Raw genomic sequence first — 72,089 nt, forward strand, 5'->3', positions numbered from 1 at the left:
AATGCTTATCCAGATTCAGAAACCAGGTGTTCATACATAACAATTCAAGACAATTAGCCATCTCTAGTATATACTCATCAGTCTGATTTCTAATTCCAAAACCATGGCCTCCATGTACCTCCTCATATCTATCCCTTCTCTTCCCCACTCTCTGCCATGCATGTTTACTTCTCTAATTAGCTTCTTCTCTTTCCCTGTTCTAATAGCTGCCTCAAACTCTTGTGTAGATTATTCTTTTCTTTGTTCTACTTAACTCATCTGATGGGCATATGTTGAAATATATCTATTATCTATGCCCTATTATCATTGCGATCTTTAAAAGTCTATCATGTATACTCTTTACTTCTACAACTTATTCCTTCCAGTTCTGACCTATTATGACCCTAACTCCATTTCTTCCCTCTCGTTATTCGCTTTAGTATAGTTTATACCCATATCCTCTCTCTCTAGTTCCATTTCATATATATATATATATATATATATATATATATATATATATATATATATATATATATATATGTTGCATGAAGACGGATGAATGAAGGAAACACCAATGTTGACCACCAATACATTTACTAACACACAACCCTATAAATAATATATAATCTTAGTTAGAAAAAATAAAACTTATGAACAATAAAAATAGATTATTTACATTTATACATAAACTTCACTTTGCACTATTAGTCATAATGATTCTTTAAATGTCAGATTAGTTTATAACGTACCAGGAATAGCGCAACACAAGAAGCATAAGAGTCCTTTTTAAATCAGGATAACCTGCTGCCCGTGAGCATGTTATAAAGGAAGTGTTCCTTTTCGTGCAAACTGTTTCAATTAGTTTCCTGTTTGTTGGGTGGTCCTCTTCGCTTGAATACTCTAACTAGGGAAGTATTGATTGGAGATGCTCCTAGTGGTAGTCTGGATATCCTGGGAAATTGCTTTTAAAGGAAACAAACAAGCGTATTGACATTTCTTAAATTTATAATCAACAACCTCTTCATAAATGTAACGTGCCAAGTTTAACATCATAACTAATGTAATTGTTAAGTGCTATACATTAACCCCCGTCTTTTGTCGATGTCCCCATCGAAAAAAAAAATTATAAAGTTTTACACTTTGTTTTCATATGCTTTTTCCCTTTTCTCTTTCAATCTTTCGGATCTTCTAAGACGTTTATTAAAACTGTCATTTATATTACCTTTGTTTTCTTTATCATTACTTATACTAAGTGAAGGCAATGTTTCTCGTTCTTCTCCATTCCCATATATTTTATCGGTATCAATACCAAATTTCCTCAAGACCTCTTCCATATCAGGCATTTCAACCTCATCTTCATCGGCAATTCTAGTGGTTGGATTATTAGTATTTACTCTACAAGACTTTAATGGTCTGATATTGGCTCTGTGTATTACTTTAGATTCATACCCAACTGGTCGTATTCTAAACAGGCCACATTTGTCATCTAATATTTTTTCAATGACCCATTCCTCACTCTTAAACCTATCCTGTAACTTTGTTCTCCCAATTACTTGGTTTTCTCGTATCAAAACCTTTTGCCCTACCTTTAATTCATTATCCCCAGACTGTTGCAACCTGCCCTTTGCTTTCGATGTCCAGTTTTTAAGAGTGTTATGCCCTGCCATTTCCCATGTTTCTCTCTGTATCTTCAATTGCTTATTAATCCATTCATTATCTCTTTGTGTCCCTCCAATATCTAAATCAGGGTCCCAACAATCAATACTTAATTTTGGTTCTCTACCAAATAACAAAAAATAAGGAGAATATCCTGTTACTGAATGAGGGGTTGAGTTATAAATTGAGATTAGTGACTGCAGATATAAAGGCCATTTTTGCTTTTTCTCTTCATCCAGTGTTCGCAATAAACTATATATTGTTCTGTTTGCCCGTTCTGTCTGGCCATTTCCCTGCGGATGGTAAGGAGACGTTCGAGATTTTGAGATATCAAAGATTTTACAAATTGACCGAACCAAACTGTTTTCAAAATTTCTACCTTGGTCAGAATGTAGTCTTTCCGGAATGCCAAATTTATAAAATACCTCGTTGACCAAAATTCGGGCCACAGTGGTAGCTTTTTGGTCTTTAGTAGGGAACGCCCATAAAAATTTGCTAAACATATCCGTTAAAACAAGAATGTGCTCTTTACCCGTTGAAGATTTCTCAACTGAACAGAAGTCCATAGCGATAAGTTCAAATGGTCTGCTGGTTTCAATGTGAACTGGAGTTGTTTTAACACCCGGCATCTCCTCCTTTGTGGTCAAACACACTAAGCAATTTTGAATATATTCCCTTACAAAACCCCTAACATTTGGCCAATAAACCCTCTCAGTTAAAACTTTCTGTTCTATTTATTCCCTGGTGACCAAATTTATCATGGAGTTCCAACAAACACTTTTTCCGAAGGCTTAATGGAACTGCTAACCTCCATTTTGATCTTTGGAATTCGTTGGTATCTACTTTATAAATTATTTCTTTTTTTTATCTGTAAATTTTCTAATTCTCTCTTCCATGAGATTAATTCAGGTTGTAATTTAAGAATCTCTGTTTCCGCCGGTTCACCAAAAATCCATTTTCTAACAACTGTTAAAATAGGACATGTCTTTTGCTTGGTCTCTACATCCTCCCAGTCTAATATGTCCTGTGACATGATGACTCTGACGGAGTCACTTGTTACATAAGGTTCAATCCAGATATCATCACCATCAGGCTCTTCTGCGTCCCTAACCTCCCTCGAGAGCGCATCAGCTTTCCTTTCCTGGCTTAAACTTTATTTCAAAATCAAACACTGCTAAATCCGCCACCCATTTCTGTTCAGTGTGATCTAGCTTAGCTGAACTCAAGTTACTAAGAGGCCCATTATCTGTAAAAACAGTGCACCTACTTCCAATCAGATACATCTTGAACTTCTCAGCCATTGCCCAATGCAGACCACATAATTCCAACTTCCTCGAGCTATAATTTCTCATGTTTCTCTCATACTTTCTTAAGGATCGACTAGCATAAGCTACTGGATGTAGCTTCTTGCCGCGTTTTTGTGATAATACTGCCCCTAGACCTTCAAAACTTGCATCGATTTCTAAAGTAAAGTCCTTACCAAATTCAATCCCTTGCAATATGGGAGCATTGATGAGAGATTGTTTTAACGTCTGAAATGCCTGTTCTTCTTTCTCCTGCCATTTATCCGCAACTTTCTCGCTAGATTTCTTTATTTTTCCCTCTAACAGTGTGTTGAGTGGTTTAGCAATTTGAGCAAAATTTTTTATAAAAAGCCTGTAGAAACTACAGAATCCTAAAAAACCTCTCACCTCTTTTACAGTCTCTGGTCTTTTCCACTCTTCTATAGCCCTCACCTTTTCTGGGTCTGGACCAATACCGTCATTACTGATTATAAATCCTAAATATCTGACGCTAGTCTTCAGAAAATGCCATTTATTCGGCTTTAACCTCAGGCCAAAATTTCTTAACCTTTTTAATAATAATTCAACTTTTTCTAAATGTTCATCAATAGAGTTTGTAAAGATAATAAGATCATCCAGATAAATAAGTAAAAAATCCTAAACAAAGTCTCCCAAAATGTTTTCCATACACCTCTGAAATGTAGCAGGGCTATTTATGAGTCCCATATATACATACATATATATATATATATATATATATATATATATATATATATATATATATATATATATAACGACATCTTTGCGAGAGAATTTTGTAACTATATCAAAACAGATTATCAGTTTAAAAACCGTCTAAATGAGTGATGACAATCAAGGATTACTAAGTTATCAACAGGGGAATCTGGTGGAAAAGAAGTACTTGGGAATGGGGTAACAAGAAGAAAATCTTAAATGGTAGCTGAGACCTGGTACTCAATATAGAATAAACACAAAAAGAAAGGGATTGTTGTATCGAGGTCTGAATAAGGAAGTTAAATTAATTCAAAGAACTCTTAAGATAATGCATGGGAAAAATCAAACTAGACAGTGAAATTGTATAGGAGAGTATTAATTGTAGTCAAACCTACTCTCCTATACAATTTCACTGTCTCGTTTGCTTTCTCCATGTATTATCTCAAGAGCTCTTTTATTTAGACCTGAGTACCTAAAGTGTACAACAATAACTTTTTATTTTTATGCTGGGTACCTCAGCTACCTTTTAAGATTTGTCTTCTTGTTACCCCATTCCCAAGTACTTCTTTTACACCAGATTTCCCTGTTGATAACTCAGTAATCCTTTAAAGTCATCACTTATTTAGACGGTTTTCAAACTGACAGTCTATTTTGACATAGTTATAAAATTCTCTCGCAAAGATGTCGTTTCTAAAATTGGACTTCTATTTCGATATTCAATAAAAAAAAAAACTTTCAATGCTTATTTTCCATGAAGCTGTATTATGTTAAATATGAGTATTATAAATAAGCTGAAGTTAGAAGTTTCTCCCTCGGGAGTTTAAAGCCTGAAACACTTTCGGGCAGTTTCTCTTGGCTGCTTCTACGACAATAGAGTCACTTCCCAAGTTTGCTGTTCTTTTGGATGAGAGAGAATGAAAGAGATGGAGAGAAAAAGCTTTGGTTGTAGAGAAGAACTGTGGGCCGAGCCCTTGGCCTTCCGTGAAGATACTTTCGAGTTCATCGCTTTTATACCCGTAGTGAATAGGATAGAAGAGCTTTCTCGGGTAAACGGTGATATCGCCACAGAATTCGAAGTCTTCTGGACTAACTGATGATGGTCTGGTTATGTTCTTTGGACACATTTTCCGTAGAACATCAGTGAAAAGTTCAGGCCCGACGCTACAACAGCTTGATGGCTCAAACACTTTCGGAATATTTTTTGTTACTGCCTGAAAACAAGAAGAGAATCATTACCATTAAGGTTATACTATTCAGTAGCATGTCCCTACCTTGGCCATATATACTAATAAAGGAAAAATACAAAAGTATTATAGCTGCATTCAAATTTCGTCGTTTAAGACTTCTTAGTATATTTAATATCATATTTTATATCAGTTTGCAAATTCGTGTAGCAGGTTAACAGGAGGAATTCAATGAAAAAAAGACATGAAAATGGACTAAATTGTAATATAGGAATTCCTTCTTACTCATTTATCCTTATAATATGGTTGATGCTATATTTCAAGCAATATGCAAAATAAAGTGTATATCATGTGGTAGGTTTATTTATATTTGTTTGATAGCCATATTTTCGCCATAAAGTAATGTGGTACACCATAGCTCTTTATATACGCAATTAAAGCATAGCATAATAAATATCTTTTAACAGAAGAATGATTACGGCTTCTGGGATATTCACCTAGTTTGTAGTTCCAAGCCATCATATCAAAAATTGGAAAACCTTTTTCCAGTAATAAGTATTGCACACACTACTTCAAACTCATGTAAAAAATCAGAAAACTTCTAAAAACAATAACAGATCTGTTGCCTTTGTTGGTTTTATGGATTCACACATACAACCAACAGATAATCTTATAAATTATGCTCTTGTGAAATGATCAAGCAAATAAGTTGGCTTGTTACACCAAAGACAGCTGAAATCGAACATAGGATCAGGTATGTCCATTAACTGTTTTTCAAATGAACATCCAATAAACGTTAAAAGCGCTGAAACCCTTTACGTAGTACCCTCTTCAGAATTGAAATAATTTATCTTGTTGATAGCTATGAGAAATGGAAAAAAGTTGCTATTCAACTATTTTTATAATCTTGTAGAATTTATTATTTTAGAGTATTTCATAATGGTAAAATTATTTGAAATGTCAGGTACTTAATTCTTTGATATTTTTCAAACATTAATTGAAGAAAGAAAAAAAAAGCATAATATTTCTATGATTATGGCTAGCGAACAAAGTAAAATCTTAACTTGAAGTTAGCTTCATAAATTAACAAAATGAGTTATTTCTATCAAAAATTTGGTTCTGGAACTCAATTATGAGTTATCAAGTATAGAAAGATGGACACTTGTTAAAATGGTGTAACTAATTAAGTTTAGTTTATATACAATAGTAGATAAGCAAGGATATACTCGATAAGTTAGCAAGAACTTATTGTTTAAAAATTATGTAGTTTTCTATGGTTAACCTTTAACATAAACGAACCTTGTAATTAGGAGGAAAAATTTGCTTAATTTAGTGAGGGGAGCGGTAAACTATTGCTAGTGTAACGATATGTTAACTTATAAACCGTGAGCCAGGAGCATCTATTCATGTGAAAAGCGGCAAACGGTTCTACATTATTATTATCATACTTGACCCACATATAATGTATTTCTGTATTACTACGTCATAGTATGGAGGGGATAAATGATATTTTTTCATGTGACCAGCGGCAAGGCTGGAAATGGCTTCAATTTGTTCTTTTGAGTCTCTTACACATTAGATGGACGATGACAGCCATTTTGAGTTGGGCTTTGACCGCGACAGCAACCCTAAATCAAACCCAAGGTAAAAAAGACATTTATTTATGTGACCAACGAGAAGGCTGGAAATGGTCTCAATATGTCCTTTGGAGTCTTCTAGACACTAGATAGACAAAGCCAGCCATTTTGGTTGGGCCTTTGACCTTTACAGCTGCCATGAATAAAACCAGCAGCAAGGCCGGAAATGGTCTCAATTTGTCCTTTGCACTAGGTGCACAAAGATAGCTCTTTTAGGTGGAGATTTGACCCTGACTAGCAACCCCAAATCAAATTCGGGCCAAAAATGATATTGATTCATGTGACCAACAGCAAGGCTAGAATTTGCCTTACTTTTCCCTTTGGAGTCTTCTACACCCTAGATGGACAATGACAGCTATTTTAGGCGGGGCATTGACCCTATCAGCAACCCTAAATCAAACCCGGTCCAAAAAGGGCATTTGTTCATGTGACCAGTGGCAAGACTAGAAATGGTCTGGATTTGTCTTTTGGAGTCTCTTACACACTAGATAAACAAAGCCAGCCATTTTAGGGGGGGGGGAGTGGTTGACCCCGACTAGCAATCCTAAATAAAACTCAGGACAAAAATCATTTATTCATGTCACCAGCAGAAAAGCTAGAAATGGTCTTAATTTGTCTTTAAGAGTCTCCTACACACTAGATGGACAACTACAGCCATTTTGGGTGGGGCTTTGACCCAGACAAGTAACTCTAAATCAAACCCGGGCCAAAAAAGATATTTATTCATGTGACCAGCTGCAAGGCTAGAAATGGTTATAATTTGTCCTTTTGAGTCTCTTAATCACTAGATGAACAATAAAAGCCATTTTGTCTGGAGCTTTGACCCCACAGCAGCCGTAAATCAAACCATGGCCAAAAAGGACATTTATTGATGTGACCATCGGTAAGGCTAGAAATGGACTTAGTTTGTCCTTTTGCGTCTCCTACACACTACATGGAAAAAGACAGCCTTTTTTGGAGGGGTTTTGACTCCAACAGCTGCCCTGAATAAAACACGGGGCAAAAGTGATATATATTCATGTGACCATCGACAGGGGTAGAAATGGTCTCAATTTGTCCTTTGGAGTCTCCTAGACACTAGATGGATAAAGAGAGCCATTTTGGGTGGAGATTTGACAATGACAAACAACCCTGAATAAAACCTGGGCCAAAAATTTGTCCTACACACTGGATGGACAAAGGCAGCTATTTTGTGTGGGGCTTTGGTCCCGATAGCAACTCTAAATCGAATCCTGAACAAGAATGGCATTTATTCATATGACCAGCAAAAAGGCTGGAAATGGTCTTAATATGTACTTTGGAGTCTCTTACACACTGGATGGACAAAGACAGATATTTTAGGTGGGATTTGACCCCGACATCAATCCAAAATCAAACCCGGACCAAAATTGACATTCATGTGACCAGCGCCAAGGCTGGAAGTTTTCTCAATATGTCCTTTGGAGTCTCCTACACACTAGATGAACAATGATTGCTATTTTGCGTGTAGCTTTGACCACGGCAGCAACCATAACTCATACCTGGACAAAAAATTATATTTATTCATATGATCAGCAGCAAGACTGGAAATTATCTCAATGTGACCTTTAGAGTAATTTACACACTAGATGGACAAAGGCAGCCATTTTGAGTGGGGCTTTGACCCCAATGGCAGCCACAATATCAAACACGGGCCAAAAATGACAATTACTCATACGACCAGCGGCAAGGCTGGGAATGGTCTCAATATGTTCCTTTGGAATCTCCTACACACTAGATGAAATATGACAGCCATTTTAGGTTAGGATTTGACTCCGAAAGTAACCCTAAATCATGCCCTGGCGGAAAATTATATTTATTCACGTGACTAGCGGAAAGGCTAGAAATGGTCTTAATCTTTCATTTGAAGTCTCCTACACACTAGATGGACAAAGACAGCCATTTTGGGTGGTGATTTGACCCTGATAGCAACCCTAAATCATACACTGACCGAAAATGACCTTTATTTATGAGACCATCTGCAAAGTTAGAAATGGTCTTAATATGTCATTTAGAGTCTCCTATACGCTAGATGGGCAAAGACAGCCACTTTGAGTGGGGCTTTGACCCCAACAGCAGCCCTAAATCAAACCCGGGCCAAAAATTACCTTTATTTATGTGACCATGTGCAAAGCTAGAAATTGTCTTAATATGTCCTTTGGAGTCTCATACACCCTAGATGAACTAAGATAGCCATTTTGCGCTGGCATTTGACACTGACAGCCAACCTAAATAAAACTCGGGACACAAGTGATATTTTTTCATGTGACTGGCAAGATGGATGGAAATGGTCTCGATTTGTCCTTTGGAATCTCCTACACACTAGATGATTAAAGATAGCCATTTTTAGCGGGTATTGCCCCTGACAGTTACCCAAAATAAAACCCGGTACAAAAGTGATATTTATTCATGTGACCTGCAGCAATTCTGGAGATAGTCTCAGTTTGTCTTCTGAAGTTTCCTTGACACTAGTGACTAGAGGAACAAAGACAGCCATTTTTGGTTGGGCTTTGACCCTGACAGCAACCCTAAATCAAATTAAACCCTGGCCAAAAATGACATTTATTCATGTCACCAGCGGCAAGGCTAGAAATGGTCTCAATTTATCCTTTGAAGTCTCCAACACACTAGGTGGACAAAGAGAGCCATTGTAGCCAGGCTTTTGACACTAACAGCAACCCTAAATAAAACCCAGGAAAAAAGGATATTTATTCATGTGACCAGCGGCAAGGCTAAAAAGGTTCTTAATTTGTTCTTTGGAGTCTCTTACACACTAAATGGACAACGACAGCCATTTTGGGTGGGCTTTGACCCTAAACAAACAACCCTAAATGAAATTCAGTCCAAAAATAACTATTATGCATGTGACCAGTGCAATGGCTAAAAAAGATCTTAATTTGATCTTTGGAATCTCTTACACACTAGATGGACAACGACAGCCATTTTGGGTGGGCTTTGACACGACAAGCAACCCTAAATCAAACCCAGGCTAAAAATAAAATTTATTCATGTGACCAGCGAAAAAGCTTGAAATCGTCTTAATTTATTTTTTGGAGCTCTTACACACTAGATGGACAACGACAGCCATTTTGGGTGGTACTTCGACCCCGACACCAAACCTAAATGAAACCGGGCCTAAAATGACATTTATTCATGTAACCAGCGACTAGGCTAGAAACGGTCTTAATTTGTCCTTTGAAGTCTACTACATACTATATGGACAATGACAGCCATTTTGTATTGGGCTTTGACCCAGACAAGCAACTCCATATCAAACCTACTACATACTAGATGGACAACGACAGCCATTTCGTATTGGGCTTTCACCCAGATAAGCAACTCCATATCAAACCTACTACATACTAGATGGACAACGACAGCCATTTTGTATTGGGCTTTGACCCAGACAAGCAACTCCATAGCAAACCTACTACATACTAGATGGACAACGACAGCCATTTCGTATTGGACTTTTACGCAGACAAGCAACTCCATATCAAACCTACTACATACTAGATGGAAAACTACAGCCATTTCGTATTGGGCTTTGACCCAGACACGTAACTCCATATCAAACCTACTACATACTAGATGGACAACAACAGCCATTTCGTATTGGGCTTTGACCCAGACACGTAACTCCATATCAAACCTACTACATACTAGATGGACAACAACAGCTATTTCGTATTGGGCTTTGACCCAGACACGTAACTCCATATCAAACCTACTACATACTAGATGGACAACAACAGCTATTTCGTATTGGGCTTTGACCCAGACAAGCAACTCCATAGCAAACCTACTACATACTAGATGGACATCGACAGCCATTTTGTATTGGGCTTTGACCCAGACAAGCAACTCCATAGCAAACCTACTACATACTAGATGGACAACGACAGCCATTTCGTATTGGACTTTTACGCAGACAAGCAACTCCATATCAAACCTACTACATACTAGATGGACAACAACAGCCATTTCGTATTGGGCTTTGACCCAGACAAGCAACTCCATATCAAACCTACTACATACTAGATGGACAACAACAGCCATTTCGTATTGGGCTTTGACCCAGACAAGCAACTCCATATCAAACCTACTACATACTAGATGGACAACAACAGCCATTTTGTATTGGGCTTTGACCCAGACAAGCAACTCCATATCAAACCTACTACATACTAGATGAACAACAACAGCCATTTCGTATTGGGCTTTGACCCAGACAAGCAACTCCATATCAAACCTACCACATACTAGATGGACAACGACAGCCAGTTCGTATCAGGCTTTGACCCAGACGAGTAACTTTATATTAAACCCGGGCCAAAAATGACATTTATTCATGTTACCAGCGAGAAGGCTAGAAATGGTCTCAATTGTCCTTTGGTGTCTCCTACACACTAGATGGACAAAGATAGCCATTTTTGGCAGCCCTATGACCCTAACAGCTACCCTTAATAAAACCTGGAACACAAGTGATATTTTTCATGTGACCAGCAGGAAGGCTTGAAATGGTTACAATTTCTCCTTTGGAGTCTCCTACACACGGGATGGACAAAGATAGCCATTTTGGGTGGGCCTTTGACCCTGACATCTACCCTAAATAAAACCTGGTACAAAAGTAATATTTATTCATGTGACCTGTGGCAGGGCTGGAAATGGTCTCAATTTGTCCATCGAAGTCTCCTACACATTAGATGAACAAAGACAGCCATTTTGGGTAAGTCTTTGACCCAGACAAGCAATTCTATATTAAACCCGGGCCAAAAATGACATTTATTCATGTTACCAGTGAGAAGGCTAGAAATGGCCTCAATTTGTCCTTTGGAGTCTCCTACTCACTAGGTGGGCAAAGAGAGCTATTGCCAGCTTTTAAGACTGACAGCAACCCTAAATAAAACCTGAGACAAAAATGACACTCATTCATGTGGCCAGTGGCAAGGCTCAAAATTGTCTTATTTTGTTCTTTGGAGGCTATAACACAATAGATGGAAAACAATAACCATTTTGAGTGGGGCTTTGACCCTGACAAGCAACCCTAAATCAAACCCCGGGCCAAAAATAACATTTATTCGTGTATCCAGGGAAAAGGCTAGAAATTTATTTGTTCTTTGTAGTCTCTTACACTCTAGATTGATAACGACAATCATTTTGGGTGAGTATTTGACCCCGACAAGCAACCCTAAATCAAACCCGAGCCAAAAATAACATTTATTTGTGTGACCAGCTGCAAGGCTAGAAATGGTCCTAATTTGTTTTTCGGAGTCTTACACACTAAACGAAAAATGAAAGTCATTTTGTGTGGGGCTTTGACACGGACAGCAACCCTAATTGAAACCTGGGCCAAAAATAACATTTATTCATGTAACCAGTGGAAAGGCTGGAAACGGTCTTGATTTATTTTTTAGAGTCTGTTACACACTAGTTGGACAACGACAGCCATTTTGGGTGGAGATTTGACCTTGACAGCCACCCTAAATGAAACCCTGGACAAAAATTACATTTATTCATGTGACCATCGGCAAGGCTAGAAAGGGTCTTAATGTGTCCTTTGGATTCTTTTACACACTAGATGGACAACGACAGCCATTTTGTGCGGGGCTTTGACCCAGACAACCAACTCTAAATCAAACCCGGGCCAAAAAAGACATTTATTCATGTCATCAGCGGAAAGCTAAAATTGGACTTAATTTCTTCTCTTGGGTCTTTTACACACTAAATGAATAATGACAGCCATTTTTGGGTGGGCTTTGACCCCAATTGCAGCCATTTTGTGTTGGGCTTTGACCCAGATTGCAACCCTAAATCATACCCTGGCAGAAAATGACATTTATTCAAGGGACTGGAGGCAAGGCTAGAAATGATCTTAATTCGTCTTTTGTAGTCTCTTACACAAAAAAATGGTCAAAGACAGCCATTTTGGGTGGGGCTTTGACTCCAACAGCAATCCTTAATCAAACATGGCAGAAAATTATATTTATTCATGTGACCATCGGCAAGGCTAAAAATGGTCCTAATATGTCCTTTTGAGTCTCCTACACAAAAGATAGACAAAGACAGCCATTTTGGGTCTAGCTTTAGCCCTGACAGTAACCCTAAATTATACTCTGTCCAAAAATTAAATTTTTACATGTGACCATCGGCAAGGCTAGGAATGGTCTTAATTTTTCCTTTTGAGTCTCCTACACAAAAGATGGATAAAGACAACCATTTTAAGTTTGGGTTTGACCCTGACAGCAACCAAAGATCATACTCTGTCCAAAAATGACATTTATTCATGTGACCATCGCCAAAGCTAGAAATTATCTTAATTTGTCCTTCTGAGTCTCTTACACAAAAGATGGACAAATACAGCCATTTTGGGTGAGGCTTTGACCCTGACAGCAACCCTAAATCATACCTTGGCCAAAAATTACTTTTACTTATGTGACCATCGACAAGGCTAGAAATGATCTTAATTTGTTCTTTGGAGTCTCCTGCATAAAAGATGGACAAAGACAGCCATTTGGGCGGGGCTGTGACCCTGACAAGTAACCTTAAATCAAATCCTGGCCGAAAATAACATTTATTCATGTGGCCATCAGCAAAGCTAGAAATGGTCCTAATTTGTCCTTTGGAGTCTCCTACATAAAATATGGACAAAGACAACCATTTTGGGTGGGGCTGTGACCCTGACAAGTAACCTTAAATCAAATCCTGGCCGAAAATGACATTTCTTCATATGACCATCGGTAAGACTAGAAATGGTCCTAATTTGTCCTTTAGTGTCTCCTACACAAAAGATGTACACAGACAGGCATTTTGGGTGGGGCTTTACCCTGACAAGCAACCCTGGCCAAAAATGACATTTATTCATGGGACCAGCAACAAGAATAGAAATGGTCTTAATTTGTCATTTGGAGTCTCTCACACACTAGATGAGCAGAGACAGCCATTTTGGGTGAAGCTTTAACCCCTACAAGTAACCCTAAATGAAACTGGGCCAAAAATTACCTTTCTTCATGTGACCAGCAACAAGTCTAGAAATGGTCTTCATTTGTACTTTGGAGTCTTCTACACACAAGATACACAATGATAGCGATTTGGTTGGAGCTTTGACCTTGATAGCTACCCTGTGCTCTCCCAGGGTGTTTGAGGATGTCAAAGAGGGATAGTGGGTACGGAAGATGGAAGAAATTCACTGAAGCAATAAACTGTTTATTTAAAATAGTAAAATACCTCAAGCAACCATAAATGATTTTATTGGGTTGGCAAAAATCAACTCACCTCATCGTTCTGGTCACTTTTGGCATTTTGGCTGTAATTGCTTTTGTGGTCGTTTGACCGACTCTGATTTTCTTGGATTTTCACATTAGTAATTGTATTAAATAATATTACTATTGTAATATATATATATATATATATATATATATATATATATATATATATACTGTATATATATATATATATATATATATATATGTATAAATATATATATATATATATATATATATATATATATATATATATATATATATATATATATACGGTATATATATATATATATATATATATATATATACATATATATATATATATATATATATATATATATATATACTGTATATATATATATATTATTAACATTATTATTATTATTATTATTATTATTATTATTATTATTATTACTAGCCAAGCTACAGCCCTAGTTGGAAAAGCAAGATGCTATAAGCCCAAGGGCTCCAATAGGGAAAAATAGCCCAGTGAGGAAAGGAAATAAGGAAATAGATAAATGATGAAAACAAATTAACAATAAATCATTCTAAAAACAGTAACAACGTAAAAGTAGATATGTCATATATAGAGTATTAACAACGTCAAAAACAGATATGTCATATATAAACTATAAAAAGACTCATGTCCCGCCTGTTCAACATAAAAACATTTGCTGCAACTTTAAACTTTTGAGGTGCTACTGATTCAATTACCCGATTAGGAAGATCATTCCACAACTTGGTAACAGCTGGAATAAAACTTCTAAAATACTGTGAAGTATTGAGCCTCATGATGGAGAAGGCCTGGCTTTTAGAATTAACTGCCTGCCTAGTATTACGAACAGCATAGAATTATCCAAGGAGATCTGAATGTAAAGGATGGTCAGAGTCATGAAAAATCTTATGCAACATGCATTATGAAGTAATTGAACGACGGTGCCAAAGATTAATATCTAGATCAGGAATAAGAAATTTAATAGACCGTAAGTTTCTGTCCAACAAATTAAGATGAGAATCAGCAGCTGAACACCAGACAGGAGAACAATACTCAAAACAAGGCAGAATGAAAGAATTAAAACACTTCTTCAGAATAGATTGATCACCGAAAATCTTAAAAGACTTTCTCAATAAGCCAATTTTTTGTGCAACTGAAGAAGACACAGACCTAATGTGTTTCTTGAGAGTGAATTTGCTGTCGAGAATCACACCTAAAGTTTTAAAAGAGTCATACACATTTAAAGAAACATTATCAATACTGAGATCCGGATGTTGAGAAGCCACCGTCCTTAACCTACTTACACTCATACTTTAAGTTTTGTTAGGATTTAACTTCATACCCCATAATTTGCACCATTCACTAATTTTAGCTAAATCTCTATTAAGGGATTCACCAACCCCAGATCTACATTCAGGGGATGGAATTGATGCAAAGAGAGTAGCATCATCTGCATATGCAGCAAGCTTGTTTTCTAGGCCAAACCACATGTCATATTTATATAGTATGAAAAGTAATGGGCCAAGAACACTACCCCGTTGGAACACCGGATATCATTCCTATACTCACTATGGTGCCCATCAATAACAACTCTTTGAGATCTATTACTTGAAAAATCAATAATAATGCTAAGAAACGACCCACCAACTCCCAAATGATTGAGTTTGAAAACAAGGGCCTCATGATTAACACGGTCAAAGGCAGCACTAAAATCAAGGCCAATCATACGAACTTCATGACCACAATCAAGCGATTTCTGTACAGCATTGGAGATTATAAGAAGGGCATCACATGCTCCAAGGCCTTTACGAAAAATATGGAATAGATGATTACCTTCAGCAAACCTATGAAGATGTTTTGCCAGAAGACGCTCAAAAACTTTAGATAATATGGGAGTTATGGAAATTGGACGGTAATCAGTGGGACTTGAGCTACCATAAACACATTGACATTGAGGAGTAACATTACCAATTCTCCAACAAGTGCTAAATGCTCCTCTTCTTGCTAACTTGCGCAAAATAACAGATAACTTTTGAGCTAAGAAATCTGCTGTCTTTATAAAAAACAAAGGAAAAATACCATTAGGGTCTACACCTCCATAAGAATCAAGGTCCATCAACAGAGCTTTAATTTCACGAGATCGAAAAGCTAAACTAGTTAGTTTAGCTTCAGGAAAGCAGGAATGAGGAAGTTCAAGTTTTTTATTACTCTGTTTACTGTAAAAAACATCAGCCAAAAGGGTTGGCTTTTTCTTTGGACAGTGAGTGACTGAGCCATCTGGTTCAAGTAAAGGAAGAAATGTTGCATCTACACCATAGAGTGCAGATTTAAGGGTAAACCACCATTTATGTTCCTGAGTTGTACCAGAAAGGATTTCTTTTATGGTTAAATTGTATTCCTTTCCAGTTGAGGCATAAACTCTCTGAGCAAAAGCTTGAAGCTGAGTATAGTTATTCCAGGTCAAATCTGATCTGTTACCCTTCCAAAGATGATAGGCCTCCTGCTTCTCCAAATAAGCACGTCTACAATCATCATTGAACCATGGTTTGTCCTTCACTTGCTACCTTAGCACACGAGAAGGAATACGCCTATCAATTAGGTTGACTAGATTCACATTCAAAGGGAAAACAGGATTTACACTACTATATAATGTGACCAATTCAAGCACAAAAGATCATGCAAAATCCCATTCCAGCCTGCTTGGGATTTCATATAAATTTTACAAGAATATGATACATCAGGGACAGGGTGCTCAGTCTTCACTACTGATGAAATCAAGGCATGATCAGATGTCCCGACTGGAGAACCAACCTTACTATAACGCCAGGGGAGTCGGTGTATACGAGGTCCAAGCAATTACCAGACCTGTGAGTAGGTTCATTTATGATTTGCTCACAGCCTGATTCAGAGGCAAAGTCTAAAGCTCTTAAGCCATGGCGATCGATAGGAGAGATAGAACATAACCACTCCCTATGGTGAGCATTAAAATCACCAAATAAGACAAAAGAAGCCTTTCTATTATTCTTGTATCTTAGCCATAATAGTAAGAAAACAATCGAAGATAGAATCATCCATGTCTGGATTCCAGTAGATCGAACACAATTAAAAGTTGCTATGCCTGTCACAAACTTTTATTACCTGAATCTCATGACATCCACATTAATAGCAGGACTTATGAGAAGCAGGGTACTCAGTACTAATATACACCGCCATTCCCCTGGGCCTAGGGATGGCATCACGTTTCAACATTATAGGCTTCTTAAAACCAGTTATAAGTAACTCAGATGAATGCCTCATATTAGAAACCAAAGTTTCTGAGTACAAAAGAATATCGTACTGTCTGGACGCAACTGTAAGGTCTTGAATATTTGCATGAAGACCACGAATATTGCAATACAGAAGACGACATTGACGAAATTTATGACGTACTGGTCCCGGATTTCGCTCAATGTCTCCAGACAGCATAAGAATTAATAGAAATAAAAAAGAGAAATCATACTTAAAAACTAGATTAACAAGAATTATAAAAAAAAAACAATATATACAGAATTATAAATACAGTGATTGATGAACCCCATAGACTGGTAAAAAGTCGGAAAAACTGGTAAACATGGAGGAGCCGATACACCATGCAAGGCTAAATACCCTCCAGGATAGCCACTTCAACTGAAGGGAAGACAGTAAGGATGGTTTTGAGAAGAAAAAGAATCAGAAAAGGAAAAGGCGACCTCTTGATAAACCACCAGGCATCCATGGCCCTTCTATTAACCCTGCCCAATATACCATTTCAACAAAACAAGAGGAAGAAAAAAGAATAATAAGATAGAAAAGTGTGCCTGAGTATACCCTCAAGCAAGAGAACTCTAAACCAAGACAGTGGTAGACCATGGTACAGAGGCTATGGCACTACCCAAGACTAGAGAACAATGGTTTAATTTTTGAGTGTCCTTCTCCTAGAAGAACTGCTTACCATAGCTAAAGAGTCTCTTCTACCTTTACCAAGAGGAAAGTACACTGAACAATTGCACGGAAATTCAAAGATGGGACAGAGATGGTGTGTCTATAAGTGAAACGGGAGACGTAGAATGTGAAAACTCGTTATCAGAGTAGGCAACGAGTGGGATGGGGGATATTCATGATTGTGGGTGGAGGAGTTACATGAGTACCCCACAATCGTCCGATTCTGGATACCACCTTAGATATGATGAGTTGATTAGGCTTAATATCCTTCAGCAAACTCTTTAAAGATCACATAGAAATATGGTATGTCGGTCGTCTATCAATTAGGTCGGGATGCTAAAACATACTAATCCTATGATTCGTTTATGTCTTCAAGAGATATTTGCGTTAAACGATGCCTGAGCGCCTCTTAAATGCAGTGTAAGCCAGTGCATGTAAGAAAAGTTATTTCTGTTACACAATCTTCCAAGTCTATATATTGTTTGCGTTAATAATTGTTTAATTACATATCTTTCTTCTTCCAGTTCCCATTTTATTTGCTATAGCGTCAAGTATATCTACACCGTTTTGTAGATGTAAGTAGTAGGTTGAAATGTTTGAATTGCAAGACACATATAAGCACAAGGAATGACAGAGGAGACATGCTTGTAGAATTTGCTGAAAGAAACAATCTTAAAATCAACAACACCTTTTATAAAAAGGAACATAGAAATTGGACATAGAGAAGCCAAAAATTGAATAGATTTTATTCTTAGTGAAAAAAGGCAATTTAATTAAAGATGTAACAATTTTAAACACGTGAAAGTCATGTTATCATAGAAGGGTGATAAGCAATTTTTTTAGATTTAAGGAAAGAGAGAGAAAAATAAATTTTAAGAAAGAAAATGAAATCTGACAAATTTAGTTTAGCAATACAAAATAGGTGCTACCACCTATATGATGAAATGGAAGCAAATAAAGAAGAGATAAACAATATTTTTTTTTTTATTGGAATCACCCCAAGAGATATACGGAAAAGCTCATAAACAAGATCAAGGAAAACTTATCAGAGAAGACCAAAAACCTTATAAAGGAAAGATTGGAAATAAGAGTCAAATCCCTGAGAGATGTAATAGAATTAGCAGGACTACCCAAACCAATAAATAAATTAAAAACTCAAGATATTCGTAAACACAATTAGACCAAAATTGAGAAAACACTGAAGGAAGAAAGAAGCGTCAATTTGGTGAAAAGAAGACTTGGAACAGTGCTGCAACGCATGTTTCTATTAAGGGATGAAAATTGAAATATTATCCATAGTAGAGATTGAATGATAAAAATAGCAGAGGATTTCTATACAATGCTATACAATAGTGATATAAGAAACAACTTCACCAATAGAAATATGGAAACACCTGAGCCGGTACCAAACGTAACAGTAGAAGAAAACATCAAATGGCATGAAAAGAGACAAAGCAGCAAAAGTGGTCTAACAATTGATTTAATAATAGATGGATGAGATTTCATAGAAGTAAACTCGCTGAACTCTATACCAAATTGCTAGAATGCTCTATACCTACAGCTTGGAGAAACTTCGTCATTATACAAACTGACAAAAAAGGGAGACACTTAAGTCTTGAAAATTTACCGCCCAATAAGCTTCCTCCCCGTATTATACAAAATATTTCCAAAGATCATATTAGGCTGAATGGAAAGTCAGCTATATTTTAATCAACCAAGAGAGCATGCAGGCTTTAGAAGTGGGTACTCAACAACTTACCATATCCATGTAATTGACCAGCTAAAGGAAAAAAATCAACAGAATATGACATCACTATGTATGGCGTTTATAGACCATGAGAAAGATTTTGATTCTGTCCTAACTCAGCTATAATGAAATGCATCAATAAACATAGAATAGAAGAATATTATGTCAGAAAACTTGAAGATATCTGTAGAGGAAGTACAGTAATCCTAAAACTGCAAATAAGCAATGAGAAAATAACGATTGAGAAAGGAGTTAGCCAGGGAGACACCATATCTCCTAAATTATTCACAGCATGCCTAGAAAAAGTTTTTAAGAATTTTCATAGCTCCTTGAGTTGTAACTAGCTTATGTTCTAAGGAACATCTGATTCATCATCATCTATTAGCGTGCCCTTTTCCCCATTCCTATGGGGTAACACGGTTGCCTTCTTTTGAAGGACTTTGCTTTGGCTTTGGGGTGGACCTTAGTCCCGAACGGCTGCCCTGCCTGCCATCGCTAGACCCCGGTAGTGTATGTTTTGTGTTGTACCAGCCACCATCGCCTCCTCCCTGAAGCGAGGAATTTGAATACTTTTATTTTCAGAGAAAGTGGTATTTTAATATTCCTAATATAATTTTGTTTAGCAAAAGCGCTCTAGCCCATGCTTATCCTTTCTTTTTATTTCGGCCTTGTGTCCTTGGGAAATACTTACAATCTGTCCAAGTACATAATATTCATTAACAAACTCTAGATGTTAATCTATAACCCTTATGTGTTGTCTCTCTGCATCTTCATTGAACATAGTCTTAGCTTTCTCTATTCAAATCTTCTATCAACTTTTTCAATTCCTCCCATGATTCACTAAACATGTCATCTGGTAATCGTAAGTTGTTAAGGTAATCCTCATTGATATTAATTCCTACATTTTATCAATCTAAATTGTTGAAAGGTCCTAGGCATGCTGTGAATAATTTAGGAGAGGTGGGATCTCCCTGTTTAATTTGTTTCTCAATTGGAGTTTTCTTGCTATCGTTATGTAATTTTACGAACGCTGTATTTCCTGTATAGATATCTTCAAATTTCCTAATATAAAATTTATCTATTCCTCGTCTTTGTTGGGCTTTCATTACTGCTGAGGATTTGACAGAATTGAAAGCTTACTTATATGTGTGTATATATACACTCATACAGAGAGAGAGAGAGAGAGAGAGAGAGAGAGAGAGAGAGAGAGAGAGAGAGAGAGAGAGAGAGAGAGTATCTTATTGATAGCAAGGTTACTTTTCAACTGGCCTTCAGAAACAAATTCCTCACCTGGAGTAACTTGTGGTTTGATGTGAAACTTGAGACCGCAGAAGTAACAAGGTAATTATCCACTCGTGTTAACCAGTTCGTTTTTTTAGGTAGTGGTCGTAAAGTAAGAGCATCCAGGTCAACGTAAGTCCCTCCATATCTGCGCAATATCTCTGCTCGAGCGACGTCGTTGACCACAGCTGATGTTCGACCTTACAAAAACATTGACAACTTTTGTTTAGTTTGTATTCTTTTTATGTTTATTTTGACATAAGTAAATTAAGGAAAATGATTTTAATGTAACAACTACGGAAAAGTATGATTTTATACCTGGAGTGTCACAGTTTCGGAGAATGTCATCGTTTTTTTTCCCTTTCCTTCCAATCCATTTATTTCAAGTAATTCTTTTAGTACTTTTTTGACAAACAAAGCCCACTTAGAAACTATAATTCAGGTGACCAGAAAATACTTGGTAGTGAATAGATTCATAATGAATGATTTCATTAACTGTATGAGTAAGTTTTGCCTACCTCCACTGAGCATCCAACGTCTCTCCTGATGCCAAGATTGAAGAGGTTCATTTGCAAAAATTTCATTCAAATCTAACCATGAAAACTTCATTTTGGTGTTGTTCTGTAGAATCTGTTGATATGAAAGTGGAAAATTGTGTGAACAAATGAGAGAAAACATGAATCACAAAAAGAAATAGCAATTCCTCTAAGCCAATAATATTATTGATTAATGCAACTGAAACGAGTGTTGGGCTTACACTGACAAAACATGTTGAGCCTACGCTGATAATAGGGAACGCGTAATTAATAGTTTGTTGCGATATTATTTTATCAGCACGTGACATCTAGATTCTTTGGCCAAAACCTCAATGCAGGTATTCGGTTTAGTTGTAATGCCATTGTGATCAGCCACTGCTCTCTCTCTCTCTCTCTCTCTCTCTCTCTCTCTCTCTCTCTCTCTCTCTCTCTCTCTCTCTCTCTCTCTCTCTCTCTCATAAGAGTGTGCAAAATTTCAGTGTTATTCTTAACTTTATCACAAATCATTTTCTTTCGAGCATTATGTTTTTAATATGGTAGTTTTCTTTTACCTCAGGAGAATTTATTCTATAACAATAGTGGAGTAAAATTACAACTCTAATCTTCTATATGTTTTACTGTATCGATTTTAGTCTGATGACGACGGAAGTGCAAAAAGATTAAAGCACAAGTTCCCTTTAATTTTTTTGGTTTTTTCTTCTGAGAGATGTAATGAAGATAACAAGTTTTCTTTGGAATTGATTGAATTTAGTTGACAAGACCTGACCATTTTGTAAAGAGCCTAAAAGCATAAAAAACAGTCATACGAAAGCCAATCGCTTGGCAAAACACACCCACTGACACAGATGCTGGTCCTAGCAATAGAAAAATGATACTAGTCTAATTTTAGCAAGTAATATTTATAGATCCTTAAAAATGTTGACATGTGAAAAAGTTCTAAGCAAGAAGACCATGTTAATGAATATATGAAGAAATAGGTAAACAGATAGATATATAAAATTTAATAAGAAAAATGGAATTCACTAACTTCAAAATTATGAAGATAGTTTTAATCCTCAAGTAGAGAAATTAACTAAATTAATATATGGAAGAAGTATCAAAGTGATTTTAACTTACCTTGGTGAAAGGATGACTGAAATTGAAAGCAGGGGCAGCCAGCATGAGTCTCACAGAATGTTTTGGGTGATGGTTAAGTATGCTTTCGATGGCGCATGCCTTGAAAAGGAAATATTTTGCATGTTAAGTAGCATATTCTTGCATATAGATAAATGTGTGCGCTGCAATTTTATATATATACGAAAATCAGCACAAATACACTCATGGTAAAAAGAAATAAGCCTTGTATAGATATATGAAACGACTAACATTTAGGATTTTTAACAAAATAGGGTACATCCATAATTCAGAGAATGAATATGGCAGTAACTTGTATTTATTTTTGAGCCACCTTTTCTTAAGGCAAACTCGTACACCACCCCCCCCCCCTCACACACTCAAACTAACACACACACACACACACACACACACACATATATATATATATATATATATATATATATATATATATATATATATATATATATATATATATATTCATAATAACCATGAGGGCATTGTTATCGAATTCTACCATTGGGAATGTATATACACTGCAAATCCATTTAGGATAAAGGCTTCTGCCAGGCATGTTTTCGACTCAGAGCATAGGTTCGAATCCTTGCCCAGCCAGAAGCATTTATCATCAATGAATTACGAATGGATACACGCTCCCAAATGTAAAATTCGATACTAAATGCCATTGTAGTTGATATTTATATTTATTAAAATCACTTGTGATATATATATATATATATATATATATATATATATATATATATATATATATTTATATATATATAAATATATATATATATATATATATATATATATATATATATATACATATATATATAAATATATGTATATATATATCTATCTATCTATATATATATATATATATATATATATATATATATATATATATATATATATATATATATATATATTATACATGCATATATGAATAAACACTAGCGTAAGCACTCGGTCAAAAATGACGGCTAGATAATTGAATAGATATTTACGCATAGGCACCACGCTGATTCAACCTTTCCCATTCCTCCCGCTTTCCTTAATACTACATGGAAGTTTGGGCAATTTGTGGGAGATTGTGCTTTCCAGTGGTTGCCGCTCAGTGTGACTGGAAAGATATATTATTATTATTATTATTATTATTATTATTATTGGAAAAGCAGGATGCTATAAACCCAGCGGCTCAATAGGGAAAATAACCTAGAGAGGAAAGGAAATAAGGAAAAATAATATATTTTAAGAACAGCAACAACATTAGAATAAGTATTTCCTATATAAACTATAATAACTTTAACGAAACCAGAGAAGGAGAAATTAGAATAGTGTGCCCGAGTGTACCCTCAAGCAAGAGAATTCTAACCCAAGGCAGTGGAAAACCATGGTACAAAGGCTATGGCACTACCCAAGACTAGAGAACAATGGTTTGATTTTGGAGTGTCCTTCCCCTAAAAGCGCTGCTTGCCAGAGCTAACGAGTCCCTTCTACCTTTACCAAGAGGAAAGTGGCCACTGAACAGTTATATTGCAGTATTTAACCCCTTAGGTGAAGAGAATTTGTTTGATGATCTCAGTGTTGTCAGGTGCATGAGGACAGAAGAGAATATGTAAAGAATAGGCCAGATTATTCGTGGTATGTGTAGGCAAAGGGAACCGTTTCTAAAGAGAATGATCCAATGTAGTACTCTAGTCAGTCAAAGGACCTCATAACTCTCTAGTAGTGGTATCTCAATGGGTGGCTGGTGCCCTGGCCAACCTACTACCATATGTATATATATATATATATATATATATATATATATATATATATATATATATATATATATGTGTGTGTGTATATATATATATACATATATATATATATATATATATATATATATATATATATATATATATATATATATAACCACATATATATACATACATATATATATATATATATATATATATATATATATATAATATTGGCCTATATATGTATAAATGCACAAATGTTTATGTATACAGGTATATATGTTTGTATTTATGTAAAGTGTTTGTGTGTTTAAGGTGTTTAACTATGTCCAGGACATTTATCCTTCTATTAGTTATGTGTTTTTACCATAATGCTCTTTAAAACTGAGTTGAATTACATAAAACGAAAGCTGTTATGCCAAGTGATATGATATACCATATTCGAAAATCGTCTACAACTACCAAAACTCTTTTGTTATTTCAACTAACCTCTCTCGCTGATAGATGAGTATGACAAGAAGTTTTGACGAAGAAAATTGTATCTTGAGTTATAGGTTCCCAAAGCAATGTACTTTGGGGTTCATGGTCGTGATAACTTGGGCATAGATGCCCAATCCAGCTCGCGTCAGTTTTAACTGAAACATCTCTCATTAGTGCTTTCTTTATTTCTTTCACTGTACCTTCAAATAATACTCTTTTCCCTATGTAGAGGATGCTTGACTCAAACGTTATAAATATGAATATTAGTTTCACAAAAACTGAGCAAATAATTATCTTTTTAATAGCAAACGCTAGCCTCATAGTTATTGTTATGCGTATTATCGGTCCTTCATGTTGATGTTTTTATCACCAGCACAAAATGATAACTGCTGACGTGTCTCCATATCGATACCATCTTCCCTTTGACTGCTCCGCTATTACAATAGCTTTTGCCGTCCTTTGTTCATCAAATGATACATAGAAATCCACGTTTGCGGAAGGTTGTGCAGAAATAAACCCGAAATAAACTCGGTTTTCCTTGTTGAATTTCACCGAGGAAAAATTAAGCTTTTATTTTGTCTTACTTTTTCCTCTTCAGGTAGGATTCTTATATTAGCAAATCAGCATATAACTCATAAACATTATAGATAGAATAGACAGTTCCTTTTTGTTTATTCTATAAAAATTTGATGGAATTCATCCAAATCCTAAATATTGAAAGTTTTGAACCACGTCATATTATTTCATACTCAATAGAGCAAACACTTATAGATGGGAGAAAAAAATTGTTGGTGATGAAAACAGCAACGAATAATAATAATAATAATAATAATAATAATGATAATAATAATAATAATAATGATAATAATAATAATAATAATAAAGGATGATGATTACGATATAACCATGACTTCTGAGAAGCTTATAGCAACAAAAGGAAAATTAGCTATAATTTCCGTCGAAACTTCCTGCTTTTATTTGACCTCAAAAAATGTGCGTAATGACACTTTTTCAATAAACGTTAAGCATTTGGGGTCCTTAATAACATCAAAAGTCAACACGAATATCTAGTAGAGAATCATGTGCAAAGATGTCTTAAGCTTTGGTCATCGCATAATTATGAAAGGTTCTATTCATTGCAGACCAAAATTACAAATGTCACGTTTAAAAATTTTCTATACTTAAACCATCAGCTATTATGTTGGAAATACGGTATTGTGTGAGGTAAGAATAAATGATGTTTTTGCCTTCAATTGATAGTATGACAAGAGACTTTACATATGATTTTTTTTATTATTATCAATTTGATGATTATCCAAGGACGTCATTGAATATTCTAAAGCGATAATGTCAGAATGCAAGAAAGAATATTTTCATTCACTTAACATTTTAAGATGAAGCACATTTATGAAATATGCAAACAGGGATTGGTGATAGTTGGCCAAATCCTTAACATACGATTTCACGTTCCCAGGCCAACGTGTATGCATTGACTGTATAAAGAGAACTATATTCCGGTTTTATTGTAAATGAACCCAATTTTCCCAAAACTATTTTATTCAGCGTATTTCATTAAATCATTACTAGTACATTCGTTTAAACACATAGCCACGAATTGTTGGGTAATAATCTAGATAATAAAGTAAGTTTGTATAATTGATAATTAACGCCGAAATAGGAGCCCATAGGGCCAACGTGCGTAGGGAAATATGTTCCGCTTGGCAGAACATAGAAGCAGAGAGATAATGTTTAAACGCAGGCGAAGCAACCATGCGACAGAGCAAAAACCAATAAATCATTAGCTCAATTAAGTGGGAGTTTATTTGCAAAATGACGAACACTGACAAACGACTCCATAGAAAATGGGATGAAAAGTCACGTTTTCTATGTGTCTGGAGTCCTGGCCAAAAAAGAAAAACAAAAATATTAAGAAAACTCACTGTGATTTTATTTTGTTTCATTACTATTAGTCGGTTTTGATTACGGTGATTGTTTTTATTACGATGACTGATGTTTTATGATTGGCGGAAGCAACAAAGTTAATTTAAATATCATACAATTAGACTGGTACATGGTAAATTGGTGGGTGTAATGAACGTAATTGATGACGACATGTAACGAAAAACCACAGGTTTTCAGTTATGGTAGTCGACCCAACATAAACTCAAAATCTATAGATATCATCATCATCATTATCATCTCCTCCTACGCCTATTGACGCAAAGGGCCTCGGTTAGATTTCACCAGTCGTCTCTATCTTGAACTTTTAATTCAATACCTCTCCATTCATCATCATCTACTTCACGGTTCATAGTCCTCAGCCATGTAGGTCTGGGTATTCCAACTCTTCTAGTGCCTTGTTGAGCCTAGCTAAACGTTTGGTGAACTAATCTCTCACGGGGAGTGCGAGAAGTATGCCCAAACCATCTACATCTATCCATCATCATGATCTCATCCACATGTGGCACTCGAGTAACTCAACTCTCTTATATTTTCATTTCTAATTCAGTCCTGCCATTTAACTCCCAATATCCTTCTGAGGGCTGCGTTCCCAAATCTACTAACTCTGTTGATGATTGTTTCATTATCATTTGTCTCATGTCCGTATAGTAACAACGATCTCACTAAACTGACATATAGTCGGATTTTTATATATAATTTCAGGTGATTTGATTTCTGAATTTTACTTAACCCAACCTTGTCTATTTTGCATTTTTCAATCTATCACTGATCTCTAATTCTAAAGACCCTGTATTGGAGATCATAGTTCCTAGATACTTAAATGTTTCTACCTCATTAATCCTTCCTCCTTCCAATAATATTTTATCTTCCATTGCATACTCTGTTCTCATCATCTCTGTCTTTCTTCTATTTATCTTGAACTCAACCTCATACGATATTGCATGCATTCTCGTAAGCAAGCATTGCAAGTCCTGTGGTGTTCTGCTAATAAGAGCAGCATCATCAGCATACTCTACGTCTGCTAATTTCCTATTACCAATCCAGTCCAATCCTTCTCCACCATCTCCGACTGTTCAAAGCAATATGAAATCCATGAAGAGGATAAACAACATAGGTGACAACACATTCCCTTGCAGTACTCCGCTGTTCAGTGGAATTTCATTTGATAGGACTCTATTGACATCAACTTTGCACTGGCTATGTTCATGAACAGACTTAATCAAATTCACATATTTAAGAGGAATTCCATAATAACGCAGGATTCTCCACAAAATTGGCCGGTACACACTATCAAAGGCTATTTCAAAGTCCAAAAATGCCATCAAAAGGCGGTTTCTATATTCTAAGCGTTGCTGCACATGTCCCAAAATGAAAATTTGTTCACTACAACTTCTACCTTTTCTAAATAATGCTTGTTCATCTCTCAGCATTTCATAACTATTTCTCTCCAGTTTCTTTAGAAATAAGCATACTATATATTTTAATAACAACTGATGTGAGTGTGATGTCTCTGTAATTATTTTAATCCGTCAGGTCTCCTTTTTTACCATTTTCACCAAAACTCCGAACGCCCATTCATCAGGTTTTGCCTTCTCATGGCACTTTCTACAAAATAAGCTTGTAAGTAGTCTGGGGATCACTTCATTTTCATCCAGTATTATCTCAGTCGTTATTTCATCGTATCCAGGAGCTTTCCATCTCTTGAGTTGTTTTGTGATAGTTTTGAATTCAAACACACTGAATTATTCATGGGCACATCAAGGTCTTCATCAGCTTCAGATATATCAATCAAATTATTCCCTTCATATCTCCAACCAGGGTTTTCTCCTTGTAACTGTGTCCCAAAATTTCACTACCAGCTGACTGATATATGTTCTTCATATCACACCATTCTTCATTAATAGTCTGCTCTTCGTCTCTTAAAGTCTCATAAGACTGCAAATCGATTCCTACATTCAGTTGCAAAGGTTTCTCAGTGCTCTTCCTCTAAAAGTTTAGTTGTATCAAACCTAGGTATTTTATGTATCTTACTGTTGGTTGTTTTCAGTTTTACTTTCAATGTGGCAATGAGATGCTGGTAATCACTACCAATATCTGCACCTCTATAGATTCTTACATTTCTCAGAGTAGTCCTCCTCTCTTTATTAATGGCAATATAATCTATTTAATTTTTATAATTGTCACATGGTGAAGTCCATGTATATTTGTGGATGTACTTGTGCTGGAAAAGAGTACCTCCAATGACAAGATTGTGTGTTGACCAGAAACATGAAATATGCTCCATTTTCATTTGCAACTTCGGCAAGACCTTCGGCACCCTTCACATTCTCTATCCCATGATTATTCCTTCCAACTTAGAATTGAAGTCGCCAATCACAATTTTCATATCTTTGTCTTAGATCTCATCTGTTACACTCTGCAGTTCTTCATAGTATTAATCTTTCCTTTCTTCAGGAGAATAATTTGTTGGTGCATAGCAAACCATAATACTCATATTGCACTGCTTCGATTTGAACTTTGCAATCTACTATTTATAGCTCTCCACTCAGTTAATGCTTTTTTGCTCTTGGCGTAATCATCCTTCCTAACCCTTTCTCATACAACTCCATCTGTTCTCCCTGAATATATATATATATATATATATATATATATATATATATATATATGTATACATATATGTATATATATACATATATATATATATATATGTATGTATATATATATACATACATATATATATTTATATATATAAATATATATATATATATATATATATATTGACCTAGTCTAAAGTTTCCTTACCAATCTGGTTACAATGTGTTTCACTTGGGGCCAAGATAGCCAAACAATATGTCATAAATTCACTTTCCTCTTGCCGTATCTTCCCAATCTGATTCATGGTTCTAATATTCCAATTACCAATTTTCATTTTTTCTTCAGTATTTATAAACCAGGAAATTCCTAGCAGCCCACTACGCTCGGGACTGTAGGCCATTTAGTCATCTTTTCTTTCCATTGACTGACTAAATCCATGGAGGATTCATTTTCTATCACCTTAAACCCAATCCTTGACCCAGCTGCCAGTGACTTCATCGAGATTTAGGGGTGGGGGTTGATCATCCGCTTATACAAGTATAACCGTTGGCAAACATGGATTGCTAAGATATACCGTCCAGATTTACGCCAGCATTATTAAAAACGTCCAAAAACACTTATAATTACTGGATATTCATGTTTTTTTAAAGCCGTTAATAGAAAATATGTTTTTCATAGCCATCCAGCCTATGTATATCTTAAACTTATGCAAAAAGTGATAGGTATTAGGTAGTGTTATTGGTTGCAATAATGATTGAACAAATTTAATGTGAAATGTAACGACAAATGGGAGCTTAACCAGCGGTATGCGCGTGACAGACTTTTAGAGGTCATAGCGGTTATGGTCACTGCATATATGTTGGGATGTCAACAGACTATTGCAAGGGTTTTTTCTTTACCACCATACCACATCAGTAACCAATTTTCGATATTATAAAACAAAGGGAATTATTAGTAATAATCAATTAATCAAGGGAAACCATTATGTAAGGCGTGTGCTTTATACAGAATATGATATTAGGCAGAAATAGAATAGAATAATACTCTCTAAATAAAAATAGGAATGTAATCGAATTTATTCAAAGACAACATTGAAAAAACACCAGATTAGTTTTGTAGAAAATGATGAGCATTTTCGTTTTGCCATTTATAGACACTGCATGTGATGTGAGGAGAATATACAGAATCTGTTAGAAGGTTACCCGTATTGTTCTTAGTTCTTCTTTTGTAACAGTACTACAGTAGATGTAAGCATTAAGAAACATCCAAGTTTCTCATCTTTATGTATTTTACCAAAAGTGCTATAGGTTCCAATGAAACCAGGTATCAAATTGTATTGTTATCTCTAAAAATTTAGTCATTTCATCCAAGTAAGTTGACAAATTCTTTTCCTATAACTTACTAAAATCATTCAAACTGTTCTTGAGATGTGTGAATTGCAACATTACTCCCACACCTTTGGTGGAACCTTCGTAGTTACGTTATCTTTCATCTAATAGCCATACTTATTAAAATTACAGGCAATGAAATATAGGTACCCTACAATTGGAAATATATCCAACCATGAAACGGACATGATTTGTAGCTAGTATGGAATATCTGATCAAAAGATGCAAAGAAAAGATGCTGATAGCTTAGTAATTTTTCAGTGCATGTCTTTAAAATTTATGAGGGCCCCTATTTTTTTTTTTCGATCTACCGGAATCCAGACATGGATGATTCTATCTTCGATTGTCTTCTTAACATTATTGCTAAGATACAAGATGATGATAGAAAGGCTTCATTTGTCTTCATTGGTGATTTCAATGCTAACCATAGGGAGTGGTTAATTTCTTTTTCTCCTACCGATCGCCATGGCTCAAGAGCTCTAGACTTTGCCTCTGAATCAGGTTGTCAGCATATCATAAGTGAAGCTACTCTCAGGTCTGGTAACTGCTTGGATCTCGTATAAAGTGACTCCCCTGGCGTTATAACAAGTAAGGTTGGTTCTCCAGTCGGGACATCTGATCATACCTTAATTTCATTAGTAGTGAAGACTGAGCACCCTGTCCCTGATGTATCATACTCATGTAAGATTTATATGAAATCTCAAGCGGACTGGAATGGGATTTTGCATGATCTTTTGTGCTTGAATTGGTCACAAGTGTATAGTAGTGATGATCCTGTTGTCCCTTTGAATGAGAATCTAGTCAACATAATTGATAGGTGTATCCCTTCTCGTGTGCTAAGGTACCAAGTGAAGGACAAACCATGGTTCAATGATGATTGTAGACGTGCATATTTGGAGAAACAGGAGGCCTATCATCCTTCGAAGGGTAACAGATCAGATTTGACTTAGAATAACTATACTCAGCATAGAGCTTTTGCTCAGAGAATTTTTGCTTTAACTGAAAAGGAATACAATCTGACTATAAAAGAAACCCTTTCTGGTAAAACCCAGGAACATAAATGGTGGACTACCCTTAAATCTGCACTCTTTGGTGTAGATGCAACAGTTCTTCCTTTACTTAAACCAGATTGCTCTGTCACTCACTGTCAAAAGGAAAAGGCAACCCTTTTGGCTGATGTGTTTAAAATTAAACAGAGTAATGAGAAACTCGAACTTCCTCATTCCTGTTTTCCTGATGCTAAACTAACTAGTTTAGCTTTTCGATCTCATGAAATTAAAGCTCTGTTGATGAACCTTGATGCTTATGGAGGTGTAGACCCAAATGGTATTTTTCCTTTGTGTTTTATAAAGACTGCAGATTTTTTAGCTCCAAAGTTATCTGTTATTTTGCGCAAGTTAGCAAAAAGAGGAGCATTTAGCACTTGTTGGAGATTAAGTAATGTTACTCCACTATGTAAATGTGTTTGTGGTGGTGGAAGTCCAACTGATTACCGCCCAATCTCCATAACTCCCATATTGCCTAAAGTTTTTGAACGTCTTCTGGCAAAACATCTTCATAGGTTTGCTGAAGGTAATCTTCTGTTCCATAGCTTGCAATTCGGTTTTCGTAAAGGCCTTGGGGCATGTGATGCCTTCGTACAATCTCTAATGCTGTACAGAAATCCCTTGATTGTGGTCAGGAAGTTTGTATGATTGGTTTAGACTTTAGTGCTGCCTTTGACTGTGTTAATCATGAGGCCCTTGTTTTCAAACTCAATCATTTGGGAGTGGGTGGGTCATTTCTTAGCATTATTATTGAATTTTTAAGTAAAAGATCTCAAATAGTTGTTATTGATGGGCACCATAGTGAGTATAGGAATCTGATATCTGGTGTTTCACAGGGTAGTGTTCTTGGCCCATTTACTTTTCATACTATATACACATGACATATGCTTTGATCTAGAAAACAAGCTTGTTGCATATGCAGATGATGCTACTCTCTTTGCATTAATTCCATCTCCTGAATGTAGATCTGGGGTTGGTGAATCCTTTAATAGAGATCTAGCTAAAATTAGTGCATGGTGCAAATTATGGTGTATGAAGTTATCCTAACAAAACGCAAAGTATGATTGTAAGTAGGTCAAGGACAATGGATCCTCTACATCCGGATCTCGGCATTGATAATGTTTCTTTAACTTTGTATGATTCTTAGAATTTTAGGTGGGATTCTCGACAGCAAATTTACTTTTGAGAAACACATTAAATCTGTGTCTTCTCCAATTGCAAAAAAAAAAAAAATTGGCTTATTGAGAAAGTCTTTCAAGATTTTCGATGATCAATCTATTCCAAAGAAGTGGTTTAATTCTTTCATTCTACCTTGTTTCGAGTATTGTTTTTCTTGTCTGGTATTCAGCTGCTGATTCTCATCTTAATTTGTTGGACGGGAACTTACGGTCTATTAAATTTCTTATTCCTGATCAAGATATTAATATTTGGCAACGTCGTTCAATCAGTTCATTATATATGTTGCATAAAATTTTTCATAATTCTGACCATCCTTTACATTCAGCTCTTCCTGGACAGTTCCATCCTGTCGGTAATGCTAGGCATTCAGTTAATTATATTAGTCAGGCCTTCTCCATCATGAGGCTTAATACTACACAGTATTCTAGAAGTTTTATTCCAGCTGTGACCAAGTTGTGGAATGATCTTCCTAATCGGGTAGTTGAATCGGTAAAACTTTAAAAGTTCATACTTGCAGGAATTTTTTTTTTTTTTGTTGGACAGGGTGACATAAGTCTTTTTAGTCTATTTATTAGTTATTTATTTTGATGCTGTTAATGTTTTTTTAAATATTTTATTTTAATGTTTTCATTACTTGTGATGTTTATTTATTTCCTTATTTCCTTTCCTCACTTTGCTATTTTTCACTGTTGGAGCCCTTGGGCTTATAGCATCTTGCTTTTCCAACTAGGGTTGTAGCTGGGCTAATAATAATAATAATAATAATAATAATAATAATAATAATAATAATAATAATAATAATAATAATAGACATTGCATGTTTGTGTCAACCTTTTTGTTTGTGAGGGATAATTTGACTTGACCAAGTAATATAAACCGTGTGGCCAGTTGGACAAATTGCCTTTATTTGCACATCAGTTGTTGCCAGAGGCCTTTAGACTAGGGGCCTTTCGCAGGAAGTGAAGCAGTTTTTGTTATATGTTTTCGTATTATTTCCAGACCTTCCGTGTCCGTAGAAGAATAAAATTCTTTTATGCAATATTCGAAACGAAAGGGGAGTACCCATGATAAACTTATATAAAAACTCCATACTCGTGACCAAGAAAATCAATTCAAGGAGAACAAATTTTGAGAAAATTTAGAAAGGTGATAAATTCCAATGGTGCTTTAGATGATATATACAATCCATCTTTATTATGGCATTAGTGTTTATTGCCAGGAACTTTGGTAGAATTTTAGATTCTGGCAGTTAGGATATAGCTGAGTGTTTGATCACATACTTTTATATACGTTTGTATTAGAACTGTTTAATTGAATCCGTTTGTTAAACTTGAATGGGGCCCTCCCGGTGTCAATATCCTCTGGTGAGATTATACGTAATGCGTTAGATGACTTTCAATCACAATATCACCACAGTATCCGGTTTTGTGTTGTTTTCTGCATGATCTTAATAAATCCAGGTCACAATACCGTAGTCAGTGTAACATGTGATTCCTAAGTTTTTAATCCAATGGTCATTTCAACTTTCATCACTTTATCAATGCATGGATTCTATCTTCAGAAAAGGTTCATAAATATTCATATCTACGGTATTTTAGATATTAGCTGTGTATATTTTTTTCTAATAATTTTCACGTTGATTATTATTCGTTGTATGCATTGTCTAATTTTTTAAGCGATCTTTGTTTTCACATATGGGTGACCTGTTCGCTGTAAGCCTGCTGGATAAAGTTGATGATGTTAGACCAATTATATCAAAATATACGATTATAATGACAGTAATAATTGTACTGGCATTATGATGAGAATTAATCCATTTTTACTCTTGAATGAAAAAAAGTTTTCATAAAAGCGATTTTTCATTTTATCGTTATAAAAGTTGAATATTTTGATCCACTTTACAATGGATTTGATATATTTCCAAGTGTTGTTTCTCTTTTCTTGTTAGAGTAAAACATGTATTTCAAGTTCACATTTATAAATAAAAGCTACAACTATTTTATGTTACCCTTAAAGCTAGAAAAGCTTGCCTCCATGTTATTGTAGACTATGTGTAATAAAATGCGTAAATTATAATCGTATGTCGTTGCATACCTACGCACACGCACACGCACACGCACACACACACGCATATATATATATATATAGATATATATATATATATATATATATATATATGTATATATATATATATATATGTATATATATGTATGTATATATATATATATATATATATATATATATATATATATATATATATATGTATATATATATTTATATATATATACGTATATATATATATATATATATATGTGTGTGTGTGTGTGTGTTACCGAGTGTGCATTTACGAACTATAATATGCATATGGATACATTTCAATTCAGTCATTTATTTATTTCATTAATAAATAATTGAATATCGTCTCATAATTTTGTATATGAAAATTTTCTTGTGACGTTTTTGCTTCCTTACACACACACACACACACACACACACACACATATATATATATATATATATATATATATAGATATATATATATATATATATATATGTATATATATATATATATATATATATATATATACATATATATATATATATATATATATATATATACATATATATATATATGTATATATATATATATATATATATATATATATATATATATATATATATATATATATATATATAGTCACGAACATTTTATACCCTTGTTAAATGATTTAATTGATACCTATGCATATTTCCAACAGCGCAAAAAAATGAAAATAAATAAAACCTTTCCCCAGGATATGTTGCCAAAGGTCAGTGAAATTATCAGAAATTTCCAACATCCCGTTTTATATTATGCCAGGGAATCCTCTGTAAGTAATGTTTGTCACTAAGTTAATGACATCCGCTTCACGAATGACATTTTTTTTTTTTTTTGTGTTGCCTCGTCATGGGATATTTTGCCAATGTTATATTTGGTTTCCTTATGCAAACATAAAATCCTTTGTACATAGTTTTTCAACTTTATTTCCACAATAATAACTCGTGGAATTGGTTCTAAGTTGTAAGACCTTGTTTATTATACCTACAATAACATATGTCTAGATTACTTAACGTAATGAAATAATAATCTATGAAAGCTAACCTAACCTCTCGTGTAATTCATATTCTTCTAGGACATTAGGTTTACCATGAAATCTTATTTATTCCTGACAGCATTTAGGATCCCAGTAAAATTATTTTCACCCTACTGTAAGTGGTCAGCCACTTGAGACTTCTTGTTAGGCGATATTAATACAGAATAAGCAAGGAACAATTGAAAGCCTGCTAATAAAGAGAGCGGCTCCGACTTTGAAAGGGTTCAGATAAAATTAAATAAGTTTCTCTTCTTGCTGATAAAGCAATTGGGTCAGGAAAACTTCTCTTTCTAATTTGAGAAATAAATTGTCTGAATGCAGGTTCTTTAGTGTGCTGAGGCATTATTATTATTATTATTATTATTATTATTATTATTATTATTATTATTATTATTATGACTCGAAACGAGTCTGACATTCATTCTTAGTTTAGACAGATAGTAAAAGTTTTGAGAGGTAGGAACTTGAGGTAACTGTCAAGAGTGAACCTAATAAGTGCCTTAGGTGTAATCTCTTACGTGAAATTTTCTAGACTTTAATCAAAAGACATAAAGAAGGCGACAATTTCAATTCCAGATTCTTCGGCCCTGAAAATGTTAATCTGTAATCGAAAGAGAATTATATGAGTTATGCAACTAAAAGAATATTTTAATATTTCTCTTGAATGTACGTTGTCATCAGTACTTTGAAAATTAGGGTTTGGAAATATGCATCTAGGGAGGTATTTGGTCTTTTGAGTGACCAAATTATTCATCTTGATCCCCCTGTGGTTATGGTTCCTTTTTCCTACCCTTGCATGTATACCGAATGGTCTGGCTTAATTTTAGATTCTCCTCTTTCCCCATACACCTGATAACACTAAGCAAACTGAACAATCCTTCTTTTCTAAAGAGATTAACTACTCTAATAGTTCAGTGGCTACTTTCCACATGGCATGGCTAGAAGAGGCTATCTAGCTGAGGTAAGCAGCTTTTCTAAAAGGACATTCCAAAATCAAACCTATGTTCTCTAGTCTTGAGTGGCCTCTATACCATGGACTTCTAATGTCTTCGGTTAGAGTTCTCTTGGTAAGGGTTATTCTCAGTAACACTATTCAATCTGTTTACCTTTCCTCTTGGTTTTTAACTGTCCGTTGGGCAGGCTTAATAGAAGGGCCATGGATTCCTGGTTTATTAAGAGGTTGTCCTCCCTTTAGTTCAAGTGGTGCCACTATCCTAGAAGGTACTAATCCTTGCATGATGTGTCGGTTCCACCATGCTAACTCATTTTATCCCACTTTGTCTTTAGCCTATTATTTGCAATCTCTCTCTCTCTCTCTCTCTCTCTCTCTCTCTCTCTCTCTCTCTCTCTCTCTCTGTATATATATATATATATATATATATATATATATATATATATATTTGTATATCTGCTTATGTTATCTTTAGTGTTTGTTTGTTTTGAATAAGGATATTAAACAAAATCCAGGACCAGCGTTCCTAGACATTAGAATTTTTAAAATTCTTATATGCCTGAAAAATATTGAACAAGTAAAAAAAAACAACTTTTGACTTCCAAAGTAAACTTTTTGTAGAACATAATGTTCAAGGACAAGGCAAGGGAAATAGAAGAAAATGGAGGATACGGTAATAAGATGAAAGTTAGATTAAAAATTTACAAGATTCGTTATAAAAAGAAAAGCAATGATTCATTGAGAACTTAAGCAGATCAGATTAACTTCTCCACACACTCTAATACTGTTTTACACTTAGTGCTACCATGAATGAAAATCTCCTCACACAATGTATTAGTATTGTTTTTTAGAGTAAATAATGTTCAAGGGTAGTAATAACTTCTTAAGAGAAAAATTCACTGGAGCCGTGAAATTATTTTACTATTTACCTGAGAAATGCAGGCTAGCTTAGCTAATAAGATAGTACTTAAAGAAATGTTTCATTTTTAGATACAAATCATTGGAATACGTTGTAATACTGAAGCTATTATAAGTCACTAGACACGGCTGTAATGACTGGTTCATCCTTAAAAAAACTACATTCAAAAGAGTGTCACGTTTTCTTAGATTGTTACGTATGACGGGGTGTAGTTCACTTATAGTACATCCGTTATGTTAGAAAATCTCATACAGGAAGAAAGGGATCCATTACAGATTCTTCCAAATGTTGTGAATAAAGACTGAAGCAATCAGAATTCCATATTTCAGGACATCCTCGAGATTGACGGGAAGATTTACTCCCGGACTTTCAAGACCCATATAAACGATTACTGAGTATGCACCGGATATGATCTCTAGTTTATTCTTAAGTTCAAATAGAAGAGTCTTGCCGCTTTTGAAATCTAAGACATTACTTTTTTCTCAAACTTTCAGCATAACCCCTTCACAAAGTAACCATTGTTTTCTTAAAGATTTTAAAGGATACAGGAATGAGTGAAAATTCAAAGTGGGTTATACATATATATATATATATATATATATATATATATATATATATATATATATATATATATATATATATATATGACTAAGGACAAGCCCGAGGCTTTTGTCCTGCAGTAAACTAGAATAGACTGCATTTGTTGTTGTGATTGTTGTATATATACACTAAATAGCAAAACAGCTGTTTCTAGTCTACTTCATGACAAAGGCCTCAGACATGTCTGGGGTTTGGCCATTTACATCACCACGCTTGCCACTGTGGATTGGAAATTGTGGGAGGTTTCAGTCTGATCGCTCTCACAACAAACCAACCTGGTATGGGTGGCCCTGACAAATACAGCTTTGCTAATTATCGAGATGTACAAACACTTTAACCCCGATAAGGTAATCCCACTCAGAAAGAGGTTGTATATATATATATATATATATATATATATATATATATATATATATATATATATATATATATATATATATATGTGTGTGTGTGTGTGTATGTGTTTGTGTTTGTATGTGTGCACTTAATCTTGTAATTCTACTGGGTTTTACGGAACTGAAAGGTTTTAAAACCAAAACTAGCTTAAAGAAGCCATACATTTCTGCTAACATTATGCTAACCCTCTACTCTGATAAACTTCCTTATGAATAATTGTACCAAAACACAGAAGAGCAACATGGATACTAGAGCAAACTAAATTAGAATATATTCTAGCAACATATAAGAAAAAGAAATGGACATGGCCAGAAATTATAATGAGAATGACAGCCAATAGATGGACATTAAGCATTACAGAATGGGTCTCAAGAGATTGCAAAAAGAAGCATGGGAAGGAAGAGAAGACGATGGGCTTGTCTTTATTATTTTATTAATAATGAGAAGATTCTCTTATTAATTTGTCATTGCTGCTTTTTACTATGATATTTGTTGATAACTATTGTTAATTGTTTAAAATTTAAGTAAATTGTATTTGTGTTTTTAGATATTAACTGACTTTATGGTAATGATCATTTAGCTCACTGTGCTTCCCATCACCTGTGCTCATTGTAATTATTGTATATATTTTTTGTATAATAAACTAGGTTAAGGTACTTGAGTAGATGGACATTAAGCATTACAGAATGGATCTCAAGAGATTGCAAAAAGAAGCATGGGAAGGAAGAGAAGACGATGGATTGACGAACTAAGCAAGTTTGCAGATTTTGACTGTCACAGAAAGACCATAAACAAACGCAAGTGGAAGGACATGTCTGAGTCCTTTGTTCTGAAGTGGACTTGTAATGGTTCCTGATTATGATGATATATATATATATATAAATATATATATATATATATATATATATATATATATATATACATATATATATATATACATATATTTATATACATAAATATATATATACATATATATATATATATGTATAATATATATATATATATATATATATATATATGTATGTATATATATATATATATAGATAATATATATATATATATATATATATATATATATATATATATATATATATAAAGCTTACATAGACAGACACACGTTTGTATATATATATATATATATATATATATATATATATATATATATATATATATAAAGCTTACATAGACAGACATATATATATATATATATATATATATATATATATATATATATATATATATAAAGCTTACATAGACAGACATATGTTTGTATATATATATATATATATATATATATATATATATATATATATGTGTGTGTGTGTGTGTGTGTGTGTGTGTGTATTTATACTTATACATACCCACACAGTATATTAAAGTATCAAATATATTCTTTTGCAATACATGGATTTTGAAGAGATGTTACTTTGATATTTTTTTTAAGTTAAGTGTTAGGTTGTTTGACTTTGAAACAACCTAGTTTCATTTTTTTTAACTGCCCTCTTTTCTTTGTTGAGGTGGAAGACTTGTTTACTTTGGTCACGTTGTGAGTAACAAGAATGAGTCAGGTTTGGGAAGCCATCGTGATGCAGTCGAGAAAGAGCAGCAGCAACAGCTTCGAAGTATCACCTAGTTGATGGTGATTGGTGGTGGTCCTGATAAAGCAGGTGTGGGTCACTTGTCGTCAACCCAGCTCTCGAGGTCGAGATGGTGACCAAACCATGGTTAGCAGTTTTGAAGAGTTATTCTTCGGTGGCAGCGTAGTGGCTGTCGCATCGACACTGTCGTGGTCGTTCCCGTAGTGTTCGATGGTCGTCCTCGAGGATCATGGATCGACTCGTGTTTGTGGATATTTGATATGTTGGAAGAGCAGTGTATGGCTCTTCAGTAATTATGGTTTTGTATCTTGTAGAGCAAGTATTAGTTCTTGTTATTTAGTGGAGCAAGCGTATGGGCTCGTCTTTATTATTTTATTAATAATGAGAAGATTCTCTTATTAATTTGTCATTGCTGCTTTTTACAATGATATTTGTTGATAACTATTGTTAATTGTTTATCATTTACTTTAAATTTAAGTAAATTGTATTTGTTTTTAAATATTAACTGACCTTATGGTAATGATCATTTAGCTCACTGTGCTTCCCATTACCTGTGCTCATAGTAATTATTGTATATATTTTTTGTATAATAAACTAGGTTAAGGTACTTGAGTATTTTCTGTTTTACCCACCCCTTTGATTGTTGCAGTCCATCGGTTCATTCCAGTCCCAATTCTTTTAGTATTTTAAAAGTAACTGATGAACCATTGAGACGGTTCATAACATTTAAGAAAAGTTAATTTTGATGAATTTCATTTTCTACCATTCATTATAGTTATTATATTCACTAATTATTTTAGGAGTCGGCTTCACTTCCATGGATAGTGCACTTTTAGTGTTTCCTTGCTAGGTGTACATTATTGATAGTGAAACAAGCTCTAGAAAATTTATATTGCGTCATTCAAAAGCTTTTACACAGGAAAGAAATTATTTTGAGGTTGAAATTGATGTTGCCTATAAAGACCAACGAGTGTTGTTGCCTAGATATAGTGTAAAGGAAATGAGTTGATCAGTAAGCTTAGAAATCAGAAATGTGAAGCAACAAAGTTATCATGGGTTTCCGTGGAACGGCTTTTTTTTTTTTTTTTTTTTTTTTTTTTAATTCTATTTTGGTGGAACGTACATGAACTAATTTTTATATTACTGTACTTGACATGACATCCTCTTTCCTGGTAAGCTCAAGAAAAATTTCCTAAGTAAATAAGCTAACAGCATTAGAGTATTCCCGACATTCACTTGATACGTCATGGGAGTATGGTAATTCATCCGGTTAAAACATGAATTTCCTGTAAAAAAAAAAAAAAACCTGCTTAATTGTTTCACTTTGATATTCAATCGGTCACTTTAGCTTTATTTTAAGGGTATCTTAGATTTCATTAAAACATTGTTGGCTATTGTTGTTTGAATGTTATATGTGATTTTTAGTGCTAGTTTGTGTTAAAGCTGCTAAAAAAAAAAGAAAAAAAATGGTCGTAGAGGATTTTGACTAAGCCCATATGATTATGTAATTCCTGTTGAATGGTTTGTGTTTGAATGAATGTTTCCGGGTATCTGTGTGTGTGTTAACAGAGTTTGTTGAAAGGCCACGTTTGTATGCTTATCTAAAGTACTCTTCGTGTTGTGGTAATTATAACGCCCTGCTCTCGTCCTTGCCTACTTGTTTCTACATGCATCAAAAGAATGTGCCATAAATAATGACTAATTTGTAATACGACTCTTATGTAAATGATGTATGTTACAACTGAAATGCAGTTTAATGGATTATACTGTAATAAACGGTAGCTCCTGCTATGAACTTGGAAAATAACTAGACTTAAATGAAGTTTGGTAGTGAAATTGGTGAAATAGTGAAAAGTATTTTTATTAATGTTTTTTTTTTTTCTGTGTAATCTCGCAAGTCTGTAAGTCATGTAATTATTGTTGGTTATTTTTTTTAACAATTACATTCTTTGGGGAATGCAATTCTGCTTTTTTATTGGGCGTTTCGCCACTTTATTGCAATAAATCTATCTGCAAAACTTTCCCTTATGCACACTTACAACTGGCATCTCTTTGGCCATAACCATGCAAGTACTGTACATGTGTCCGTCAATGGGAAATCATTTTCTAACAGACACATTCTTTACTGTTGGAATTTATCAGTAAATTATAACGCAGTACTGCCAGGACATTCTTGCCAAAGATGTTAATGGAATGAGGGATGAATACAGTGAGCCAAAGAAGAGAAGTGCCTAGTAGGGAGTTGTGGAGTGTTAAACTACCTGTTGACCCCCGCCCCCCTTAAAGCAAGGTTGGGAATCTTCTTCTGAGGACAAAGTTATCAAACTTATATTCCTGTAAAAAATTGGGGAATGAATATAGTGGTTTGTGTGCAATAATGTGTGTTGAAAATACGTTATCACCAAGTAGCTGTAGGTCTGGTATAAGCTGCATTCACTTTGCACTCTTTGTACGTCACAGGAATATTTTCAAACACACGAATAATATACATATGTATATGTATATAATATATATATATATATAATGCACTAATATTTCATTGCATCCTATTGATAGTTAAATAAAATGACAAGGTTAACTAGTGAAATTCCGAAACCGAGTCTTTTGTCGTCAATAGTTAGTTTAATTTTAATTAAATTATTTGGTTATTTCTCCTATAAAATAGAACACCGAATCACTTAATTTATCTATGTCATGCGGCACTTTGAGGACAAGTCGTGTGATAGATATTCAAGATCCTACTAAATTTCTTGAATACTATAATAGAGTAATTAAATTCAACCCTACGTTACAAACCTGATTGCCAAATCAAATAAAGAAAATTAGCGTGATGTCCAAGAGTGTGGGAATTACAGAGGTATTAAATTGATGTCCCACACTTTGAAGATACTGGAAAGGATGATAGATGCCAGACTAAGAGAAGAAGTAGAAATAGGTAAAGAGCAGAGTGGATTCATTAAAGGGAGGGGAACAACAGATGGTGTATTTTGTCAGAGGCAACTAATGGAGAAATTCCGAAAAAAGCAAAGAGACCTGCATGTGGTATTCATTGACCTTGAAAAGGCTGATGACCGAATCCCAAGACAAAAGGTATGGAGGAGTCTGAGGGAGAGGAGGGTGCCAGAGAAGTACGTTCGACTGGTACAAGAGATGTACTGGAATGTATTTACTAGAGTGGGGAGCAGTGCTGGGGAGACAGAGAGTTTTGAGGTGAGAGTAGGATTACACCAAGGGTCGGCTCTGAGCCCATTTATCTTTAACATAGTGATGGGCGTTTTAATAGAAAAGGTAAGGGTGGCAGTACCATGGAACATATTGTATGCAGATGATATTGTTCTGTGCGCAGAGAACAGGGAAGATCTGGAAATGAAATTGGAAAGATGGAGGCAAGTACTGGAGGACAGAGGAATGAGAATAAGTAGATCTAAGACAGAATATATGTGTACCACCAGTGAGGGGGATGATAGAGAAAGTATTCATCTTAGGGGAGAACAGATAGAGTTGATAAGTTCAAGTATTTGGGATCTTTTGTTAACGCTGGAGGAGGTATGGAAGATGAAGTTAAACATCGGGTACAGGCAGGCTGGAACAACTGGAGAGCAGCCTCAGGAGTTCTTAGTGACAAAAGAATACCACTGAGATTAAAAGGAAAATTTCATAAGACAGTGGTAAGAACAGCAATGATGTATGGAACGGAAACAGCAAGCATGAGGAAGACAGAGGAGAAGAAGATGGATGTGGCAGAAATGAGAATGCTTAGGTGGATATCTGGGGTGACAAGAGAAGATCAGATATAAAATGACTACATAAGGGGGTCGACAAAGGTGGTGGAAATATCAAAGAAAGTGCAAGAAGGGAGGCTGAGATGACATGGACACCTGATGAGGAGAGAAGAGGACCACGTTGGGAGACATACTATGGAGATGGAGGTTCAAGGAAAAAGAAGAAGAGGGAGACCAAGAAAGAGATGGAGGGACTGCGGGAGGGGAGACTTACAGGAGAAGGGGATTGATGAGGTAGAAGTGCAGAATAGAAAAAGATGGAAACGGCTCATGCGCAACGGCGACCCCATATAAAAATGGGAACCAGCTGGGAAGAAGCGTGTGCTAAGAAAGTACCGTTGATAATTAGAAATTCTTTTCTATAAGGTATTTCTAAGGTACATATGAGATATTGATTGTACCAACTGTGCTGCATGGATCGGAGCTGTGGGGATGAAAGTGGCGGAGAGACAGATATTGAATGTTTTCAAGAAGTGTCTGAAGAGTATGACTGGTGTATCTCGATTAGATAGGGTTAGGAACGAAGTAGTGAGGGTGAGAATGGGTGTAAGAAATGAATTAGCAGCTAGAATGAAAAATGACCGTCTGCTGAAGAAGGTGATGAATGCAAGAGTTGATGGGAGAAGTAAAAGAGGAAGGCCAAGGTTTGAGGGGATGGATGGAATGGAGAAAGCTCTAGGTGATAGAAGAATAGATGTAAGAGAGGCAAAAGAGCTTGGAATGAATGGCGAGTGATTGTGACCCTGTTTCCATAGGCCCTGCTGCTTCTTCCGGTCTACTTGGTGACTGCTGAGGAAGTGGCACTAGAGGATTCGGTATCTGAAGCTTCATTGATGGTGGATAACAGGGAAGGTGGGCTTTGGCACCCTAGCACTACCAACCAGCGTTACCCGCTTAGACCATACTCAGTGTGGATAAATGTAGTGTTGCCATTGTAGCTGCATTGAATTTCCGCAAGGGATTTGTTATATTTTGAAGCTTAGCTGTCAGCAGGAGTAGGGCATTTGATTCTAAATTATGATACATGTTTAATAACTTATTATTCAAGGATTAAATCGAAAAATCACAATCTATATTTATTTAACTTATTGTGATTTTGGTTTCATCGTCAAATCTTAATTACCAAAATTTAAAGTAATGTTACCGAGTTTGGTTTTTACGTAGTTGTAGTAGTCTGGGAGCTGAGTGAAGTTTAATTAACATGGAGGGTACAAAAGGTTTGAGGTGCTTGTTGTGTAGTACTAGCCAGCCTTTAAACAGAACAGCCATTCTTACGTTCCGGAAGTGGTGGGTGTGATAGGGGCCGCCACCGGAAATCCTTCCTAAATTTAATTTAATTAACATGAAAGGTACAAGTTTCATTTCTGTCCCAATTGATTATCGACACCACACTTCATCTAAATCTGCCGGGTAAGAATGAAATATCTAGTGGAAACATGACTTAAGAACGACATTAATTAGCACTAATTAAGGTTTTAATTAGCATGGAAGGTATAAGTACGAAACCACTGGGGAATTGTAGATGATGACCAGCTGAATATAAATCATCAACTTAAGAATGGAGGTTGAGGTGGAAAGGATACTTAAGAATAGGTCAAAGGTCACGCCACAGCTAATGACCCCTAGTTAACATCTTAATTAACATGAAAGGTTTAAGTTTCATTACTATGTCAATTGATTATGGACACCACACTTCATCCAAATCTGCAAAGTAAGAATGCAATTTCTGATGGAAAGATGACCTAAGAACAGCGTTAATTGATAATTATTTTAATAGTAACGATCTCTTTAATGATTTTAGTAATATTAGGGTTTTAAGTAACGCGAAAGGTACAGGTACGAAAATACTGGGGATTTATAGATGATGGTCATCTAAATATAAATCACCAACCTAAGAAGGGAAATTGAGGTGGGAAGGATACTGTAAAATAGGTCAAAGGTTTTACCACGCCCAATGTTTCCTAAATAAGTTTTTGATTAACATAGAAGGTACACATTTAAAACAACATGGATATTGTTGAATTGAATCGAAAATAAAATTTAGGCCTTAAGCCAAGCACTGTGGTATCAAAGGCCATTCAGCGCCATATAATCCAAATTAACCAATCATACCCGTACCCTCACAACATTTGGTGTAATTTTAACCTATAAAACCAAAAGGTGTTATGATTCATATTCACCAACTTAAGTATGAAAATGGTTGTGGAAAGGTCACACAACACCTCACATTACTTCTAGTTAACATGGGCTGTTGGAGTGTACTGTACACGTTTAAAATCCCATAAAGATTATTACGATTGGTTTCTCAATTAGGAATAACCATGGAAATGTAATAATCAGCAGCTTTTTAGAAGTGTTTAAATATAAAAAGAATAAGAATTGTACTCAATAAAACTGATTGAACTTTTAGAGTGCCAGGTCTAAACCCCCCCAAAAAATATTTCTCTTTGACTAGCTTATTTTTGCAAACGCAAATTTAACAACCGATTGGTATCAAAATCAAGTAAGCATGTATTCTGTTTACTAGCAATATGGAGGGCAAGGGTTAATTATCATCAGACTCTCCATCCTCATCTGATGATGACAGATACTCCTTTTTCATCCAAAGATGACAGCTGAAACTTCACATCAGATTCCTTTTTGTTAGCTTCCATATCTAGTATTAATCCGTCTGGCAGCTGGGGACTAGTAAATCAAGAAATTTCAAATGACTCATCTTGGCGTCCTCAACCATCATCTCTAGTAGGATGTTACTGGATGGTAGTAAAGTGTGCATTTACCCACATTTTTTCAACAAAGGATGCCCGTCGGATATGTTGCGAAATCTTTGCCTTACAGGGTGGAATCATTATGGCATCGATGCCACATTAATTTCTTCAGTGGGCCTTTGTTTGTTTACTTTGGCCCAAAGTGTTTCTCAAATCCCTGGTTCTGATGTTCAACAAAGGATAAGACTGGTCCCCATATCTTTGTACCATACATCGTTGCTTTGAAAGATATTACAACTTGCCATTTGTGCATAAGTGTCCTATTCCAATTGCTTGAAGGGGCTTACCTTGCCCTTTCTGTAAAGGAGTGGAAAGCAGGCAGGACATCAGTGAGGATTTCCTCATTGTCTTCTCCATGTCAGTTATGTTTATATACCTTATGTAATTTTTTGATGTTGAGATTAAAACGATTAAAGGATTTTATTAACTCTAGCGACCTCTTGGGGTATGAGAGTACATTACAAAATATACAAAATTACAATATGACTTACAATAATAGTCCTAGAGCGTTACCAATTCTAACTATTAAAAACCGTTCCGCCATGTACCCTTTAGGCGACTGTAAAATCTCAAAACCTCTTTCCAGAAAAAAAGTAGCATAGATGATGGATTCCACTGAAAGATGGCGACATCGAAGGAAACATTATATACATTTGCTGAGGACTATTTTCAATCATATACACTTAAGCAAAGCCTTTGTCCGAAAAAAGGACTGAGGGTTAATAAAAATATTGCTTCTCACATGAATCCAGATAATTGGAGGGAGGTTTCAGTAATGCATTGATTGGTTGTTTTTATTTTTTGTTTTCGGCTTTAATTTTTTAATATAGATGTAAAAGATTTAGTCTTTAAATGACAATAGTTGCTAATATAATGCATTAATGTTCAGTCTCCAACCGAAACGGAGACAAATCTCACCAGTGATAATTTCGTATTACAAAATTTCAATCCGTCAAATATTCGTCAAAGCTATTAAAGAAGGTGTATCCTTAGGTAAAACCACTTTATGTTCTATATATACTATATATATATATATATATATATATATATATATATATATATATATATATATATATATATATATCACTGTATGTTCTCCGCCAAGTGTCTTTTATCTTTCACAGCACTAGTTACCAATAACAACCGTTAACGAGACAGCAAATGAGGACGAACGGCCAAATAGATCGGCAACTGTCTTCACGGACCTGTTAACCGGAGGAACTACCCATTCACTGTTTAATATATACTATCTTTAGAAAATGTAAATTAGATGAGACCTGAATTTGCCGGACTTGGGTAGGCTCATTCTATAGCTACTGTACAAGGTAGGCTTACATATACGCTGAGCTTACTCTGTAACATAACTGGTATGTTGTTATTTGTCCTTTAATTGTTTGTTACTGTAACGTAACTAATCTTGTTTATTTGCCGTTAATTGTTTGTTACTGTGACGTAACTAATGTTATTTATTTGTTAATTGTGTTTAATATATACTATCTTTAGAAAATGTAAATTAGATGAGACCTGAAATTTGCCGGACTTGGGTAGGCTCATTCTATAGCTACTGTACAAGGTAGGCTTACATATACGCTGAGCATACTCTGTAACATAACTGGTATGTTGTTATTTGTCCTTTAATTGTTTGTTACTGTAACGTAACTAATCTTGTTTATTTACCGTTAATTGTTTGTTACTGTGACGTAACTAATGTTATTTGTTTGTTAATTGTGTTTCGAATATGTTGGTTATTGGTAATGTCCGATTGAGCATTTGTTTCTGCTTGTAGGGTTGAAGGTTTTGTCTACATATACAATAAAATGAAAGAAGAAATGTTGCTGTGAGTTGTATCTTCCTTCGGGTTGCTATATTTGGTGGCAGAGCGTTCACCACGGCAACCTTCAACCCAGTGGGTTACCAGCACGTTCCTAGGAATATTTACTACTGGACTGGAGTGCAATTGCAAGGTAAGACATTTGTTGGAGTTATGTACAGTGCCAGTGGGAATAAAGTGGGGCAAAGCAGTGTAAGTGATGAAAGTGACGTTTGTGACTATATTATGGGAACAGAGACAGGCGCAGGTGATGATGAAATGATGGAACGTGGTTGTGATCAAGATTTGTTAGCAGAAATACGTGGTGTGGTAAATGAAGAAGTGAGTATCGTAGTGAGGAGTGAAAATAATGGAGGGCGTTGCAAGAATTTAGATTTAGGAGCAGGTAATTTTGTTGATAAAAGTGGTGATAATTATGAAAAGCATTGGGAAAAAGACGTTGTAAAATTGTGGTCGAAAGTCGTAAATATTCAGAAAGTGGTGGATTTTAACCACTGCGAAAACGTGCATTCTTTAGCAGAGTAGGGGAGTTAATAAATGCATTAAAAGAGAACCAGAAAAGTTTGGTGAATGAAATTAAGAAATCCAATTTAAGGGTTAAAAAGGCTGGAGATAGTGTAGAAGATTTCACTGTGGAAAACCAGAAGCCACTTTTTAAAAGGTATGTTGCTAAGGAGTTGGGTCGTCTTTTAGCCAATAATAACAAAGAATGGGAAGATAGGTTGGATAGATTGAATCGTTGGTGGCAAAACAGATTCGCCTTGATAGAAGATGAGTTGGATAGGGTGTGTAGAAGAGGGGCCTGTAATTACGCATGTAATAATGCTCGTTCAATAGTAAAAAAACCTCCACAGCTCGAAAAAATGAGTGGGAGGAACAGTGGTAAGAAGGAAATCAAGAGATGGTTTGAACAGGCAAAATTATGTACCAATCAGCTTAACCTAGCAGGCACTGATGCCGTAAACTATGTTAAAGTTAGTTTGATAGAGCCTGCTAGCACAAGAATACGCCATGCTAAGCCGAAACGTTGGAGGAAATGGAGACTAAGCTACTAGAAGCGTATGCAGATAATAAAGATGATCTAAAGAAAAGGAAAGAACTGTGGTGTGCACAACAGGGAATACAAGAAGGTGTTTGGGAGTATTTAGACAGAATAATTGACTTGGAAGAAGAAGCCGAGGGCAAAGCAGTCTGCTCTAAAGAGAGGGAAATCAGTAAATGTATGATTTTTAAAAAAGGTTTGAGGGACAGGAAAATTGCCTGTGATCTAAAGGATAAGATTGAAAACGGAGTCATAAACCAATTAGAAGATGCTGGTAGATTTGTGCAAGATAGAATGAAGGTTATGAAAGAATTTGGTAATGTTTCTGACATCCATTTGAATAGCAGGGGGAGAGATGATAAAGTAATTAAGTGTTGGACCTGTGGGGATCAGGTTCATCTATCATACCAGTGCAAAAATGGAGGGTTTTCTAGAGACAATATAGTGCAGGATCAGGGGGAAGGACACCAGTATAAGGGAAGGCTAGGTAAAAACAGAACGCAAAATAAACATGTTTTGGAAAATCAGTTTACGGGTACTTGTTGGTCTTGTGGGGAAGATGGTCATCCATTTTATAAGTGTAATCTATACTCTAGTAAGAACAGAGGATTAAATAATGCAAGAGGAGACAAAGTTTTGAGGGAGATGTCATTACAGGCCGGGGATAATGCCCAGGAAAACTTGTGAGGCCGGGCGTTAACTTGAACGTCCGGCCAAGTGAATGTTTAAATAAGAGAGGAGACACTATGAAACTGATACTCGGCATAGAGGGAAAGAAAGCTGTGGGACTTATGGATTCTAGGGCAAACTGTAGTTTGTTGTCGGAAAATTGGTATTTGGGGAATCTAAAACCAAAAGGGGTAACATTGTATAATACTAGTGACTACATATGTGACCTGAGTGGTAATGAAATTAATATAATAGGTCATGTCGTTGTTGATGTGGAAGTAAGTGGATTGGAACAGAACTGCAGTGTTTTCTATGTCAAGAGAGCTGAGAAAGGAAGGAATAGTCTTGGCAAGAATACTGACCAAGAGTGCCTTGTGGGCATGAATGTTTTGTCTTTGCTGTTCGAAAAATGGGGAGTTACCAAAAACGTTAACGTGATGGCATCAGGGAAAGAGGGATTAAAAGCTGAATATGGTCAAGTCTTGGATTGCTGTATGAGACTAGTTGGTCAAACTATGCAGGTTTGGCAAAGTGAGGATTTAGGATATGCTAATTGCTTAAGACAACAGAACAGAAATGTCCCGTCAGGTAGCAGGAAACTAATTAAGGTATACATTGATAGCCTAAAGGAAGTGCCAAAGGAGTATGTAGTTTTAGAGAAAATAGCAGACGAGAGTAAAAATATGTTACCTCCGGATGTAATTGGTCTAAAGATAATGTTAGCATTGAAGCAGGCAGTATATTGGCCACGGTGCAACTTGGCATCAGGGAGTTTATGGAGGATGATGATAATGAGAATATTGAAAAACTATCAGAGACAGAACTTCAAAACCACAGACGGAAGTTGGGAGTCAATGTCGATGAAAGTAAATTAAGTAAATCGGATTTGTTAAGACTTGATAAGATTCTCTACAAATATAAGGACTGTTTTGAGCTAAATGATTCGGACCTAGGTTTGATAAAGGGATGGGAACATTCCATTAGATTGTCCTGTGGGAACCTATCAAATTACCGTATAGAAGAATAGCACCCACGTTGATCCCTGAGGCCAAACAGTTGCTTGATGACTTAAAGAAACGGGGTGTAATTGAAGAAAGTGCAAGTCCTTATGCAGCACCTATAGTCCTTGTGAGGAAGAAGGGGGGAGGCCTAAGGTTGTGCATTGATTATAGGAAATTGAATGAAAAAACTTTTAAGGATGCATTTCCTCTTCCTAGAGTAGCGGAGTGTCTGGATTCATTGGAAGGGGCCAAATACTTTTCGACTTCTGACCTTGCGCAGGGCTATCATCAAGTTTTGTTAAGGAAAGAAGATAGAGAGAAAACTGCATTTACTGTACCATGGGGACACTTTCAGTATCGCAGGTATCCAATGGGTCTGACAAACAGCCCAGCAACCTTTCAACGATGTATGGAGAATATTTTGGGGGATATGTTTTTGGAATTTCTAGTCATTTATTTGGATGATATGATATTATTTTCGAAGACCATTGACGACCACTTATTAAGATTGGAGGCATTGCTAGAGCGCATAAAGTCTTATGGGATGAAATTAAAGCCAAAGAAATGTCATTTGTTGCAGACAAGTGTAAGTTACCTAGGATTTAGCATTAGTAATCAAGGAATAGGACCTGAGCTAAGTAAGATTGAAGCAGTGAAGAACTGGAAGAGACCAGAAACTATTAAGGAAGTGCGAGCTTTCCTGGGATTTGCAATATTTTATAGGAGATTTATTAAAAATTTTGCCATAATTGCCAAGCCACTCAATGAGAAATTGAAAAGAGAAAAGAAGAAATCTAGTCAAACTATTAATGATAAATGGACAGAAGATGCGGAAATGGCCCTCCAGACATTGATAGAAAAATTGATAGCTGCCCCAGTACTGAAAGGGATAGAGTTTGGGAAAGTGTGTACATTAGAAATAGATAAGCTGCATCCTGTAGCTTATGCAAGTAGGTCACTGAAACCACACGAAAGAAACATGAAGAACTATAGTTCGAGGAAACTAGAATTATCTTATTGGCACAAAGTGCATAGTGCATACTGACAATGCCCCTTTGAGTAATCTCAGCTTAGCAAAACTTGATCACACAGAACAAAAATGGGTGGCAGATTTGTCGGTATTTGACATTGAACTTAAATTCAGACCAGGAAAACAAAATGTTAAAGCCGACATTCTCTCACGCAAGCCAAGAGAGATGGTGATGAATGAAGACGAAGAAGTATGGGTAGCTCCTCATGAGGACACAAATTTTGTTTGTGCCATAAGTAGACATCAGATTTTAGAGTGGGAGGACGTTGTTAATAAACAGAAAGCTTGTCCAGTTTTAGAGATTGTAAGGAAATGGCTAGGAGGAGAAAATATTGAGTGAGAAAACATTAATTTTAAACCTGAATTAGTTACGTGGAAAAGGGATAAAGAAAGTATTGTGATAAGAAATGATATTCTTTATAAGACTCATGTGGATCAATTAGATAACATAATTTATAGATTAGCCGTTCCTGTTCTTTTAAGAAGTAAGTGTTTAGTTGAAACTCATGATAAACTAGGGAATCAGGGTATTGATAGAACTTATAAATTACTGAACTCTAGTGTTTATTGGCCCAACATGAGGGGATTTGTAACTGATTTCATTTGAAATTGTGAAACTTGTTTAAGGGCAAAAGATGAAATTCCATATAGAAATACCATTCCTGTTCATGTGGAAACTTCTCAGCTCATGGAAATTGTGGCGATAGATTTTTGTTCCGTGGAAAGATCAACCTCTGGAAAGGAGCATATTTTAGTTTTAAGTGACCTGTTTAGCAAATACGTATGGGCATATCCAACGAAGGATCAGAAAGCGACAACAGTGGCTAAAATATTAGTCGAAGAGCTCTTTTATAAATATGGAATTCCTCAGCAGCTTCATACTGACCAGGGGAGAAATTTCGAAAGCGCTCTAATTAAGAAAATCTGTAAAAGGTTCAATGTAAAGAAATCACGCACTTCTCCATATCACCCTGAAGGAAATGGTCAAGTGGAAAGAATGAATAGAACTCTGTACGGTCTACTTAGAAGTTTGGAGGAGGAGAAGAGGAACAAATGGCCATTGTATTTGCAGAGTTTAGTATTTGCATATAACATAACACCTCACTCTGTGACAGAGTTTTCTCCGTATTTCTTGTTGTTCGGGAGGGAACCTTGTATTTCGACCGAGAGCTGGGGGTATCTGGAAGACATTTACATATTTCAAGACGGAGACTGGTTACGTCAGCAATGCAAAATTCAAAAAGAAGTTTGGGATTTGGTTAGAAGGAACACACAAAAGAACTGGGTATCAAAAGCAAAGCCTATGTTAGCAAAATCCAGAGAAGGTGATTTGGAGGTAGGACAAAAGGTTTTATTACGAGAAAATAAAATTATTGGAAGAGCGATACTAGGAGACAAATTCGGTAAAAGAAAGTGGGTAATTGAAGAAGTACTTAACAGGGACTGTGGTTTGTATAGAATTAGGTCTGAAGGAAGTGATGCTAAGGTTATCCATCGAAGGAATATTAAACCGTTCGCTGGGATAGAAAGGAATGAGGGGGGAGAAAATATTGATGACTTAGATACGGAAAATAATGATAATTTCGAAACCGCTGATATGGATGACAGTAGCTTAGAAATGCCTGATATGGAAGAAGTTTTAACCAGGTTTGGGTTTGATTTAGCAACCATGGTAATAGTGAACCTAAAGAAAGTGTTGATAAAGAGGTTGAACAAGAACAGGGAGTAAATAAGAGCTTGGTCCATTTATTCAAATGTCTTTATTATTGAACAATGACCACGGTCAATCTGAAATGAACATAAAACATATTTAGAATAAATGATGAACAATGTATATAACTCAAATGAACACAAAACATGTTAAGAATAAATGATGAACAATGTATATACAGTAACTCAATGTTTATAACCCTCTATCTCCCCCCAATTTTTTAAACGGCCTTTTAAAATGTCTCTCGTGTAGGTCGGTTTAAAACTGATGTCAAAACATTGGGTGGCAATAAAATGTCCAAATTATAGGTTCATGAACACTAAACTCCTGTTAGCATGTGAAGGAACGGAAACTTGAAAAATAATTATTGTCATGTGTTGATCATGATGACACTATAGCTAGTTCATCTCGAAATCACAGTGCCATGTTGGCGGTCGACGGGTACGACTGGACTTGCGTTGCTCCAAAGTTGGCATGGAAGGAATTAACTGCGATGGAGAGTTTGTGCTATCATTGGGAGGCGGAATCTCTGCTTGATGATTCGCAGTGTTACTGAGGTCGTTGGGATAGCATTCCGGAGCAGCAACATCAAAATGAATGTCAGGGGTAGTACCACTTGGTAACGGCAAAGTGGTCAGTGGAAGAGTACCATGTGTGTCCGGATTTTGGGGTGTCGGAATGGTGTCCTTCGCAATGGTCTCAGACATTTTAGTGGTCGAAGAATTGGCAATAGGTACAATCTGATTCCGATTATAGTCATCTCTAATTGTACGGACTTCTGGAATATTCCTGACAGGCACGTATTGTCTCAAAAACTTCCGGTTCCTTAGCGTGACCCTACCAGAGCCATCAACTCTGACGACGTATTGGTCGAATTGGCGGACTTCTATGATGACACCGGTTTTGTCCCATTTCAGGGGGTGATTTCCTGTTTGATTTTGGATGCGAACCCGGTCACCTACGGACAGTGGGGGTAGTCTCTTAGTGTGCTCTGATAAGCGCTCTCCCTGTTTAAGGTGTCGATGTCTTAGGGCCTCCTCTCTTGCATCGAGTGTTTCCTTCCACGTGTCGTGGGGACGGTACCTGCCGGGCGGGACAGGTATGAAGTCTCTGATGGGACGACCAAATACACATATTGCAGGAGATAACTTGGTATCTCTGTCAGGTGTGTTCCTGTATTGGAGCATCGCACGTTGGAATTCATCAGTGTTGAGATCACCGTTACTGCCCATGTTGTCTGCTATAAGACGCTTGACAGTTTTGACGCCTATTTCGGCTCTGCAATTACTATGTGGGAAGGCCACAGAGGAAAGGCGGTGATGGACTCCCCAGTCCTTTAAAAACTGCCTAGTTGCCGTCGCTGTAAATTCAGGTCCACCATCAGATGTCCATTCATCCGGAATCCCAAATGACACAAATGTTCGGCATAGTGAAGTTATAAGACCCTCTGCACCGTTCGAAGATCGTTCAACTATGGGCCAATTCGAGTATCGATCAACTATAACTAAATATCCAACTCCTCGGTAGTGAAAGTAATCTGCACAAACACATTGGAATGGGTAGTCTGGAGATATAAGGGGTGTAGGCGGAGCACTAGGATTCGAAGGCGCGATGCTATTGCAGTGGTTGCATCCAGCTCGAAGTGCTGTTATAGCGGGTGTTATCCCTGGCCAAAACACAGATGACTCTGCTCGCAATACCATAGAGGTAATTCCTTGATGTGCTGAATGAAGAGATGTGAGAATTTCCTGACGAAGGGCTGGAGGAATAACTATACGCTCCTTGTATAGTATCACACCATCAACAGTGTAGAGATGCTCGCGGAATTGAATATACTCTCGAAGATGTACAGAAAATTCTTGGCGAGACTCTGGTACTCCGCATTCTATAAGGCTGAGCAGTTCATGCATGTTATCGTCACTACTTGTGGCAGTGCGAACTCTGTCCCAGGTGACTGCTCTCATGTTAAGTGATTCAAGTGAGAATACTGCTGATGCGGTGATACAAGTATCAATATCATTGTCAGTGGAAACAATATGCTGATGGCAATTTGTGTGGGGGAACATTTCTCACGGAAGGTACACTGTCAACTGATGCAATGTCATCTTGAAGCGATAGCTTTTCAGATTTTCCAGTTGGGTGGCGCGATACTCCATCTGCAGCGAGATGCTTGACCCCTGGGTTATGAATCATGCGAAATGGATAGTGGAGGGACTTTTCCTTCAAGTTTCTGAGACGTGAATTTGATATGTCCTCCAATGATCTGTCACCAAATATTTTCAACAGGGGTTTATGGTCAACTGCGACCACAAGATCTTCACAGCCAAGAACAAAGTATCTTGCCTTATCAAGAGCATCGACGACTGCCAACGCTTCACCTTCAACTGGTGCATATCGAGACTCAGCTGCATGTGTGAACCTACTTCCGACTAGTGTGATCTTCCAACCAGTGCGACAACAAAATGGTCGATTGTCTGGACAGTCGCAGTGTTTCTGGACCAGCCAGAATCCAATTCCTGATTTTGACCAATCGGTGGCGAGACAGGTAGGTTTTGTCTTGTCAAAGATTCGCACGCCTTCTTCAATTTCGTTGATAATAGCAGTTTTAGACTCCTCGAAGAGTGCATTAATATTGTCATTCCAGGTGAATGGTGTTCCTGGTTTCAATAACTGTCTGAATGGTAGCATTTTATCGGTCATGCTGAAAGCATACGATACTTAGTTTACTAAACCAAACCAAGATCTGACATCGGTGATATTTCTTGGGGTTGGAAAGTCCATAATTGCACTAAGATATCTTGCACATGGGCGAACTGTGTCTGGGGTTATTTAGAATCCAGCGAATTCAGCTGTGTCTTCTGCGAAACGAAATTTGTCAGGGTTGAGTGTTATGCCGTGTCTTCCACATATGTCGAGCCATTGTACAGCTTGGAAAAAACTCTCCTCTATTGAGTCAGACCAAAGAAGAACATCGTCGACACATTTAGTTTTGTTGGGTATCTCGGCAACTATTTCATCATACTGTCGAGTATATCCGTCGCCAGAAGCAATATACCCTTGAGGGGCTGTTTTATAACGATAGCGTCCCCAAGGAGTGATAAACGTAGTTAAGTGACGGTCAGATTCCTGAATCGGTACACTGTGGTATCCATTCGAGGCATCAAAGACGGTTTTCTTTTTTCCTTGTGGTACTGACCTTGCTTGGTAAAATGGAGAAGGCGTATGATGCGTTTCTCTCTTAGCGTGCACATTGAGAGGCTGAAAATCAACTGTTCGTCGAGGTGTGCCATTTTTCTTAGCACATACAACCATCCGGTGGCACCAAGTTACTGATTCTCCGATTGGGACAGGTTCAAGGACACCAAGGCAGACGTCCTGGTCAAGTCCAGCTTTAACTTCCTCTTGCCAGTGTAACGGCACTGGCACTGGTGTGTGACGAGCAACAGGATCAGCATTCGGATCGATCATCAACTTCATTGGGGGTCCCTCCATTAGTGGTAACGGTTGGTGGTCACATACGTTGAATGTACTTGATTCGTAGTACTCCAAGAGGTAGTCCTTTAGTTTAGACTGGTTGGACTCGGTTGCACTGAACGGTAGTTGACGTTTTGGGCAATCACATTGATTGGCTAGTCCACTAACGCTTCCTACTTCATTGTTGGTGGCATCCGGAGTTTCCGATTGTGTGTCATAGATTTCACCAATAGTCGGAAAACTATCCGATATCATGCCAAGGGCGATGCAGGCTTCCCTACAGATGAAAAGCTTATGCGAGTTGTCAGTGACATATGTCATTTGTCTATTCTCAACAAGGTTCCCCTGCTCATCTGTTCCTGAGATACAAAGGATTGTGGCACCGAGGATTTTAATGCCTCTGTTATTTGCAGCGTGCATTTTCAAAGTTACAGGAATGAGGTCACTTTGCTTGAGGCCAAGTTTGTGGATGACCTTGATACCTGCGAGACAGCTTTGGCATCCAGTGTCTGCCATTGCAGATATACGAACAGCATGTGTACCAGCTTGAAGGTGGAAACCAAAGGCTTCGTAATCCTCAGGTGATGTTCTGATTGTCAGATTTATGAAAGGTTGAGATTTGGAAGGTCTCTTTATCCAAGTATCAGATAAGTTGTCATACAGATGGTGGTCCAAAGCCAATGTCTTGTCAGTGTGTCGTTTAGAGATTGATGATACGCCGCACAAGGTGTTGAACACCGCATTCTCGTAGTCATTGGCATTGTGAACACTGGGTTTCACTTTTGGTTTGCCCTTACTACGGCAAACACTCTCGAAGTGATTTTCTCGGTTACAATATTCGCATCTATGACCGTAAGCAAGACATTCTGATTTTCTTGCACGTGCAGGAGTGTTTTTACCATGTCCTTTCTTGCCACAGTATGAGCAGACTTTGTTTTTATCTTTGACAGCGGTTTGTTTTGCCTTTCTGTATGAACTACTGGCTGCTGCTTGGACCTCATGAGAGAGTAATAGTCGGGAGGCAGATCGTTTACCAGATTCTTTAGCTTCGACAAACTGTGCAACTTCTTCTAATGACATGTCCTGATTCTTATCACCAAGTAGATCTAATTGTATTTCAGGGTCACATATGCCGCGTGCTAATACGTCTCTCACTATTGTGTCAGTATAATTTACATCAACGTTGCATCCTGGACATTTTATCAGGAATTTGCAAACACTAGCCTGTCCTGTAAGTCGTGCACAGAAACGTCGTACAGGCTCATCACGGTCTTGACGCATGTTGTGTAGAGTCACTCGAGCTACCATGGTGTTTTCCTCTCGAACTGCCAGTTTTTTATTGCTCCCATCACTTCTACTTCAGTCTTGTTAGTAAGACTGCCACCAGCTGATCGTGTTAAGTCTTTTCGAAGTTGTTCCTCGCAGCATTCTAGAAGCTGTACCACGCGATCAAGGCCCTCTATTTTGGTTGCGTCTACATAGTCAGACCATCGTGCTTGAAAATATGCCCATTCTTCACTTGTTCCCGCTGTCGATATTGTGGGTCTTTTAACTCTTTCTACTTTGGCAGCTTGTCCAGGAGCATGTGTGGTGCACTGAGCAGTTATGAGTGCAGCTACGATGGAGGCCTCAAGGTCGTCCGTGACGTAATCACAGCCTGGTATTGGACATCCTACTGCTGGCATTTTGATTAGTTCTTAGGATTTAGTCATTCACAATATCTGTTATCCTGAATCCATCTCTGGCCGTGGTCATAAATAAGAGCTTGGTCCATTTATTCAAATGTCTTTATTATTGAACAATGACCACGGTCAATCTGAAATGAACATAAAACATATTTGGAATAAATGATGAACAATGTATATAACTCAAATGAACACAAAACATATTAAGAATGAATGATGAACAATGTATATACAGTAACTCAATGTTTATAACCCTCTAGGGAGTAACAATTAAGGCACCAGTACTGAGAAGATCAGAGAGGATACGAAACAGGCAGCGATCAGAGTTTTAAATTTGTCTTTCTTTGTCGGAAACAGGTAATGGTAGCGTAGTGTGAGAGGATGGAAGGGTGTAGTGTGTGTACGATGAGGGCATCCTAAAACTGTAGGGGGTTTGTGTGTAGCACAGTGTCTTTTATCTTTCACAGCACTAGTTACCAATAACAACCGTTAACGAGACAGCAAATGAGGACGAACGGCCAAATAGATAGGCATGAACGGAACTGTCTTCACGGACCTGTTAACCGGAGGAACTACCCATTCACTGTTTAATATATACTATCTTTAGAAAATGTAAATTAGATGAGACCTGAAATTTGCCGGACTTGAGTAGGCTCATTCTATAGCTACTGTACAACGTAGGCTTAAGGCGGGTACACACATGCAACCCAAACCTTGTATTATAACCAATTCTTGTAACAAAAACGCAAGTGTGGACGGTTCCTCGAACCAGAACCCCGTACCCGCGAGGTTCGAGGCTCGGTTCGCTCTCCGTTCCGGCAATTGTCGGTTTTTGGGCCCCGAATCAAAGGGAGGTCTCTTTGCATGTTACGCAACGTGTGGACGGGACCTGTATTGCACGCGTATCAACAGAGGTGGCTGAACTTGACACCGACTATGAATAAGGCCGTCCATAGAAGAGTCCCTTGTTTTGGTCAGTCAGTACGTATATGTGTACCATGGCTGATTGGAGTGAGGAAGAGGTCCTTCAGTTTATTAGTTATTACGAAGAAAAGACTTTACTGTGGTATGCAAAACACCCCAACCATTTTAACAAAATACGTCGCAATGATGCATGGATAGATATAGCACAAAAAACGGGAAAATCGATGGTGGAATGCAAGAGGAAGATGACTTGCTTGTTAGCGTCTATGAGAAGGGAGAAGGTTAAGATTAAGAAAAGCACTGGAACAGGGAAAGGTGAGTACAGAACTACAGATAGTTGATCTGTAATATAATTTATTTTTGTTCTACTGTATATAGAAAATTGGGCCTTAGTGAGTGCACATGTTGATATTAGATATAAAATACCAAGTGATTGCGGGTAATCTGGATAGTATAGGCTACACATGTAAGTCTGAATTTTTTTTCCTTAGGTACTGATGAGGTCTATAAAAGTGCGTGGTTTGCATTTAAGAGCTTGCAATTCCTTTGGGGCAAGGACAAACCTCGAGAAACAATGAACACAGTAAGTTTTTTTTCCATCCATTAATGCTAAAAGATACTTGAAAATTAATTATGTTTATGTGCACATTTACTCCAAAAACTGTACATTGCCTAAATACTCTTGCATGCACAATGTAGTTGTTAATTACTGAATCTTTTGCGTCATTTCTTTGTTAGTGATTCTTGCAATCTCCGTTTTGCTATATTCTTTATCTCCCTTTACTGATGTATTATGATAATTATGGATCTCTTACTAGAATTTTATGCTCAAAACCTATATTAAGCAGGAAAATTACACAGTATCCGGTTCAGATATATTAAGCGTTTGACATTATTTATTGTTTCTTACGTATACAAAAATTATGTTAGTAATAGTTAACATACAAAAATCATGTTGGTAATGGTTAATAAAAGGTGGATAAACTTAAGGGACCTTCATCTTGGCATAATTGTTCTGCCAGCTAACACTTCCTTCGTTCATGAAGTAATCAGCCAGTTCTTCTCGTACATCCTTAGCAGTTGTAGAGGATCTACGAGGAACATGTCTGAGCGTAATTAAGGATGTTAAATTGTGTTGTTCTGCTCTCCAAGTACCAGGAATGACATTTCCTTCCTCATCCTCGTAATCCAAAGTGCCTAATGGGGTGTAGATATTCACTGCTTGCTTGTTCCTTCGTAAAAAGTTGTGGAGGTGAGCTACAGCCATTACAATCAGTGCAGCTTTATTCTCCTGCAAAAGTAAGGGTTTTCTAAGGACCCTGAACACTGAAGAGCAAATGCCAAAAACATTTTCAACAACTCTACGAGCTCGGCTAGTTCTGTAGTTAAACACTCGTTCTTTGGAACCTTTTGGGTGCATGCCAGCATACCCTTTCATCATGTTTGGACTAAGAGCAAAAGCTTCATCGCCAACAAAGAAATATGGAATTTCTTTTTCTCTCGACCCTAAACATTGTGGTTTTGGAAAATTCAGGGCATTGTTTTCAATTTTTTTATACAAAGCACTATTTCTATAAACCCCTCCGTCCGATATTCTACCCTGACATCCTACATCAACATAGATAAAGTTGTAATGGGCGTCGACCAAAGCTAATAATACCACACTAAAAGTTGCTTTATAATTAGAAAATTCAGTTCCACTGTTGAAAGGAGCTTGCAAGACAATATGCTTCCCATCCATGGCTCCTATGAGATGAGGATAGTTCCACAACTCTTCAAATCCTTTGGCGATGGCTAACCAATTGTCTTCCGTTGCTGGAACCTGTAGGAGAGAAAAAATTGTTACGGACACACACACACACACACTATATATATATATATATATATATATATATATATATATATATATATATATATATATATATATATATATCTTAACAGATTTGACCAAAATAGCCTATATATTCAACTATTTCCTAGATGTATGAAGATGACTCGGCTATATTTTTGTTTGCATTTAATATATATATATATATATATATATATATATATATATATATATATATATATATATATATATATATAGGCCTATATATATATATATATATATATATATATATATATATATATATATATATATATATATATATATCTTAACAGATTTTACAAAAGTTGCCTATATATTCAACTATTTCCTAGATGTATGAAGATGACTTAGCTATATTTTTGTTTGCATTTATATATATATATATATATATATATATATATATATATATATATATATATATATATATATATTTGCAATCTGTTTAACTTCTGATGACATACGCTTATCTTTCCAGATACCGGGGACAGAAACCGGTGATAATTTGGAAGTTGACCAAGACGCTTCCCAAAATGAAGAAAATCTACTTGTCCCAAGTGCTGTAGACGAAAACACAACTACAAATATCCCCATCTCATCACAGAGGGTATCAAGAAAGCAAAGGATTCAAGAACAACGCTTAGATACAGCCTTCGAAATACTTAAATCGTCTGTTTCTTCTAATGATGAGGCACAAGATTTTGGAAACTTAATTGCTAAAAAGTTACGTACATATGACGCTTGCACTCGGTCTGCTGTCCAACATGCAATAATGGGCATATTCTTGAAAGTAGACATGGGCAACTTTGAACAACAGCCAGCACTGGCTCGTTCGAGACCAGGCAATGATCAACATTCCTTGCAACATTTTTCCTTTCCTGCTGTCAATATACCTTCTGTGTCACACTTTAACCAGCCGTCACCTTCATTTGATAGCCGTTCAGCTTCATCCTCACCACATTTGACAGGACAACAACTTTTAAAAACTAGGTCTGCTTTATCTACTGAACAATTACCTTCGATTTCACCTTCTACCTCTACTGAACAATTACCTTCGATTTCACCTTCTACCTCATCGTCACCACTACCCACGGAGCAAAATGTGTTTTCCCCTAACCTCTCAGAAGATGATTACTTCATACAAGAGCTAATTTGATTATTTTCTTTTTCTTTTGTATTTCCTTCTTCAGAAGATAAAAATCTCTAACTAATTTGAGCAAATTTCATATATATATATATATATATATATATATATATATATATATATATATATATATATATATATACAATATATACATATTGGTAAAGACTTGTTGTCTGTGCACCATAACCCACTGGATAATGTGTACTTTCCCCTAAAGCTGAACTTGAACTGAATAATGCTTTAGCTAATGTGAATAAAAATATTTGCTAAACCGTGTTTTCAAAAACCTGAACCCCATCAAAGAAAGAAAAATATTATTATTTAATAGAATAACTTTTAAAATACAGAGCATGATAGGCTATAAGTGTCAAGTTCCAATGTACTTACATCCGGTATTATGCAATATTTTTGATATTTTTTCTGGGGCTGCAACCCACTGTCAGTATTTTATATATATATATATATATATATATATATATATATATATATATATATATGTATATATATATATATATGTATATATATATATATATATATACATACATACGGTATATAATTTTTATAGCTGACATAAAGAAAAAGGGTGATGCAAAATTAGAAAGAAAAAAAACTCACCTTTATATTGTTTTGCAGTGCTTCAATGATGGCTTGGCATACATGTGGCACCGTTTCACTGAGGGCTTGTTTTGAGATCTTGAATAGGTATTGCAAACTTGTATACGAGTCTCCAGTTGCTAAAAATCTGATGGTTAGTGCCACCTTCTCTTGAACTGTAATAGCTCCTCTCATATGTGTGTCATTTTTCATAATTTTATGTCCTACCAGTTTTAGAATATTTTCAAAATCTGTCGAAGACATTCTGGTGAAATTTTTGTAGTGGCCAGAAACTTCTTGGAATCTCATGTCAGCGAGTAATTCCCGACCACTGTATTCTACCCTTCTAGTATATAACCTTGATTGCCATCATCTTCTTTTATTTCGCTTCATTTCCGTTAAACAATGTAGGCTATATAAATATACTCGGCAGCTGTTACTTGCATGGTGGCCATCGTCGGTAAACAACCCGGACAGACTGATGATCGCAGTGGATTTCAACGAAGTTACGTGCTTAACGCGGTTACGGTTCGTCCTCAACATTTTGACACCTTGTAACCGTATATGCGTAACACAGTTACGCATACAAGGTTCGGTTCGCGTGTGTGTACCCACCTTTACATATACGCTGATCATACTCTGTAACATAACTGGTATGTTGTTATTTGTCCTTTAATTGTTTGTTACTGTAACGTAACTAATGTTATTTGTTTGTTAATTGTGTTTCGAATATGTTGGTTATTGGTAATGTCTGATCGAGCATTTGTTTCTGCTTGTAGGGTTGAAGGTTTTGTCTACATATACAATAAAATGAAAAAAGAAATTTTGCTGTAAGTTGTATCTTCCTTCGGATTGCTATATATATATATATATATATATATATATATATATATATATATATATATATATATATATATATATTTGGGCTCAAGCCATGTCGTCCTGATGGAAGTTCCTATAGGGTAGCTTCTTTGGGTATATTACAACTACGGCGATATTCCCAGAGAATTTACCTTAAGGTACCCAGAATTCTAACTCCTGGAGCGAATATCCCTAATAAAAGAACCAGGGATATCGCGAAATATCAGAGGACGTATTCTTGACACGCCACATGGCAATCTGCACCCCGAACAGAGATAACACTTCGAAGGGGTCAATTGGCAAGAAAACGAAAACGAGAAAGAAAAGGAGAGCCGCTCGCAAGGTATCTCTCCTCTCCCGTTTCGTAAGCGTGCATTGCGCCGCTCACGGCGCCATTTGCATTCCTTTTTGCGTAGCTCAACAACTCCGTGTTTTTCCCCTGTGTTTCTCGCAAATTCTTGGATTTAATCGATTTATTATGCTTTCTCCAACTTCTTCTGCTTCTGATAAGTTGAATATTATTTCTTTTATGTATAAATGTAGGCTCTTGGTAATTTTTAAAGTGATTAATAGTAATACCTTAATTTCAAGAGCTGTTGCCTACCGGAGGCGTCCTGGACGCTGTCGCTCGCTAGGTATGAGTTATTTAGTTAGCCAGAGCGACGTTCCCGGCTGTTTTGCTTTAATATTTTTGCTTTTTAGCGTTACATAGGATTTCTTTATATGATGCTTTTAGTATTGTTTGTCTTGGCGAAGGATTCGCCGATTCTGGCCTACGCTAGACCGTGTAGCCTAGTCGTTTGGCCCTAGTACTTTCCTGCATGATATTCAGATTTCAGAGTGTTTTAAAATTTTGTTGAAGCTTTAGGCAGTTTTATACATTCAAGATTATATTGATTTCTTCCAAGATAGTATACGAGTGAGTTTCGGTGATTTAGGTAATCGATTCTCTTGGCGCCTAGGCTAAGTTGCCTATGGGGCCTTAGTATACTTTCTCACACTCCCCGGTTGCTCTCTTCTCTTCGGAGAAGGTGTGCAATCCCTTTCCCTCTGCTTAAGCCTTGGGCTTAACCCTAGTGGTTTATCTGAATTAACTTTCGATGCAACTATATTAGGGTGTTGCTGTTCCTTCCTGTTTCCAGTAAGTCTGGCTTCAGAGAGGGGGCAGAACATCAGAGTTCTTAGTCTGAGTCTGTTTATGTCTGGCTTGTAGTTGAGACTCCCTCGCTAGACTGACACAGACATAGGAGGCTTAGCCTCCTTAGGTCACTTTCGAAGGTTTCTGTACGAGATGATTCCTTCTTCTTGTGATCTAGCAGACTAGTCCAGTGTTGCTGTTCTCGGTGTCGAGGATAAGATCCTTTTTCTGGGAATAGCAACACCTTCCTTGCTTTGGTTCCGTGGGGGTTGGCAAGTATTGCTGGCCTCCCTCCTCGGATCTCCCTTAGGCTAAGATGAGTTTTCTTGGCTGCGGGTGATTCATTGCTAAAGCAAGGTTGGTAGGACCCTCTCCGTCCTTTCCCCCTCTTTCCTCTGTAATGGCCTAGCCATTACATTACTGTCCGTCATTCTACATCTGTACCTAGCATAGGTTAGGATGTGGAGTTGACTCAGTCCCTTGCCGGCCGGCAGAGTGTGCCAGCCGGCAAAGGTCTTCTGCTTTGAGTGCTGCCCGGACCTCTCTTGGTCCCTCATCCATGTTTGTCTGTAGAGCCAGATGGCATTGGTCAGGAAGCCTGCAATTATATTCTCCCCTTCCTTATGTGCACTCTTTCGGGTTGCCGGGCTATGAGGTAGTACAGTCTCTTATCCTGGCATCCATTCTGTTTTCTTCTAGTGTTGTACCCTAGCCGGCTGCCGGCCTAAGTGGCCGGCAGCTGGGCAGTCGGAGTTCTCTGGTTCTTTTGCTGCCGGCCGGCATCGGTTGTATACCTTTGCCGGCCGGCTATTATCACGCCTTTGTCTGCCGGTCGCTACGAGTGGTGACCGGCAGACGGGTGCTACCTTGTGTAGTTGCGGCCGGCACTTGCAGTTGTCGGCCGGCAGTTACTGCCGGCCGGCACATGCATTTGAACCAGCGTTCTGCCGCCTTATAGCTCTTAAGTAGTATACTTTAGATCTAGTTATGATGAGTGCCGGCCGGCACATTACCTTCTATACTGTACCAGTATTCTTCAGTATAGTATATACTGTAGGGAGAAAACTATAGTATAGTATTGTTACAACACTGTGTTTTCTAACATTTTTGTGTTATCTTGCACAGCCCTTTGGTGTTGCCTTACAGATAAAGAAAGTGAGTTCTTTCTTGTCTACTATCCGGTATTTTAAAATCATCCTTTAGGTGTGAGCTACACCTGTTTCCTCTGGAAATTTTTCATTGGTTGCTCTAGGACAGATTAACCATACGATTTTATTATCTGGAAGGTTGCAACAATTTACTTTGCGGGAAACACAAGTGTGTGTCTTTCCTTTCTGTTTAATTATGCTAAACTATGTTTATCCAGTGATACGTAGTTCACTTGATACTCATGGAAATTTCTTCTCTTTACAGGAGGACCATCCGAAGTGCGGAAGTGTTTTCTGCAACGTCCGCAGCAAGAACTTCTGCGGACATGATTTGTGTAGGAGGCACGCAGCATGCGCAGTCTCCAAAGGTGATCTTCGGTATTGGGACCCGCAGGTATGTACCGTGTGCACTAACCTGGTTGCTGAGGCTTTTGATTCCCCTAGGACGGCGGAGTCAAGGGATATAGCAAGGGAGAAGCTTCGTACCTGGGTAAGGGGTTTCCAGAAGAATACCTCTGGACATTATCTTCCAAGTGAGAAGATGAGGGGTTACCTTTTCCCCAGAGCGTCAGCTGATGCAGTGATTCCCCAGCCTCAAGGGGAGATCCCGGTAGTTCAGATCCCGGTGGATGCTGAAGTCGCAGTCGCCCTGCAGGACATCCAGTTGGACGACAGGATGTCGGAGGTGTCCGAACGTCTGGAAGAGGACCTCCTGGCAGAAGACCAGGATGAAGATCAGGCTCCAGACATTGAAGAGGAAGAGGTCGACGAGGTGTCGGCTGTTCCGGTTCAGGCCCCTGAACCTATTCCCTCAACATCGTCCGCTCTTCCAGTAGAGCTGGGACAGACCCTCTCCTCCATCGTTGGCATGATCCAACAGATGCAGAGGGAGAATAATGAGAAGGCGGCTGCAATGGAACTGCAGATGCGGAAACTTGCAGCATCACGTGGGCCCCAGAAGAGGCTCAACGTGAAAGACCTTCCCTTGTGCTCAGATGCTAACCCGTGGAGATATGCTGAGCACATGCCGATGACGGTCGGAAAGATCGTCATGTCGGAAAAGTTGGGCTCAGTTCCCCTTGAGGAGGTGGAATTCTGGCCCAGCAAAGGGTCGTATCCGGACTGTTATGTCCGTTTGAGGTAGGAACCAGCTTCAAAGGAGGAGACAGAGCCGAAGGAGGTCATAGTTATGGACCATGCTAAGGCTCAAGCTTTGCTTTCATCCTCGATGAAAGAGAGGGGCTTCACGAACTCAAAGGTTGCTGCTTTGAGTAAGAAGCACCCTTCCTTTGTGTCCTCTCCTGCTAGAGCCTTCCCCTTTTTGCAGAAAGGGTTTGCGGCTGTGCTAAAAGCAGTCGAGGCTGGCAAGCCATGCCCCTCCTTGGAGGAGTGTAAACCTTTGTCTCTGGCCCTACCTATGGACCACAAGGACTGGAAGGACGTCCATCTTACCTTCTCAGTCGGGAAGTTGGAGGCTGATATTGCCGGACGTCAGTTCGGTGAGAACCTCCCCTACTGTCTGACTTTCTTTTGCGGAGGGAGCTCGAGACGAAAGAAAGACTGGCTGCCTCAATGTCTCTTCAAACCACTCTTGAGACAATGGCAAGTGACCCCAAGGTCCATGAGATGTTCATGGTAGTGGCCAAGACTCATCTGGCCACAGTGACGAAGGATCTTTACAGCTTCGTCAAGGCGAGGAGAGCTTGTAGGGAGTTTGTGTTCGCCTCGGCTGCGGTGAGGCACGAGCCAAGGAAACTAATCTCCTCCAACATTTGGGGCAAAGACCTTTTCCCTAACAAAGCGGTCAAGGAGGTTGTGGATAAGGCCGCCACGGAGAATAGAAACCTTCTCCAGAAGTGGGGCCTGTCTCTCAAGAGAAAGTCTTCCCCGGATGAGGGTCCCCAACCAAAGAGGAAGACTAAGAGGACTAGGCTACCCTCTCGGCCAGCCAAGCCATTTAAACAGCAACAGCAACAGCAATTGCCTATGCCTTCAGTGCCCCAGATGGTGGCACAAACCCCGACCACATTCCAATGGGTACCCCAAGCCGTGTCGACGCAGTCTCCGGCATTCAACCCAACGTTCGAAGGGCAGTCAACTACCTTTCGAGCAAAGCCTAGAGGAGCAGCCAGAGGGGATTCAGGGGTGGTCGCGGTTAGGGAGGCAAGACCTCAGGACAGCAGTCGAAGTGAGATGATACCGGTAGGAGGGAGACTTCAGAATTTTCGGGATCGGTGGACCTTCGATCCCTGGGCACACAGCCTACTCAAGAATGGACTGGGTTGGAGCTGGTACAGCACTCCACCCCCGTGCCCTCGATTTTTCCAACACTCCACCCCTGTTCTGGAGGAGTACATTCAAGAACTGTTGGAGAAAAAAGTGATCCGGAGGGTAAAGTCCATCAAATTCCAAGGGAGGCTGTTTTGTGTTCCCAAGAAGGACTCGGAAAAACTCAGAGTCATTCTGGACTTGTCGCCACTCAACAAGTTCATAGTGAACTGCAAGTTCAAGATGCTAACACTGCAACACATAAGGACCTTACTGCCCAAGAGGGCATTTACCGTCTCCATAGATTTGTCAGACGCCTATTGGCACGTTCCAATCAATCGCCGACTCTCCCCCTACCTAGGGTTCGAGCTACATCGAAGACTATACGCTTTCAGAGCCATGCCATTCGGGCTAAATATAGCCCCAAGGATCTTCACGAAGCTTGCGAGCGTAGCTCTCAAACAATTACGCCTAAAGGGAATCCAGGTGGTAGCCTACCTGGACGACTGGCTGGTGTGGGCAGCATCCAAGACAGAATGCTTGCAAGCTTCCTTGCAGGTGATCCAGTTCCTAGAGTATCTAGGATTCAAGATCAACAGAAAAAAAGTCTCGACTTTCTCTATCTCAAAAGTTCCAGTGGTTGGGAATCCACTGGGACCTAGTGTCACACCGATTCTCCATCCCGGCAAAGAAGAGGAAGGAGATAGCTGGTTTTGTCAAGAGACTTCTGGATTCCGAAAGGATACCAAGACGCGAACAGGAGAGAGTGCTGGGTTCTCTCCAGTTTGCTTCGGTAACAGACCCGGTGCTAAGAGCACAGCTAAAGGATGCAACCGGAGTTTGGAGAAGTTATGCATCACACGCGCGAAGAGATCTGAGAAGACCAGTTCCGCTTCGTCTACGTACTCTTCTCAGGCCTTGGTCCCAAGCCAGACAACTAAAGAAGTCGGTACTTCTTCAGCCACCTCCCCCCCTCGTTGACTATTCACACAGACGCCTCGAAGGAGGGGTGGGGAGGTCATTCTCATCGGAAGAAGGCCCAAGGGACTTGGTCCAATCTATTCAAGACATTTCACATAAACTTTCTAGAAGCTATGGCAGTGCTCCTTACCTTGAAGAAAGTCTCCCCGCGTCGCTCGATCCACATAAGGTTGGTGCTGGACAGCGAGGTGATTGTGAGATGTTTGAATCGACAAGGATCGAGGTCACCACCTCTCAACCAGGTGATGTTGGCCATCTTTCGACTGGCGGAATAGAAGAAGTGGTACCTGTCGGCAGTTCACCTTCAAGGAGTCCGCAATGTGACAGCGGACGCTCTATCCAGGTTCACACCGATAGAGTCGGAGTGGTCCCTAGACGCAGGATCATTCTCCTTCATCTTGAGTCAAGTCCCAGAACTGCAGATAGACCTCTTTGCGACGAAAGACAACAAGAAGTTACCCCTGTACGTGTCCCCGTACGAGGACCCCTTGGCGGAAGCAGTGGACGTGATGTCCCTCGACTGGAACAGATGGTCCAGGATTTACCTGTTCCCTCCTCACAACCTTCTGTTGAGAGTCCTCAACAAACTGAGATCCTTCAAGGGAGTAGCGGCAATAGTGGCTCACAAGTGGCCGAACAGCGTGTGGTTCCCTCTGGCATTGGAACTATGGCTGAAGTTTCTACCGCTACCAGATCCAGTTCTGACCCAGCGAGTCCAGAAGTCGACTGTCTGCGCTTCATTACAGAAAACCCGGACCCTGCAGCTCATGATTTTCTCTCCCTAGCGGTGAGGAAGCGTTTCGGGATTTCGAAAGACAGCATAGACTTCCTAGAGGAATATAAGTGCAAATCTACTAGAAGGCAATATGAGTCATCATGGAGAAAATGGGTGGCCTTTGTCAAGGCGAAGAATCCGCAGGAGATCTCGACGGACTTCTGCTTATCTTTCTTCATCCACCTCCATGGTCAAGGGTTAGCAACTAACACGATTTCAACGTGTAAATCTGCTTTGACAAGACCCATTTTATATGCCTTCCAGGTCGACCTCGCTAACGAGATTTTTGATAAAATTCCGAAAGCCTGTGCTAGGCTCAGACCTTCAGCACCTCCAAAGACCATTTCATGGTCTTTAGACAAAGTTCTTCATTTCGCTTCACTGTTGAACAATGAGGAGTGTGCGTTAAAGGATTTGACCCAAAAAGTTATTTTCCTATTTGCACTCGCGTCCGGGGCCAGGGTTACTGAGATTGTAGCCCTCTCAAGAGAGGAAGGTCGTGTTCAGTTCTTGGATGGGGCAGAGCTGAACCTGTTTCCGGATCCTACGTTTCTCGCCAAGAACGAGTTACCCACCAACAGGTGGGGTCCTTGGAGAATCTGCCCTCTGAAAGAAGATGCATCTCTATGTCCAGTAGAATGCCTAAAGGTCTATCTTCGTAGAACTTCAGACTTCAAGGGTGGTCAACTATTCAGGGGAGAAACATCAGGCTCAAATTTATCACTGAAACAAGTCAGGGCGAAAATCACATGTTTTATTCGCAGAGCGGATCCTGACAGTACACCCGCAGGTCACGATCCGAGGAAAGTTGCCTCATCCTTAAATTTCTTTAATTGTATGGATTTTGAACATCTTCGTTCATACACTGGCTGGAAGTCGTCCAGAGTGTTCTTTCGTCACTATGCGAAGCAAGTGGAGCAACTAAAGAGGTTTGTGGTAGCAGTGGGTTGCATCGTTAACCCTGCTGTTTAACTCTGCGAGGAACAGTGGATTTAATTTGGACGATTAATTCCGGG

The 72,089-nt window shown here is 37.3% G+C and overlaps 2 protein-coding genes across 3 annotated transcripts; one reads left to right on the plus strand and one right to left on the minus strand.

Annotated features, from left to right (window-relative positions):
• Positions 1–4,450: 4,450 nt before the first annotated feature.
• On the minus strand, positions 4,451–24,785 carry LOC137631920 (lactosylceramide 4-alpha-galactosyltransferase-like). The gene is made up of 5 exons (XM_068363923.1): positions 24,624–24,785; positions 22,390–22,488; positions 21,256–21,367; positions 20,747–20,937; positions 4,451–4,864 (listed from the first exon to the last, which is right to left on the minus strand). The coding sequence occupies exons 1-5, from the start codon at positions 24,783–24,785 to the stop codon at positions 4,451–4,453; spliced, it is 978 nt and encodes a 325-aa protein (XP_068220024.1).
• A 23,478-nt stretch (positions 24,786–48,263) lies between these two features.
• Positions 48,264–63,375, plus strand: LOC137632044 (uncharacterized). Of its 2 annotated transcripts, none has more exons than XM_068364019.1 (4): positions 48,264–48,300; positions 48,720–48,897; positions 60,792–60,883; positions 62,643–63,375. In XM_068364019.1, exons 3-4 carry the CDS (start codon positions 60,875–60,877, stop codon positions 63,318–63,320), a joined length of 687 nt encoding a protein of 228 aa, XP_068220120.1. In that variant the 5' UTR covers positions 48,264–48,300; positions 48,720–48,897; positions 60,792–60,874; the 3' UTR covers positions 63,321–63,375. The 2 variants fall into 2 exon arrangements, with proteins under 2 accessions (XP_068220120.1, XP_068220121.1); XM_068364020.1 differs by lacking the exon at positions 48,264–48,300 and adding an exon at positions 48,474–48,548.
• The last annotated feature ends 8,714 nt before the right edge of the window (positions 63,376–72,089 follow it).

Source organism: Palaemon carinicauda, chromosome 40 (assembly GCF_036898095.1).
Source record: "Palaemon carinicauda isolate YSFRI2023 chromosome 40, ASM3689809v2, whole genome shotgun sequence".
NCBI lineage: Eukaryota > Metazoa > Arthropoda > Malacostraca > Decapoda > Palaemonidae > Palaemon > Palaemon carinicauda.

Bases quoted from the DNA above. Each gene is read 5' to 3' on its own strand.
- LOC137631920 (XM_068363923.1), bottom strand. From the start codon at position 24,785: ATGAGAGATGTTTCAGTTAAAACTGACGCGAGCTGGATTGGGCATCTA. The intron at 21,368-22,389 runs GTAAGTTAAAAT...TCATATCAACAG, and splicing joins TCAGTCATCCTTTCACCAAG to ATTCTACAGAACAACACCAA. The intron at 20,938-21,255 runs GTAGGCAAAACT...TGTTTTTGTAAG, and splicing joins ACGTTGGATGCTCAGTGGAG to GTCGAACATCAGCTGTGGTC.